This window comes from Panthera onca, chromosome Y (assembly GCF_046562875.1).
Source record: "Panthera onca isolate mPanOnc1 chromosome Y, mPanOnc1 haplotype 2, whole genome shotgun sequence".
Classification (NCBI taxonomy): Eukaryota; Metazoa; Chordata; class Mammalia; order Carnivora; family Felidae; genus Panthera; species Panthera onca.
Genome location: NC_138358.1, coordinates 8,361,957 through 8,431,139, shown reverse-complemented (window position 1 = coordinate 8,431,139; position 69,183 = coordinate 8,361,957). Strand labels below are relative to the sequence as shown.

Genomic DNA, 69,183 nt, shown 5'->3' with positions numbered 1-69,183 from the left:
TTGGCTTGAAATTACTGGGCGGATCACCTGTCTGCGTCCGGGGATCCGAAGGAGACCTTGGCTCTTTTGCTCACGGTCCACCCTTTCTCTGTGATGAGTCGCTTTGGATGAGAAGCTTGCCAGAGGCGAGGGGGCCTCAGAGTTGAGCACATTTCCTGGGCATCTGTGAGAACTTCGTTGGTTCCACTCGGAAAGCATTGACATTCATGGATGTGCAGCCTCTGCTTTTGCTTGAATTTGCCGAGCTTTGGGACGTGATTTCTTCCCGCATGTGCTGTGCCTAAATCTCTGCTGTGTCTTTCCGGCAGTCCCGTTTCCTGTCTCCTGCTGGTAAGTGCAGGGCTTCCAGCAGCCCTGTGGGGAACGGGTCCTTGTTTTCTTCCCTGCGGTGCCCTCTTCCTCACCCCGAATGACCTCATTGCAGCTTCCTTCTCGTTCAGCGATCGTTTCAGACTGCCCTTAAGGTCCAGGTGGGAGCGGTGCCTTTTGTGCTGAGGGCTGACCACTGTAGAGCATTCGTCTCTGTGCAAATTGCACAGGTGAATTTCACCAGGTGAAAGTGCACACTGCAGTTGCCCTGTCTTCAGAGTCAGCCCACCTGTCTCCGCCTCGGCTGCCCCTGCTCTCCTTCCTCCTACCCTCTCCTTACCTCCCCCTCCCTTGTCTTCTTCCTGTCCCTCCCTCCCACTTTCCTTCCAGCTCTCTTTGTCTTCGTCTCCCTCCTCTCCATCACTAATGCCTCCCCCTGTCTCCGCCTGTCTTCCTTGTAATAGGTGCCCCTCTGTCTCTTCTTGTCTTGCTCCTCCTCCCCGTCTCTCCCACCAATCTCCCCGGACTCTCCCTCTCCAGGCCGGTCTTCCCCTCCACTCGTCCTTCCTTCATCTGCTCTGCTTGCACGTGTCTCTCTCTCTCCCTCTATAGCTCTGTCTCTCTGTGTGTCTCTTTTTCGCTGTCTCTCTCAGTGGACCTTCTGTGTCTGGGTGCATGCTTCTTCAGAATTCTTGTTGGTGCCTGGGAAATGGGAAGGGAACTCGTCTGCTTTCGCGTGTACTAGTGAAAGCAGGCACAGGGCTTTCTCAGAGACAGACACAGACAAGTCTGCAATTCTCGGTGAAGGGCCCCTACGTGCCCTGCGTGGTTGGAGTCGTCCTCCTTTTAGTGGAAGGTTAGATTTCAGGACCGGAGCAAGCTGCTAAATCCTACTACTACCCCATCTCCCTGGCGCTCTGTACGGAGATCAGTAGGGCACCAGTGGCAGATGGTGCTCTGGGGGTTGTTCTTTGCTCTGAATTGCAGTGCAGTGAGGTCTACTGAGCTGTTTTCTTGCAAGGACATGGCGGTGGGGTGGGTCTAGGGTGGGTGTCACTGGTTCTGGGTGGGCACCCACCTTACCGCCGCCCTCAGCCTGACGGCCAAGGAGGAGATACCGTGCGGACGGCCATGTGGCCCCGGTAGGCGTGACACTAAGGACTTCTCCAGGCTTTGCCCCAGCTTCATGAAGAAGGGGCAAGGGACGGAGCAGGGAGTGGCTCACGGCGTGGACGATCCTGGGCTGAACGCTCTGGTGCCCGTAGTGAGGCCTCTGGGGAAAGGGTGTACAAGCGACCACACACTGCGCGATACCGGGGACCTCGCAAGTGAAGCCTGGAAGGTGACAGCGCTGAAGAGGACATGCGGCAAACGGGGGCCACGCTGGCACCTTGGCGCTCGCTCCAGAGCCTGGACCGGCCATTGGCGCGCGCTTGCTGGCGGCCAGCACCCTGTCTTGCTGTCTTGCAACTGATTGCTCCCCGAACCTGGCCAGCTGGCCTGACCTGCCCTGGAACCACTTCGCCCCCAGGCCGCATGCGCACACTCTTCACTGCCTCTGTCTCGGCCCCTCCTCCACAGCAGCCACAGCCAATGCGGAGTCCTCAAATCCCAGAGCCTGTGCGCCTGCGCTCAACTTTGGCGGGCTGCGGCGGGAGGCTTCAGGGAGCTCATGGTCTTGCGGCCAAGGCTCCCCCCACCTGCTGCCGTTTCCTGTCCTTGTCCTGAGGCTGCCCTAGCTACACTGGGGCCGGGGCCGAGCGTCATGGCCAGCGTGTCGCGGTCCGGACAAAGCGGAGATTCCCGCCGACCCTGGGCCCTGATCGTCCCGGATGCGAAAGGTGGAGAGTCCCGGCCCCGCGGGAATGCAGGGGCGCTGGAGGGCGTGGGCTGGCCGCAGTCCCCAGGTTCAGGGGCGGCAAGCGCCCATCCTGTGCAGGAAGCCCAGGCCGGGTGTGAGATACAGGTGGCAAGCCCAGCGGAGGAATTGGTGCTGATATTGGATGACGGAATGGTGGCGGCTGAGGTGGTGATCGGGGAGGAGGAAGAGGACGGCGAGGCGACCAAGGATGAGGTGGCTGGAGAGGAGAATTCTGAGGAAGCCAAGCCAGAAGCAGAGGACATGCACGAGGAGGAGGAGGTGGAAGTTGAGAGACAGCAGCAGGAGGAGTTTCAGGAGCAAGAGGAGAAGCGCGAGGCAGATGCAGAGGCGGAGGAGGGGCCCCAGCTCTCCCAGCCGCTGCAGCAGCAAGAGCCAGCGCTGCGTCCTGCCTCAGCCCAGGACCCGCTGGCAGCACTGGAGCGTCTTCAGCTGGAGATCAGCGCTGGGAATGCCCAGGATTCCAGGGCCTTATGGCGGCTGAAGCGCAGGATTCTTCGGAGGCAGATTTCTTACCTGGATCACAGAAGGGCCATCATCAAGCACATCCCTGGCTTCTGGGCCCAGGCGGTATCCTTCCTTGTGCTGGTGGGTGATGGCGGGGGCTGTTGTGCAGGAGGGCTGGGCACTGAGAGCAGGGTGCCTCAGGGCGATGGCCCCCAGAGAGGAGAGCTGGGGAATGGTCCCTGGCCCTGGGTTGGTGTGGTCTGGGATCCAGTGTAAGGCCTTGGACAGGGGCGGTTGTTGGGGATGGGGGGACTTGGTGACTGGGTCTGTTTCCTCTAGGTCTCCGCCAACGTTGGCCTGCAGGCTGGTCTCAAATATTACTTGCAGACACGAGCCATGTGTCCCCATGCTACCAGAGCTAGGGTAGGCACAAAGCAGCCTTCACTCAGAGCAGATAAGGCAAGGAAATATTTCGCTGCAAAATGGGAGAGTTACGCAGGCCGCACACCCACCTTCACATTCACAGGCTGTGCACGTTTCCTAGCAGTTCCTTCAAAAGAGAGCATTTCAGACACACACTCGTGACCTTTAGTGGAACCACGCCACGCCCCTTTGCCAGACAGTAGGACGACTGAGACCCACTCCGAATGGGGTACAAGCTGCCTCCTCAGACCCTGACACACACACACACACACACACACACACACACACACACAGAGGATTCTCTCCTGGTATCTCCACCCCTGCTTCCCTCTCTGTCCTCAGGCTCCGGCTCGGTCCCACCCATGTCTTTCTCTCCGGACTGGCCGTGTCACTGTGTCTAATCCTTTTCCCTCCTCGGCCCTCCTCGTCCGTGCTTCTCGATCTCTTTCTCCCTCCCACACCCTCTGCTTGCAGCGTAAGTGTGCAGTCGGGTTCCTGTAAGCCATGTTATTCCATCTGGACTCAGGAGGCTGGTGACAACATAGGTCTTCACGGGAATATGCCAAGAAACCCAGCCGTGAGGAGGGGTCAGAGCACATACCGACATCACAAGCTATGATGGGCTGCTGGCAGCCCACACAGGTCAGATATAGGAAGGAACTGTGAGGCGTGCAGGCAGTGGAGTCTCTTCCTGCTGTGTGCAGACAGCGTGGGAGGTACAGGAAGCCAACGGACTGCCCAGTGTCGATGGGGTCTGATGCATCTGCAGAGGCTGAGGAGTGTGGGGACTAGTGTTTCCTGGTCTTTCTGCACATGCCGTGATCTAGTCCCTTGCTCTTAGCCTGGGAGGGTTGGAGGGGGGCTGTGTCTGTTTCCACAGCATCTGAAGGCACAGCTCCTTGACACAGCACAGATTCTGAATCACCCCCAGTTGTCGGCCATGATCGGTGCCCAGGACAAAGACGTGCTCAGCTACGTGGTCGACTTGGAGGTGAGACCGGGGAGGCTGTGGCTGGGGGCCGTCCCGTCGGGGGTGGGATTTGGGCAGGAGAGGGTGAGGCAAAGGTGCTCACCCTCACAGCCAGGCAAGTAGCTCAGGACCCCGAGGGAGGACACTTGCCCCCTCCTGTCCCATTGCTCACGGCAGGTGGAAGAAGTGGGCCATCCCAAGTACCGCTGCAGAGTGATGTTTTTCTTTGGGGCCAACCCGTACTTCCGGAACCCAGTGATCATTAAGGAGTATCAGCTGAGCTTTGCTGGTAGGGTGTGGGTCCCATGATGGTGCGGGGCAGGGGGATGAGGAGCATGAATCAGGGGCAGGAGGGAGGGGGAGGGGGAGGGGCAGGTGGGTGGGGAGGAGGCCATCAGCTTGCTCCTCAAATCCTCTCTTCCTGCAGGCTACAGGACATCGCGTTCCACTCCAGTCCAGTGGTTCTGGGATGATGAACGTGGAGCTCCCAGTCGCAGGCATGACCCCACCAGCCTTAACTTGTTCAACTGGCTGTGTGAGCACAGCTGCCCAGGGGCGAACAGGATTGCCGAGGTGGGGCCCCTGAGGCCTTCGTCAGCAGTGGGGATGTGGGTGGCCCCCGGCCAGAGAGGAGAGTGGGCTATGCCCAATGTGGCGCCGGCCTGTGTCCTCTTCCAGATCATCATCGAGGACCTGTGGCCCAATCCCCTGCAGTACTACCTGAGGGAGGAAGGGACCAGAAGACAGTGATCTGACGTGCTCACGTGTCGGTGAGAACCCCAGTATGCGGTGTGTTGACCTGCGTGTTGTATGGGCAAGGGAACGTGGGCCACACATTGGCTTGGAAATGGAAGGTCCGCCGACACAGGGACACAGGTAGCATGGGGAGAGGGTGGGAGGATGACAGGGGACCTGCAGAGACTCAGCTGCAAACACACAGAGGGTCGAAGCCTGCAAACCAGATGCAGTCGTGCTGTGGGCTGGGGCTTTGGAGAGCAACTCGGGAGGAGCAGTGCTTCACCACAAATGCTCCCCGTGGATGTCCGCCCTGTCCCGGGCTTCCCCCTGCTCCTTCAGTCTGGATTTGCCTGCCAGTCTTTGGGTCAGGAGCTGCCGTGTCCCCAGGCGCCACTGTGGTGAGAATCTCGCACTTCCTTCCATGTGCCCCACCACGCCATGTCCTCCCGCAACCCGACAGCCATTCTTAGAACTGGTCCAAGGCCATTGGGGGCTGGAAATGAATCCCTGGGTGAGAAAGCAAGGGGGATCGCAAAAGGGCGAGGCACAAGAGTGACACCATCTGGGATGTATTTGCAAATATCCCGTATCATTCTTGGTGTCTGTTGCGTGGGGGCGCGTGTGTGCGCGTGTACGCAAATGTGTCTGCGTGTGCCCACATGCGTCAGGTGCTCTGCATCTGTGTGGGCGTGAATCGTGCAGAGCTTCTATCTTTGCCCATGCAGAAACAATGGAGGACGCCACCAGTGCTGGAAGAGATGGGTGGATGAGTCTCCTGTCTTCTACGTGCCCCGGAGAGAATTGAGGAAGAGATAACGTGTGGCAGCCTTGAAGAGTTTCCACGATGTTTATGTGGACACATACAGGAAGCTAAAAACCCTTCTGTTTTTGGTGTGTGTGTGTGTGTGTGTGTGTGTGTGTGTGTGTGTATGGGGACCTGAGGAGGGACGATGAGGAAGGGACCTGAGTGTGACTGTCCTGCCGCTGCCCGGGTGATTCTGTGTGTGCGGGAGAGGTGCAGTACTGGGGTGGGGCCGGTGTTGCCATGTGCACAGAGGCCTGCCTTCTTGGGCAGGAAGAGCCTGGAAGGAGGAGGAGGAAGAGACAGACCTGTTATTTGGAGATTTATTGTATAGGCCAGAGCCGAAAGGCAGGGAAGGGGATTGCACAGTGGGACCAAATTGGTCCATTGGGTCCTGGTACAGTGTGGCCAGGACTCGGGGGGTTTCAGCCAGGACCCTTGATCCCAGAGGGGTGCTGTGTCCTTGGTGAGATAGAATCCAGTCAGCAAAGCCTCCAGTCAGGATCAGAGCGAAGACCACATGTCCCCGGACAACTCAGGAGCAGGCAGGCTTCTCATAGTCGATGCCAGTATACCTTGCTGCTGCCTCCCACACCCGGGGCTCCTTTGACCCCGAGCCCTGTCCTCAGACAGTGGCTCAGGATGGGAGATGTGTCAGGGGGAGGGGCAGGTGTGGGTTGTGGGCAGCAGCGAGGCTTATGAGTGGGAATTCATGGAGAGAGTACGCACGAGGGCAGAGATCCAGCGTGAGTTCGTGCGAGTGTGTGTGGGCGTCTGTGGCAAACTGGGCCTGAGATCCGTGGTGGTGCCGGCAGTGTGAGCGTGCATATGTTTGTGCGATTGCGTAGCGGTGTGTCTCTGTGCAGGAGTGGGTGGTTAGGCCACTGGAGAGACAAGGAGAGACACAGCGGTCTGTGTGAATGAGGTGCTTATGTGGGACGGTCAGGTGCCAGAATACAAGAGTGCAGTCCCTTCCCTCCTGAGTCCTGATGGTAATCGCTGGGATGGGTGCAATCGTTGCTGTGCCAGGGGGCTCAAGTCAGGATGCAAAAGGGAGATTGGTGCAAGGTCAAGAGGGGGGCCGAGGGGAGGAAAGCCTGTGTCCAGTGGCCAGTGGACCACTTGTGAGTAAGTGTGCTTGTGTGTGTGTTAGTGTGTGTCTATGTGGGAGTGAGTGTGTGTGTGTGTGTGTGTGTGTGTGTGTGTGTGTGTGTGTGTTGAGTGGCTCTGGTGGGCCGACAGTAGCAAATACGTAGGGGCTACATGGTGTGCCCAGGCTTTGTGCACAGGGTAGCTAGGGAACCCAACCTGTCAGGCTACGTGGTGTGCAGAGGGCGTAGGTATTTCCCTGGAGGGAGCCGTCTAGCAAAAATCTCTGCTCTTGGCAGACGAGCCATGTTTTGTCACCAGTCAGCTCTTCCTTGGGGCTCTCCTCTCTGCTTCCTGTGCACCAGGCCCAGGGAAAGGGAGGAGCTGGGACCCTAGACCTCAGGTGACTTGAGTCCCCCAGGGGTGCCATAGCAGGGTGGTGTTGGTGATCCATGTGTGGATGGGCAGGTGAGCAGCCTGCCAGCTGCTCTCTGAGGGGACAGTTCCTTGCCAGCAACACCTCTCCCCGCAGCACAAGATCACCACTGTCGCTGCAGCTGGGCTGGGGACATGTCAAGGTGTGTCCCAGAACTGTGTTCCCCTTGCATGTAAGTGGTGCCAGAATGCGCCTCTCAGTCCCTGTGCGGGTGACCCTGATTAGCCTCAGGCTTAGTCGACTCCTGGCCTCATGTAAATGGGGAACTGGGTTCCTTTCTCAGTGTCTCAGCGGTTGCATGTCGACAGAGGATGCTGTGGACATTGTGGTCAGGATTCTGACCGGGCTCCCCCCGCCCTGCCCCAAACCACAGTGGGCAGCACATGGCCCACTGTGTGTGCGCTTTGGGGAGTCTAAAGCCGTACAGCCCCTCCAGTATTCTTCTCAGGTGGTGGAGGGTCAAAGGGGCCTAGGGAGGAACACTGGTCCCAGTCTGCTGCCGGCTGTGCCCACAGGTGTGTGTGCCCAGCTCCTTGACGCTGAAGCTGCAAGGCTTCTGCCCTGCCCCCAAAGCCCCATCCCTAGAATTTGCGTGTGGGCCAGATGGAAGTGAAGTCCCAGTGACCCTGCGGGATCACAGCGGGTGGTCTCGTCTGTGCCTGGCCACCCACCTACCTGCCTTCCCCGCAGCCCGTTGCCCCCATACAGGGCTTTCGGTAAACACGCGGCCACCGTCCAGCATGAGAGGAAAGGCTTGACGGTGTCCCAGTACCGCTGGTCATGTGTTGGCTGCTGCCAGCTGACAGCATGGAGACCCCATGGCCCAGTGGAGGATGTCCGACCTGTCCTACAAGGAACTGGGGACGACTGTACGGATGCATCAGGTCCCATGCAGTAACCTAGGCCTGACTTTATCCGCCTAGGGGGTGATCGAAGAGCCTTGGGGTCCCAGGCCTGGCATATGTGTCGGTGTGCTCCCTCCTGGATGGCGCTGCCGACACAAGGCTGGCTGGTCAGGGGTCGCGTGTGAGGCCCGTTGGGTCCCGGCCTCTAGGTCCGATACTGCCGTAGGTGTTGTTGAAAAGACAGAGCACGATATGACCATCCCTTGGGTGTCGCTGCACCGGGCATCCCGTCGCTGCTCCCAGGTTCCCACTACCGAGTCTCCCCGGGAGGCCTGGGAGGTTGCCAGGCTCCTTTTGCAGGGACACAAAGGCTTGTGAGAGCCCATCCGCAGGGTCCGGTGCTCATTGCGGATGACTTGGGGGCAGTGCGAGATCTATTGCTCCCGTCCTTAGAGGAGATTGTGGTAGTCTTAAGGGACAAAGATGTGCCTGGAGAATAGAAGGATGTCCAGAGGAAGCATTGGAGGAGGAAGAGGACGAGGAGGAGTAGGAGGATGAGGAGGAGTTGGAGGAAGAGGATTGGGAGGAGTTAGAGCTGGAAGAGAAGGGTGAATGATTGGGTGCAGGAGAGGGAACAAGTGGAGGAGGAGGATGTCCAGGATGAGGAGGAGCACGAGCCAAAGGAGCAGGAGCAGCTGGGGGAGGATGTTGAGGAGGACGAGAGCAGAGGGAAGAGGGTGGGGAGAAAAGATAGAGCCAGGGCTCCAGAGCATGAGTAGAAGTGTAGGAGCAGAAGGAGGAAGAGCCCGAGGAGGAAGAGGTGGAGGGAGAGGAGGAGCAGGAGGAGTTGGAGGAAGAGGATTGGGTGGGGTTAGAAGAAGAGGAGGAGGAGAAGGAGCAGTGAATGACTGGGTGCAGGAGAAGGACAAATGGAAGAGGATGATGTCCAGCACCAGGAAGAGGCGGATTACGGGCCAGAGGAGCAGGAGCAGCTGGAGGACGGAGTCGACTAGGACGAGAGCAGAGGGAAGAAGAGGTGAAAGGTCAGAGGTAGGGCAGGAAGGGCGGTAGCAGGAGAGGACCTGGAGAAGGAGGAAGAGTCCTAGGAGGAAGAGTTGGAGGAGGAGGAAGAGGTGAAGGACGAGGAGGATCAGATGGAGGAAGAGGACTGGGAGGAGTTACAGGAGGAGGAAGACGAGTGAATGATCGGGTGCAGGCGAGGGAAGAAGTGGAGGAGGAGGAAGTCCAGGACGAGCAAGAGGAGGAGCACGAGTCGAAGAGCAGTAGTAGCTGGGGAGGAAATTGAGGAGGACGTGAGCAGAGGGAAGAAGAGGAGGAGGAGGAAAGGTAGAGCCAGGGCTGGAAGAGCAGTAGCTGCAGAGGGGGAGCAGAAGGATGAAGAGGCCCGAGGCTAAGACTTCCAGTACTGTGTTGAATAACAGTGGAGGCGGTGGACATTCCTGTCTCGTTCGTGACTTGAGCTGAGAGCTTTTGCTCCTTGAGATGATATTCACGTTGGGTCGTTCATACATGGCTTTATGATCTCGATGTGTGCTCCTTCTATCCCTACTTTCTTGAGGGGTTTTACCAGGAAAGGATGCTGTATTTTGTCCATCACTCTGTCTGCATCGATTGAGAGGATCCTGTGGTTCTCGTCCTTTCTTTTATTGATGTGAGGAATCCCGTTGATTGTTTTGCAGATGTTGAACCAGCCCTGCGTCCCAGGTACAAATCCCACTGGGTCGTGGTGAATAACATTTTCATGTATTGTTGGATCCGAGGGTCTAATATCTTGTTGAGGAGTTTTGCATCCATGTGCATCAGGGAAATTGGCCTATAGTTCTCCTTTTCAGTGGGGTCTCTTTCCGGTTTTGGAATCAAGGTAACGCTGGCTTCATAGAAAGAGCTTGGAAGTTTTCCTTCCATTTCTATTGTGAGAACAGCTTCAAGAGAATAAGTGTTAACTCTTCCTTAAATGTTTGCTGGCACTCCCCTGGAAAGCCATCTGGCCCTGCAGTCTTCTTCCTTCGGCAGGTTTTGGATTACTAATTTGATTTCTTTACTGGTGATGGGTCTGTTCAAATTTTCCTTTTCTTCCTCTTTCAGCTTTGGTAGTGTATATGTTTCTAGGAATTTGTCCATTTCTTCCAGATTGCCCATTGTATTGGCAAATAATTGCTCCTCATATTCTCTTCTTATTGTTTGCCTTTCTGCTGTGTTGGTTGTGATGTCTCCTCTTTCATTCTTGCGTTTCTTTATTTGGGCCCTTTCCTTTTTCTTTTTCATCAAACTGATGACTGGCTTATCAATTTTGTTAATTCCTTCAAAGAAGCAGCTTCTGGGCTCATTGATCTGTTCTCCTATTTTGGTTTGTTTCTTTGTTTGTTTGTTTGTTTGAGGTTGTTTTTGTTTTTGTTTTGTTTGATTTTTGGTTTCAATAGCATTAATTTCCGTTAATCATTGTTATTTTCTGTCTCCTGAATGTTTTGGGTTTCGTATGGTGTTCTTTTTACAGCCTCTTAAGGCGTAAGGTGAGGTTGTGTCTCTGAGATCTTTCTTTCTTCTTTAGGAAGACCTGACTTGCTAGATAGGTCCTCTTATAACCGACCCTGGTGCGTCCCAGAGGTTTTGGGTTGTGGTGTTATCACTGACTTCCATATACATTTTCATTGACTTCCGTATACTTTTTATATTCTCTTTCAACCCTTGCTTAGCCCATTCAATCTTTAGTAGGATGTTCTTCAGTCTCCCAGTATTTGTTACCTTTCCAAATTGTTTCTTGTAGTTGATTTCGAGTCTCTTAGTGTTGTGGTCTGAAAATATGCACGGTGTGACCTCGATCTCTTTGAACTTCCTTAGGGATGACTGTTTTCCCCAGCATATGATCTATAGAGGAGAATATTCCATGAGCACCGGAGAAGAATGTATATTCTGCTGCTTTATTATGAAATGTTCTGAACATATCTGTGAAGCCCATCTTGTCCAGTGTGTCATTCAAAGCCCCCGTTTGCTTGTTGATTTTTCGTTTACATGATCTGTCTGTTGCAGTGAGTGAGTGCATAGAAGTCTCCTCCTATGATGGCATTACTAAGAATGAGGTTCCTTATGTTTGCGTTTAATTGGTTTGTATATTTGGTTGCTCTCAAATACGCCACATAAATGTATCCATTTGCTAGGTCTTCTTGGTGGATAGACCCCTGAATTATGACATCATGCCCTTGTGTATCACTTGACACAGTCTTAAATTAAAGTCTAGATTGTCTGATAGAAGTATGGCTACTTTGGCTTTGTTTTGTTGACGGGTAGCATGACAGATGATTCTCCATCCCCTTCTTTTCACTCTGAAGTTGTTTTCACATCTAAAGTGGGTCTCTGGTAAACAGCATATCGATGGAACTTGTTTTCTCATCCATTCTGTTCCCCTATGTTTTTTGATTGGAGCATTCAGTCCACTGACGTTTAAAGTAGTACTGAAAGACACGATTTTATGGCCATTATCTTGTTTGAAGAGTTGGAGGAAAACATATCTATATATCTTTATATCTATATCTACGTCTCCATCTCCATCTGTATGTGTATGTGTATGTGTATGTGTATGTGTATGTGTATGTGTATGTATATGTATATGTATGCGTATGTATTGTATTAACTGTATCTATATATCAATATCTATATCGATATGTATATGTCTATATACATCTATATATATAATTCTATATCTATTTGTATATATAAATATAATTATAAAGATAGATAGATAGATAGATAGATAGATAGATAGATAGATAGATAGATATCAATTTCCCTCTGAGTGTCCCCCCTTAAAATTGCGTGCAGGTGTGATTTAGCGGTCACAAACTCCTTTAAATTTTGTGTATCTGGGAACCTTTTTCCTCTGTTTCTATTTTGAATGACAGCCTTGCTGGATAAAGAATTCTTCACTGTGGATGTTTCTAATTCAGCACTTTGAACGTATCCTACCACTCCTTTCAGGCCTGCCAAGTTTCTCTGGATAGGTCTGCTGCAAACCTGATCTGTCTTCTCTTGTAGTTTAGGGACTTGTTTCCCTTGCTGCCTTCATGATTCTCTTTGCCTGAGTACTTTGTGAGTTTGAATATGATAGGCCTTGCTGAGGGTCAGTTTTTGTTGAATCTGATGGGGTCCTCGGTGCTTCCCGGATTTTGATGGTGTGTCTTTCCCCAGGTTAGCAACATTTCCCACTATGATTTGCTCACATAACCTTTCTACCCCTTTTTCTCTCTCTTCCTCTTCGGGACCCCTATGATTCTGATGTTGTTTTTCGTTCTGCATGAGTCACTGATTTCTCCAATTCTTCAATCGTGCTCTTTTCCTTAATCTCCCTCGATTTTGCTGCTTCCATAGTCTCCTTAAGTTGGTCCTCTGAATCGCTGATTCTCTGTTCTGTCTCATCCATCCTTGACACCGCTGCATCCATCCGTCATTGCAGCTCAGTTATATCATTTTTAATTTCATTCTGGCCAGTTTTTACTGCATTTTGTCTCTGCACAAAGGGACTCTAATCTACATTGGACTGCAGCTAGTATTCTCATAATCGTGCTTCTAAATGCTGCTTCAGACATCTTGCTTGTGTCTGTGTTGGTTGAATCCCTGGCTCTCGTTTCTTCAGGCTCTTTCTTTCTGGGTGAATTCCTTCCCTTTGTCATTTTGAATGGAGAAAAGGAACTCATGAGGTAGAAAATTCAATGAAATATTCAAATTATAAAATGTTAAAAGTAAAAACTTAAAAACACACATGTGAATAATGGAATGAATGATGCTAGATTCTAGGCATGTTTCACGTGGGTGTTGAAAGTGGTTTTGACACAGGAGAGAAAAAAACGTGGGAGTGGAGAAAAATTTAGAAAATACTAATAAAAAATATTAAAAAGGGAAATGTTGTGAGAATTTGAAAAATCAATACACTGAAGTAGACTAAAAGGAGAAGATGGGAGTAAAATAGAATCTGTGAATATAGACACAAAAGGAAAGAATAATGTAGAAGAGTATTAAAGAAAGTTAGTAAAATTTCCACCTGCCCAGTCTCCTTCGCCTCTCCGCGCACAAAAGCACCTCCCTTCCCATGCCTCCTCGCTCTCCAAGTTCACTTCTGCATGCCACGTACCTGCTGAATTCGGTGGTTCAGGATATGCAGATTGCTGTGCTAATCCTCCAGTCAGTTTCCTGGGTGGGTAGGATGGTTTAGTGTTGGTCGGGCTGTATCTCATGCACGCGAGACACTTAAGAAGCTTCCATGCTGTCTGCCATCCGGGCTCCTCCCCCAAGAGGTGAGATCTGTAGCACCAGTTCTCCGATATGAGACATCCCACAGGAAAGTTGCGGTCGGTGACAAAGCGGAAAAGGGCATGTACCAAACAGGGAGGTCACCCTGGAGGGGGAGGCAGAGAACCTGCTCCAGACCTGGGAGGGGAGGCAGGGGCTCAAATGCTGGAGCCACGCCCACTGCCCTCCAGCTGATTGTTCCTGAACAGCAGCCAACTGTCTGGGTCTGGCCTGGAGCGCCTTCACCCCAAGGACCCATGGTCAAAAAGTTCACTGCCTCTGCCTCTGCCTCTCCCCCACCTCCACCGCAGCCACAGCCACAGCCACAGCCACAGCCACAGCCACTTCAGTGTCCGAAGGGCCACGGGGCCGTGGGCGTGCTTCCCAAATGCTGGTGGGCTCCAGAAGGAGGCGGCAGGCATTTAAAAACCTTGGGCCTTGACACTCCACCTGCTGGGCCTAGTCTGGAGCCTCATGCCTCAAGTTCCCACTCCTTCTGCCCTATGGCCCTAGCCTGAGGATGGGCTAGGGCCCCAAAGAAGGGAGTCCTGTTCCGGAAAACGCTGAGATTCCTGACAATACCGGGCCTCCATTCTGCTGGAAGAGGGCGTTCGAGAGTCCAGGAATCGTGGCAACACCCCTGTCTCAGTCCCAGACAATTTCACTCGTTCATACGCACTCACACGCACACGCACGGGCACGGGCACACACACACACTCCCCCTCTGTGGCTGTCTCTAGTGGTGACTTACTCTCCTTCTTCGGCCTCCTTCCATGTCCCTCTGGCCTCTGTCTGTCTCTGAGTCCCTGTGATCATTTTCTTGAGGGAACGCTTCCTCCCTCCCGCACCTCCATCTCTCTTTCTCTGTCTCTGTGCTGTCCTTGCACAGTATCAGTGCATCTGGGTTTCCGTGAGCTGTGCGTGTCCATAGGGACGTAGTAGGCTGCTGATGGCACAGGGCTGCAGGGGAACACACAAAGGAACGCACAAGTACCAGGGGTCAGAGCACATCCAGACCTCCTAAGCCGTGACTGCCTCCAGGCAGCCCACACAAGCTGGGTATACATGTGAACTGAGAAAGGTCAGTCCCTTGGCCCTTGCCCTGTAGGTTGCAGCCAGCTGGGAGGTACTGAAACCCAAGGGACTGCCCAGTGTTGAGAGGGTCTGAAGAAAGGGCAGGAGCCGAGGAGGCAGGGAACCTAGTCGTAGCTGGTGTTTCTCCACATGCCATGTTCCGGTGCCATTGGTACTGGAAGGTTGGTATCAGTTGTGGCTCTCTTTCCTTGGCATCTCAATGCAAGCTTCCGTGACCCAATGGAGGTCCTGAATCTGCCCTAGTTTTCAGCCAGGTTGGGCCCCAGGACAAATGCACGTGCTGTGTGAGGGCGGAAAGCAAGTGTGAGTCGTGAGGAGGAGCTAGCCTCGTGAGTGGGATGTGGCAGAGGGCATGAGTGAGTGCACAGGTCCACTAGAGTGTGTCTGTGAATGTATTGTGGCTGGCGCCTGTGAGTACTTTTGCCTGAGACCTAGCGTTTGTGCTGGCAGCGTGCACGTGTCTGTGTCCACGTGCCGCGTGGCCGTGCATCTTTGTGCCCGAGTGAGTGTGTGTAGGCCGTTGGCAAGCGAAGGAAAGAGACTGGGGGCTTTCCTGACTTGGTGAGTAAGGGGGGGCTCCAGTGCCCAAGTGCAGCGAGTGCAATCCCTTCGCGCCTGGGATCGACACGGAGCTAGCTGATCACCTTTCATGACGGGAGGAAAGCCCGGACTTTGCCTGGGTCCGCTCGTCCTGTGTTGCCTTGGCCAGGGGCAAGTTGGGGTTGGGCCACCCATGGAGCAGTGGAGGAGGACCAAAGTTCCCTGCAAGGAAGTGGGCGTTAGTGGAGGGAGGCAGCAGAGAGCATGAGTAAGTCTGGCCCTGCTCCTGGAGCGGCCTAGGGGATCATCGCAAGGCCTTGTGGTCCCAGCCAGGGCATGTGTCTCGGTGAACATCCTCCTGGATGACCCTGCAGAGACAGGCCTGGCTGGTCTAGAGTCCCTTGCGAAGTTGGGGCCCGGCCCCTGGACCCCAATACTGTGGTAGGTGTTGTTCAAACTGAAAGGCATTGCCTGCTTGTCCCAGACAGTCCCTGCACCTGGGACCCAGATTTGTTCCCACGTTCCTGCCACGGGGTCTCCCGGCGATGCGTGGGAGTTTGACAGGCCCCATTTCTCTGGAGGGAGTGAGTTGCATAGGTCAGGTGCACCAGGGTCTGGGCCTGCTTTCCTGTCTTGCCCACCCGCTACGTCCTCTGCTGAGGGCAGCTTGAGGGCTCACCACTGGACCTGTTCCTCTCCCTTTCTGGGTAAGAGTTTGCCTCTCTGTCGGTCACACTGGCCACCCCCTCTCAGCCCCCTGCCACCTGTTCAGCCTCCCCCCATCCACCTGCGTTTCTATGCATTGCTGTCACCTGAAGCGGTGGTGTGCTGCCTCATATATCACAGCCACCCTGGAGCATTGCTGTACCCCGTTCGTATCCTGACATAGCCCAGCGAGTCTGGAGGAACCTCTTCTGTGTCACGGAAGCAACATGTTGGCCAGAGGGCCCGGCACACGAATTTGGAAATCCTAGAATCCCCCGCCTGCCTGGCAGCCTCCTGGTCCCATAAAGAGGTAGGGGAACACTGCATTCCACCAAAGGGAAAAGGCAATGCATGAGTGTGGTGCCTGGCCAGGCAATGCATCTCGAGCCTCCAATCCTGCAGTGGCTCTGTGTGGTGTGTGTGTGTGTAGCTTATGCTGTCTGACATAGACCGGCAGGGAGTCCACATCACCACTGCCCTGACAGGGAGGGAGACCACATCATCGCCCTCACTGCACACCGTCTGCAGCTTATTGCTTCCCCAAAGTGGTCATGTGGCTTCATGTAGACCCTGGGGCGTGTCCCTCACTTGGGTCCCAACACTGCATCCCCCAACCCCCCGATACCTCTCGGAGACCCTTGAAATCATGCTGCCTGTGGCACAGGGGGACAGTGTTTTGAGCCAGCGCCCACGCTCATGGCAGCCTGCCGCCTAAGTGAGTGGTAAAGGAAATGGGACCAGGATGAACAGACATACGGCCAACGAAGGCCTGGGGAGGGTCCCTGTGAGAAGATGGCCAAGCATTGTGGGAGGAAGGGGACCGCTGTCTGTGGGACAGACACAAGCTCCAGGAATCCCAGGGCCCACGGTCACGGGTCTTTCCTGTGCACTGCCACACACGGGAGCAATGGGCAGCCCGTCATGAGAGGGGGGGTGTGTGCTTGCCAGTGTGTCACTTTCCAGGCAACGGGGACAAACGGCAAGAGCGGCGCGCATGATACGCAGCCTCCCCTAGTGTGGCGTCCTCTCCACGTCACACACCTCTGGTCACCGACCTTCCCTAGCCGGTGCACTGCTAGACTGCTGTCATGACATACATGTCTTCTGGGAGCAAGGATGGACGTAGAGAGTATGCAAAGGAGGCTGAGCAGATGGAAAACCGGGGTGCACAGACAGCAGGCGCACAGCTGACATGCGTCTCCCGGACAGCCAAGGTGATCCGCTGAGTGGATTTGTCGGACTAGGGGCACAATGAACAAAGGTGGCGGTGTAAATGGGCAAAGCGGGGAGGTCCCCCTTTACCCGTGTGTGTAGATAGCCGCGTGCCCAGCGCAGCGTGGAATGCAAAGGTCGCTTTCGCATGGCCAGAAGCCAAACAGGGCACCCAGAGCGCACAGAGGGCCGGCTGCAAGCCCCCCGGAGGAGTTGCACTGCACGGGGCCCAGAGCCTTCCTGCCTATGCAACAGACGCGCCCCAGTTTCCGGGTGACCTAGGGGCGGGACCGCCGAAGCCACGCACGCCACCGTCCCTATGATTGGTCCTGAAGGCAGTGAAGCGGCCTGGGCGTGGCTTGGAGCTCCCTCAGCCTCAAAGCCGCAGGCGCACACCTCTCCCCACAAAGGCCTCCGAGGCAGCATCGGCATAGCGATAGCCACCGCCGAGGCATCCTGGGTACAGCACCATGCGCATGCGCATGCGCATGCGCATGCGCCCCCTCGACCTTTGGGCTCTGGGAGGAAGGGGGAGCGAGTTGCCAGCCATTGCCCTCAGGGCTCCGCTCACTGGGTCTGGGGAGGGGGGCCGTGCTTTCACCTCCCGCTTCGTCGTCGGTAGGAGCCACAGTTGGTGTCTCGGGCCGGGGCCGCATGTTGCGCGACTCGTGTTTCCGAAACACTGGGGATGCCCGGAGGCCCCATGCCGCCTTCGACCGGGAACGGGGCGGTCGAGAGACGAGGGCCCGTGGGGACACTGGGTCTCCGGCAGGGCCGGAGGTGCCGCAGGCCGAAGGCTTGCAGGCCACAAGCGAACAGCCTGTGCAGGAAGGCCAGGCCCGACCCGAGAGGCAGGTGGGCGGCCCCAGCGAGATATCGGTGCCGCTGGTGCATGACATAGTGGCGGTGGAGGCGCTGTGGGGCCTGGCGGAGGAGGAGGTTGAGGTGGCGGCCGCGGAAGAGGACGCGCCTGGGGAAGAGGGGCATGAGCAGAGGAAGAAGGGGGAGGAGGACGAGGAGCAGGAGCCGGGGAAGGAGAAGGTCCAAGTTCACGAGGAGGAGGACCTGAAGGGCGAGGGGGAGCAGCAGGACCAGAAGAGCAGAAGGAGGAGGAGGAGGAGGAAGAGGGGGAGAGGCAGCAGGAGTAAAAGATTAGAAGGAGGAGGAGCAGCAGAAGCCCAAGCAGAAGGAGGAAGAGCGGAAGGAGGAGGAGTTGGCGGAAATGAAAGGGGAGGAGCAGGAGCAGCAGGGTATACAAGCGGGCGCGGCGGCGGCGGCGGCGGCGGCGGCCACGGCCACGGCGCCGGCCGCGGCGGTGGCGGTGGAGGCATTGGCGGCGGCAGTGGCAGGGGAAGGGGACCAGGAGGAGGAGCAGGAGGAGGAAGGGAAGGCGTGCGAGCCATTAAAGGGAGAGCAGAATTGCAAACGGAGGAGGAAGAGGAGCAGGAGAAGGAAGCGCTGGAGGAGCAGCAGCAGGGCGAGGAGGAGGTGGAGGGCAAGGAGGACAAGGAGGAGCGGGAGGAGGAGGAACAGAAGCCGAGTGAGCAGGAAGGCCGATGGGTGGAAGAAGCCCAGGAGCTGCAGGTGAAGCAGGATAAGAAGGAGCAGGTAGAGTCAGGCCTCCGTCCTTGCCCTTCCCCACTGGAGGCTCTGGAGGCTCTGGAGGCCCTTCAGATAGAGCTACAGCCGGTGAATAAACAAGCCAGCCGGGAGCACGCTCGACTCAAACTCAGGATGTGGCAGAGGCGGCAGCGACATCTGCAGCAGAGAGGTGCCCTTATCCAGGGCATCCGTGGTTTCTGGGCCAAGGCTGTATCCTTCCTGCTGCTGGTGGAGGGTCCAGAGGGGGCTGGGCTTGCGCAAGAGGAAGGAAAGGGAGGTGACATTTAGAGGAACCCAGGACAGGGACTGGAGCTACGCCACGCTCCAGTGGCCGGGAACGTGCAAACGTGATCCCATCCGGTGGTCCTGGCTCTGCAATGAGTGTGGGAGGAGGGCAGTGCCGGGGTGGGGGAGGCATGTGTGCTTTACGTCGCACCTGGCACGGAAACAGCGCTGGGAGAGTGGGGAGTGGCGGTGGAGGTCCAGGCCAGGTCGGGGAAATGACCGAGGGCTTCTTCCCACACAAAGCCGCGTGGGGGCACGTTTCTGGGTCCCGCTAAGCATCTTGCTGCGGGGAAGGCGATGTGAATGCCCACTGGTCGGCGCGAGACCGGATGTGTGCTGTCTGGCTGTGTGGAAGTAAGCGTCCTCAGTGTCCTCACGAGCACACAAAGCTAGGCGTGGTTGCGGGCGTCTGGGCATGCACAGCCTCCTGTGCGTGTCTAGCAGAGCCCTGCGCGATCCTGAGACCCTGTGGGCCTGGACGCAGCCTGCGGGGAGGGCTTGAGACCCTGGGGGAGGACGCCAGTCCCGGGGGGAGGACGCCTGGATGCTGTCCACACTGGTTCTCTGGTTCGAGCTCTCTCACGCCCAGCACCTGAAGGCTCTTTGACCTGCGGCAGTTTGTGAACCACCCTCAGATGTCAGCCCTGATTAGTAAGCCCGATGAAAGCATGCTTCGCCACATGACCAATTTGAAGGTCGGCCTGGGAGTGGGAGGTGGTGTGGGTGGCTGGCTGTGTGGGGAGGGGAGGTGGTGGGGAGAAGTGATGTGTTCCTTCCTCAGGGGAGGGCGGGTCTCCTGGAACAAGATTTCACATTTCTGCCCCACTGTACCACGGCAGGTGGAGGAACACAAGTTTCCCAGGGAATGCCGGAAGATCCTGCTGTTTTTTGGCAAGAACTCCTACTTCCAGAATGAAGTCGTTACGAAGGAGTATGTCCTAGGCCTTGATGGTAAGTGTCCACTGACTGCATGGGCGGCAGTGGGTGGAGGGTTGAATGTGATAAGTTCTCTGGCGCCTTCTCACATACGCGTCTTCCTGCAGGGTATAGGGCGTCTCATTCCAGTCCCATCCAGTGGTACCCAAGGTACAGACAGGAGGCCTACAGACGCAGGCATGACAACAGCAGCCTCAACTTCTTCAACTGGTTCTCTGACCACAGCTTTGCCGGCTCTAGCAGGATTGCTGAGGTGGGGCCCTGTAACAAGGAAGGGAGGTGATTTTCATGGGTTCCCCCACTGCGTGGGATAGCTACCTGAGGCCTGGCCTGTCTCCCCTACCAGATAATCATAGAGGATCTTTGGCCCAACCCCCTGCCGTATTTCAAGATGAAGGAGGCCCCAGGAGAGAGAACTGAGAGGGAAAGAGGTGAGCAGCCAAGGGTGTGGGCACGGAAATGTGTGTCGTGGGGTCCAGGGCACAATTCTCTTCTGCATGGAGGCACCGAGACTCACAGCGGCACAGGAGGTGACCCCAGGTCAAAAGGGCATCAGCCTGAGACAGGGAGTCTTAAGAAGTAACGTGTCCCAGAGGCTTTGCCCCTCTGGGGAGCCTGAAGGTGGGAAGAGGGCTAGACAAAAGGAATGAGCAAAGCGGGACAACCAAAGCTGGCTCATCAGATAGCACGGTGACAACTGTCATTCCCGGACCATGAACCCCACCCTCAGGCCTCCTACCACCATCCCACATGTTGTCTGGCTTCTGGATCCCCTTGTCAGCTTTGGCACAGCTTATCACACCCTCCCAACCTACTTTCCGTTTGGAAACATTCAAGCAACCTTACTCAGGGCCAAGATAAGACTCTCACCTGTCCTGTGTGTGTGTGTGTGTGTGTGTCTGTGTGTGTGTGTGTGTGTGTGTGTGTGTGTGTGTGTGTCTGTCTGTCTGTCTGTGTGTACCCATATATCCCAGGGATATGCACGATCTTGAGATGAGTATGAAGGAGCGTCGCACTACATCGACCCCAGTGGAAACCCTTCCGATGCTCACCGATGGTCCACAAGATTCTCCTGGCCATGAAATAAGGACAAGGGTGGTGGTGACACGTGGCGCAGGGCGGGGGTCCAATACATTGGAAGAAATATAGAATGGGAGATAAACAGCATGAAGTGTTTGTGTGTGTCTTCCACTCAGGTTCGCCCTGGGGCGTGTCCATGTATACATGCGGCTGTCCAGAGGTGTAAGTGTTCTGTGCCTGCACATTGGAGTTCCAAGGAAGGGCGGGACGTAGGACATTGTCCGTAGGGATGGGTCACACATTGGGATTGCATGTGAGGTCAGTAAGATTGAAGCAATGGGGACTTGGGTGAGGGAGGCCAGGGCACAAACCTGAGAGAAAGGCCAGTGCCCAGGTTCATAGCTTTCCTGTGAAAATGAGGAAATTCAAGGAAACGGAGAGGCCAGCACAGGCCAGGGATGTCCAATATTCAGGGTTTGGGCATGTCCATGATGGTGCCCCCAGAATCCCGCATGGGGACACCCTCAGTCATGTTGACTGAACCGCCACACAGGGAGGAATTCCCAGGGTTGATTACCCTCTGGTTTTCAGACGTCTACCAATGCAGACTGTCTTGTGGACAAGGTCAGGATCTCAGGACCAGCCACACATATTTGAGGGATTGTGAGCAGGTTGTAAGATTGGTGTCCAGGGGAAGGAACCGAGGGACCAGAGGCAGAGTGGGTGGGTAAGACCGATGAAGTTCTGCTTCAGGCAGAGTTGACAGGGACAACATACACACTGCAGAGAAAACAGCCCACTACAGTCTCACGCAACTCCAAAATCACAGCCAACTTTTCTGGTTCCACTTCCTGAAGCTGAGCCTCCCAAACACCGCTTCACTTGTGTGAACTTTGCTGTTTCTGAAAAGACCTCTGGTTACGAATGGGTGGCCCAGATTGCAAGCCAACAGAGGGGAGGGTCGCGGGGAGGTGGGGCTCTTCAAGGGCACGAACACGCCAGCCTCTCCCGTGTGCCCTCTGCCCTCTCATCATCAGCCGTGATGAGTCGGGTGATGCTCTTCCTCTGTGTCCACAGGCTTAAGCCGTGTGTCCAACACGCCATGTGAGACTTGTGAGAAGACTCCCAAGTGCAAACACCAGCAGGCGCTCAGGGAGGTCGCCTCGTCCCAGGCAGCCTGTGTTCCTTTGCCTGAGTGCCAGGACAAAGGCTGCCTCGGCCACATAGGGAACGATGGACTTGTGAGGCCTTAGCATTCTGTGCAGAGGTCCCCGGCAGGCCTGGGGCTTAGAAAGGACTGGGACGAGCCTCACCTGCGAAGACGTGAGTGCTGGGATACTCCTTACACAGCAGATGGCTGCTTGCCAGAGATGTCTGTGCTAGGGATGGGGCAAAAGCTCCACCGTGCGAGCAGTGCAGTAGACAGAGTTCAGCCTTGTCCATCGCAGGCTCTTCTGTATCCCCATGTAACACGGCCCCCAGCACAGCGTGCCTGAGACTGACCTCCCGACACTAATATTCCTGTCTCCCAAGCTGCCCAAGCTCTCCAGGATCCCCACTGCACAGCTCTGCAGTACAAGAGCCTTCTCTGCAGTGGGTCTATTCCAGAGAAGGCGTGGGCAGTCCCAATGCATGGAGGCCTCTTGTCCCTATCATATGCAGACAACATGGTCAGCGGGGTGTCAGCACGCTGTGGAGTTGAGGATCTGTGCGACCAAGCCTTACCTCTTCCAGGGCAGAGGCTGTCGCACTCTCTAGAAGGGAAGGCAGGCCTTTCTCTCGCTGCTGTCTGCACACTGGCTGGAGAGGCACGTCTTCTCAGCTGCTTGATGGGTAAATGTCAGGGTACCCTGGAAAAGCTCCCAGTGCTGACCCGAGTCTTTGGGTGTGAACATCCAAAGAAAGTATGGCCAGTGATTGTGCAGTGGGAATACGGCCTCAGTGGTCATGAGGCTGGGCCCTTTGGGGCATCTTTCTGCACAAGCAGGCCATTACTTGATAGGTCTTGCCGAGCAGGAACACTTTACGGGACAGGTGAACACCGGGTCCCCCACATGTTAATATCTCCAGCCAATACCTCCTTAGGGGCCAGGGTGACGTTTGCGCCCGGCCTGTCCCAAAGACAAGGTACGGACAAAGTGTGGGTGTGGAATACACTCACGGCACCCAGAGCCAAACCCTCAAGTGTGGACACTTGAGGTCCGTGGGCAGAGGCCTCGGTGCTCTGTGTCCGAGGGATTACAGCCCTCATGCTGCACACCCGGCATCCCCGGGTGTCCTCCCGTATCCGCAGCTCTCCCCGGGGAGCCCTAGGGTCCAGGAGCTGCTAAACCCCCTGCACAACTGTATCTGCTGCCCAGCGGCCTCTTCCACCCCAACATCAGCGTGTGTGGGCTCCAGAGTGCTGTCCCTCGAGAGAGGACACCCTCAGCAATTCAGGAGCCTTCTGACTTCCATGTCTCTGAACCACGCGTGTCTCATTGGCCTGTCGGGATCGTCCCGTTGTTCTCTGTTCACAGGAAATGTCTCGCATTGCCTGTGCTCCTCTGTCTCCCTGAGTGAGCCCTGGCGTGTTTGTGTCTTTTCCTGGCTTTGCCTGTGCCGACACCTCTCTGGTGATGCCTCCTTGCCTGGCCTAAGTGGGCACAGCTGTACCCGTGTAACCGCCTTCGTCTCTGCACACCTGTGTGTTGGGTCAGCTGTGGCTCTGGTGGCCTGTCTTGTCTTTGGTGTATGCTTCTGCGCTTGAGTGTGCTTCCCTCTGCATTCAAACCCTTTCTTCCACTGACAGATCCAATTGCTGTCCTGCTGTCAGGTGGAGGGGCTTCTGCGTGTTCTGTTCTATGTTCCAGGAGCCAGAAATCCTTCCGTGCCTGTAGGACCTTCGTCAGAGGATTGGTCATGCACTCACTGCCAGCCAGTTAATGTCCCCAAATGCAGCTGGCTTGCTGTGAGCATTCCGTCACACCTCTATTTTCTGTCCTTCTGTTTTCAAACCCTTTGCGCCCGAGGGGCTCAAACGTCACTGGCCTGCACGTTGCAGATGCAGGCGTAAATTGTGAAAAGCGGACCGGCAACGTTTTCCCACTTACTCTTTTGCCACGTGGCATGTTCCTGGCTGGGAGAGACTTCCCCCTGCCAGTGTGTGTCTCGTTTCCGTGTGCCTCCTGTGTGTTCTGGTCCCTAATTTGTCCATTACGTCCTACCTGGGAGTCTGATTCATGTCTGCAGGAACGAGGCTGACACCTTTGACTGCTGGGTTCTGAGCTCAGCTTAGTCCACCAGGACTAGTGCGTGCCTGAGGGACACAACGGGCAGTGACGGATGTGCCCGTATCCTTCACGTGCAAGCGCTCCGTCCAGCCACCTTCGCCGGGACATTTCTCAGCGACCCCTCTTTGTTTGTGGTGAGAGCACTTGCCTCTGAGAATTCTGACGAGGCGGTGAAGCATTGCTTACGGCTGCCCTGTGCAAGTTAGATCTCCAGAACTCATGCACATGGCATGACTGCATCTTCACACCCGAGCCCCGACACCTCCTCATCGCACCCTCCCCTGATTAGCACCACTCTCCTCTCTGGTGGACTGCATGCCTTTAACTCCTTTAGTCTCCTCAGGAATCCATCAGGCAGGGCTCACCACCACTGTGCTTCTGTCAGGGGCTGGCTTCTTTCAGTGAGCCCAGTGCTTTCTGCACTGATGCTCAATGCACCCGCAGAAGGGTGAGCCACACTAAGCCCGGCGGCAAACCCTTTGGCCCTACATTTCCCACATGTGTGCCTGGTGGCAGAGGTGCACAAGGAGCCCGCCTGCATGCGTCTCCCAGGTCCTCCACAGGGTACAAAGTACCGCCTCAGGAGGCTGATCCGCATCACCTGGGCATAGCTCTGCTTGCACGTGTTAGCCTTTCGTATCATACAGGCAGCCCAGACTTAGAAATCCTGCTACCTGCTTACAACTATCCAGCCCTCGTGCTTCTGCAGACGCTCTGTGTCTGTACAGACATTTGAGTCACGGTCTCGTGACCTTCCAATACAGCTTGATGGTCTGTCCTTAGCTTACAGCCTGGGATGCGGTTCTCACTCATTGTCCTCCCCTCGGGTGCGAGTTTCCTCCATCACTGTGGTGGAAGGTAACCTTTATCACCATACGTTGGCTTGAAATTACTGGGCGGATCACCTGTCTGCGTCCGGGGATCCGAAGGAGACCTTGGCTCTTTTGCTCACGGTCCACCCTTTCTCTGTGATGAGTCGCTTTGGATGAGAAGCTTGCCAGAGGCGAGGGGGCCTCAGAGTTGAGCACATTTCCTGGGCATCTGTGAGAACTTCGTTGGTTCCACTCGGAAAGCATTGACATTCATGGATGTGCAGCCTCTGCTTTTGCTTGAATTTGCCGAGCTTTGGGACGTGATTTCTTCCCGCACGTGCTGTGCCTAAATCTCTGCTGTGTCTTTCCGGCAGTCCCGTTTCCTGTCTCCTGCTGGTAAGTGCAGGGCTTCCAGCAGCCCTGTGGGGAACGGGTCCTTGTTTTCTTCCCTGCGGTGCCCTCTTCCTCACCCCGAATGACCTCATTGCAGCTTCCTTCTCGTTCAGCGATCGTTTCAGACTGCCCTTAAGGTCCAGGTGGGAGCGGTGCCTTTTGTGCTGAGGGCTGACCACTGTAGAGCATTCGTCTCTGTGCAAATTGCACAGGTGAATTTCACCAGGTGAAAGTGCACACTGCAGTTGCCCTGTCTTCAGAGTCAGCCCACCTGTCTCCGCCTCGGCTGCCCCTGCTCTCCTTCCTCCTACCCTCTCCTTACCTCCCCCTCCCTTGTCTTCTTCCTGTCCCTCCCTCCCACTTTCCTTCCAGCTCTCTTTGTCTTCGTCTCCCTCCTCTCCATCACTAATGCCTCCCCCTGTCTCCGCCTGTCTTCCTTGTAATAGGTGCCCCTCTGTCTCTTCTTGTCTTGCTCCTCCTCCCCGTCTCTCCCACCAATCTCCCCGGACTCTCCCTCTCCAGGCCGGTCTTCCCCTCCACTCGTCCTTCCTTCATCTGCTCTGCTTGCACGTGTCTCTCTCTCTCCCTCTATAGCTCTGTCTCTCTGTGTGTCTCTTTTTCGCTGTCTCTCTCAGTGGACCTTCTGTGTCTGGGTGCATGCTTCTTCAGAATTCTTGTTGGTGCCTGGGAAATGGGAAGGGAACTCGTCTGCTTTCGCGTGTACTAGTGAAAGCAGGCACAGGGCTTTCTCAGAGACAGACACAGACAAGTCTGCAATTCTCGGTGAAGGGCCCCTACGTGCCCTGCGTGGTTGGAGTCGTCCTCCTTTTAGTGGAAGGTTAGATTTCAGGACCGGAGCAAGCTGCTAAATCCTACTACTACCCCATCTCCCTGGCGCTCTGTACGGAGATCAGTAGGGCACCAGTGGCAGATGGTGCTCTGGGGGTTGTTCTTTGCTCTGAATTGCAGTGCAGTGAGGTCTACTGAGCTGTTTTCTTGCAAGGACATGGCGGTGGGGTGGGTCTAGGGTGGGTGTCACTGGTTCTGGGTGGGCACCCACCTTACCGCCGCCCTCAGCCTGACGGCCAAGGAGGAGATACCGTGCGGACGGCCATGTGGCCCCGGTAGGCGTGACACTAAGGACTTCTCCAGGCTTTGCCCCAGCTTCATGAAGAAGGGGCAAGGGACGGAGCAGGGAGTGGCTCACGGCGTGGACGATCCTGTGCTGAACGCTCTGGTGCCCGTAGTGAGGCCTCTGGGGAAAGGGTGTACAAGCGACCACACACTGCGCGATACCGGGGACCTCGCAAGTGAAGCCTGGAAGGTGACAGCGCTGAAGAGGACATGCGGCAAACGGGGGCCACGCTGGCACCTTGGCACTCGCTCCAGAGCCTGGACCGGCCATTGGCGCGCGCTTGCTGGCGGCCAGCACCCTGTCTTGCTGTCTTGCAACTGATTGCTCCCCGAACCTGGCCAGCTGGCCTGACCTGCCCTGGAACCACTTCGCCCCCAGGCCGCATGCGCACACTCTTCACTGCCTCTGTCTCGGCCCCTCCTCCACAGCAGCCACAGCCAATGCGGAGTCCTCAAATCCCAGAGCCTGTGTGCCTGCGCTCAACTTTGGCGGGCTGCGGCGGGAGGCTTCAGGGAGCTCATGGTCTTGCGGCCAAGGCTCCCCCCACCTGCTGCCGTTTCCTGTCCTTGTCCTGAGGCTGCCCTAGCTACACTGGGGCCGGGGCCGAGCGTCATGGCCAGCGTGTCGCGGTCCGGACAAAGCGGAGATTCCCGCCGACCCTGGGCCCTGATCGTCCCGGATGCGAAAGGTGGAGAGTCCCGGCCCCGCGGGAATGCAGGGGCGCTGGAGGGCGTGGGCTGGCCGCAGTCCCCAGGTTCAGGGGCGGCAAGCGCCCATCCTGTGCAGGAAGCCCAGGCCGGGTGTGAGATACAGGTGGCAAGCCCAGCGGAGGAATTGGTGCTGATATTGGATGACGGAATGGTGGCGGCTGAGGTGGTGATCGGGGAGGAGGAAGAGGACGGCGAGGCGACCAAGGATGAGGTGGCTGGAGAGGAGAATTCTGAGGAAGCCAAGCCAGAAGCAGAGGACATGCACGAGGAGGAGGAGGTGGAAGTTGAGAGACAGCAGCAGGAGGAGTTTCAGGAGCAAGAGGAGAAGCGCGAGGCAGATGCAGAGGCGGAGGAGGGGCCCCAGCTCTCCCAGCCGCTGCAGCAGCAAGAGCCAGCGCTGCGTCCTGCCTCAGCCCAGGACCCGCTGGCAGCACTGGAGCGTCTTCAGCTGGAGATCAGCGCTGGGAATGCCCAGGATTCCAGGGCCTTATGGCGGCTGAAGCGCAGGATTCTTCGGAGGCAGATTTCTTACCTGGATCACAGAAGGGCCATCATCAAGCACATCCCTGGCTTCTGGGCCCAGGCGGTATCCTTCCTTGTGCTGGTGGGTGATGGCGGGGGCTGTTGTGCAGGAGGGCTGGGCACTGAGAGCAGGGTGCCTCAGGGCGATGGCCCCCAGAGAGGAGAGCTGGGGAATGGTCCCTGGCCCTGGGTTGGTGTGGTCTGGGATCCAGTGTAAGGCCTTGGACAGGGGCGGTTGTTGGGGATGGGGGGACTTGGTGACTGGGTCTGTTTCCTCTAGGTCTCCGCCAACGTTGGCCTGCAGGCTGGTCTCAAATATTACTTGCAGACACGAGCCATGTGTCCCCATGCTACCAGAGCTAGGGTAGCACAAAGCAGCCTTCACTCAGAGCAGATAAGGCAAGGAAATATTTCGCTGCAAAATGGGAGAGTTACGCAGGCCGCACACCCACCTTCACATTCACAGGCTGTGCACGTTTCCTAGCAGTTCCTTCAAAAGAGAGCATTTCAGACACACACTCGTGACCTTTAGTGGAACCACGCCACGCCCCTTTGCCAGACAGTAGGACGACTGAGACCCACTCCGAATGGGGTACAAGCTGCCTCCTCAGACCCTGACACACACACACACACACACACACACACACACACACACACACACACAGAGGATTCTCTCCTGGTATCTCCACCCCTGCTTCCCTCTCTGTCCTCAGGCTCCGGCTCGGTCCCACCCATGTCTTTCTCTCCGGACTGGCCGTGTCACTGTGTCTAATCCTTTTCCCTCCTCGGCCCTCCTCGTCCGTGCTTCTCGATCTCTTTCTCCCTCCCACACCCTCTGCTTGCAGCGTAAGTGTGCAGTCGGGTTCCTGTAAGCCATGTTATTCCATCTGGACTCAGGAGGCTGGTGACAACATAGGTCTTCACGGGAATATGCCAAGAAACCCAGCCGTGAGGAGGGGTCAGAGCACATGCCGACATCACAAGCTATGATGGGCTGCTGGCAGCCCACACAGGTCAGATATAGGAAGGAACTGTGAGGCGTGCAGGCAGTGGAGTCTCTCCCTGCTGTGTGCAGACAGCGTGGGAGGTACAGGAAGCCAACGGACTGCCCAGTGTCGATGGGGTCTGATGCATCTGCAGAGGCTGAGGAGTGTGGGGACTAGTGTTTCCTGGTCTTTCTGCACATGCCGTGATCTAGTCCCTTGCTCTTAGCCTGGGAGGGTTGGAGGGGGGCTGTGTCTGTTTCCACAGCATCTGAAGGCACAGCTCCTTGACACAGCACAGATTCTGAATCACCCCCAGTTGTCGGCCATGATCGGTGCCCAGGACAAAGACGTGCTCGGCTACGTGGTCGACTTGGAGGTGAGACCGGGGAGGCTGTGGCTGGGGGCCGTCCCGTCGGGGGTGGGATTTGGGCAGGAGAGGGTGAGGCAAAGGTGCTCACCCTCACAGCCAGGCAAGTAGCTCAGGACCCCGAGGGAGGACACTTGCCCCCTCCTGTCCCATTGCTCACGGCAGGTGGAAGAAGTGGGCCATCCCAAGTACCGCTGCAGAGTGATGTTTTTCTTTGGGGCCAACCCGTACTTCCGGAACCCAGTGATCATTAAGGAGTATCAGCTGAGCTTTGCTGGTAGGGTGTGGGTCCCATGATGGTGCGGGGCAGGGGGATGAGGAGCATGAATCAGGGGCAGGAGGGAGGGGGAGGGGGAGGGGCAGGTGGGTGGGGAGGAGGCCATCAGCTTGCTCCTCAAATCCTCTCTTCCTGCAGGCTACAGGACATCGCGTTCCACTCCAGTCCAGTGGTTCTGGGATGATGAACGTGGAGCTCCCAGTCGCAGGCATGACCCCACCAGCCTTAACTTGTTCAACTGGCTGTGTGAGCACAGCTGCCCAGGGGCGAACAGGATTGCCGAGGTGGGGCCCCTGAGGCCTTCGTCAGCAGTGGGGATGTGGGTGGCCCCCGGCCAGAGAGGAGAGTGGGCTATGCCCAATGTGGCGCCGGCCTGTGTCCTCTTCCAGATCATCATCGAGGACCTGTGGCCCAATCCCCTGCAGTACTACCTGAGGGAGGAAGGGACCAGAAGACAGTGATCTGACGTGCTCACGTGTCGGTGAGAACCCCAGTATGCGGTGTGTTGACCTGCGTGTTGTATGGGCAAGGGAACGTGGGCCACACATTGGCTTGGAAATGGAAGGTCCGCCGACACAGGGACACAGGTAGCATGGGGAGAGGGTGGGAGGATGACAGGGGACCTGCAGAGACTCAGCTGCAAACACACAGAGGGTCGAAGCCTGCAAACCAGATGCAGTCGTGCTGTGGGCTGGGGCTTTGGAGAGCAACTCGGGAGGAGCAGTGCTTCACCACAAATGCTCCCCGTGGATGTCCGCCCTGTCCCGGGCTTCCCCCTGCTCCTTCAGTCTGGATTTGCCTGCCAGTCTTTGGGTCAGGAGCTGCCGTGTCCCCAGGCGCCACTGTGGTGAGAATCTCGCACTTCCTTCCATGTGCCCCACCACGCCATGTCCTCCCGCAACCCGACAGCCATTCTTAGAACTGGTCCAAGGCCATTGGGGGCTGGAAATGAATCCCTGGGTGAGAAAGCAAGGGGGATCGCAAAAGGGCGAGGCACAAGAGTGACACCATCTGGGATGTATTTGCAAATATCCCGTATCATTCTTGGTGTCTGTTGCGTGGGGGCGCGTGTGTGCGCGTGTACGCAAATGTGTCTGCGTGTGCCCACATGCGTCAGGTGCTCTGCATCTGTGTGGGCGTGAATCGTGCAGAGCTTCTATCTTTGCCCATGCAGAAACAATGGAGGACGCCACCAGTGCTGGAAGAGATGGGTGGATGAGTCTCCTGTCTTCTACGTGCCCCGGAGAGAATTGAGGAAGAGATAACGTGTGGCAGCCTTGAAGAGTTTCCACGATGTTTATGTGGACACATACAGGAAGCTAAAAACCCTTCTGTTTTTGGTGTGTGTGTGTGTGTGTGTGTGTGTGTGTGTGTGTGTATGGGGACCTGAGGAGGGACGATGAGGAAGGGACCTGAGTGTGACTGTCCTGCCGCTGCCCGGGTGATTCTGTGTGTGCGGGAGAGGTGCAGTACTGGGGTGGGGCCGGTGTTGCCATGTGCACAGAGGCCTGCCTTCTTGGGCAGGAAGAGCCTGGAAGGAGGAGGAGGAAGAGACAGACCTGTTATTTGGAGATTTATTGTATAGGCCAGAGCCGAAAGGCAGGGAAGGGGATTGCACAGTGGGACCAAATTGGTCCATTGGGTCCTGGTACAGTGTGGCCAGGACTCGGGGGGTTTCAGCCAGGACCCTTGATCCCAGAGGGGTGCTGTGTCCTTGGTGAGATAGAATCCAGTCAGCAAAGCCTCCAGTCAGGATCAGAGCGAAGACCACATGTCCCCGGACAACTCAGGAGCAGGCAGGCTTCTCATAGTCGATGCCAGTATACCTTGCTGCTGCCTCCCACACCCGGGGCTCCTTTGACCCCGAGCCCTGTCCTCAGACAGTGGCTCAGGATGGGAGATGTGTCAGGGGGAGGGGCAGGTGTGGGTTGTGGGCAGCAGCGAGGCTTATGAGTGGGAATTCATGGAGAGAGTACGCACGAGGGCAGAGATCCAGCGTGAGTTCGTGCGAGTGTGTGTGGGCGTCTGTGGCAAACTGGGCCTGAGATCCGTGGTGGTGCCGGCAGTGTGAGCGTGCATATGTTTGTGCGATTGCGTAGCGGTGTGTCTCTGTCTGTGCAGGAGTGGGTGGTTAGGCCACTGGAGAGACAAGGAGAGACACAGCGGTCTGTGTGAATGAGGTGCTTATGTGGGACGGTCAGGTGCCAGAATACAAGAGTGCAGTCCCTTCCCTCCTGAGTCCTGATGGTAATCGCTGGGATGGGTGCAATCGTTGCTGTGCCAGGGGGCTCAAGTCAGGATGCAAAAGGGAGATTGGTGCAAGGTCAAGAGGGGGGCCGAGGGGAGGAAAGCCTGTGTCCAGTGGCCAGTGGACCACTTGTGAGTAAGTGTGCTTGTGTGTGTGTTAGTGTGTGTCTATGTGGGAGTGAGTGTGTGTGTGTGTGTGTGTGTGTGTGTGTGTGTGTGTGTGTGTGTGAGTGGCTCTGGTGGGCCGACAGTAGCAAATACGTAGGGGCTACATGGTGTGCCCAGGCTTTGTGCACAGGGTAGCTAGGGAACCCAACCTGTCAGGCTACGTGGTGTGCAGAGGGCGTAGGTATTTCCCTGGAGGGAGCCGTCTAGCAAAAATCTCTGCTCTTGGCAGACGAGCCATGTTTTGTCACCAGTCAGCTCTTCCTTGGGGCTCTCCTCTCTGCTTCCTGTGCACCAGGCCCAGGGAAAGGGAGGAGCTGGGACCCTAGACCTCAGGTGACTTGAGTCCCCCAGGGGTGCCATAGCAGGGTGGTGTTGGTGATCCATGTGTGGATGGGCAGGTGAGCAGCCTGCCAGCTGCTCTCTGAGGGGACAGTTCCTTGCCAGCAACACCTCTCCCCGCAGCACAAGATCACCACTGTCGCTGCAGCTGGGCTGGGGACATGTCAAGGTGTGTCCCAGAACTGTGTTCCCCTTGCATGTAAGTGGTGCCAGAATGCGCCTCTCAGTCCCTGTGCGGGTGACCCTGATTAGCCTCAGGCTTAGTCGACTCCTGGCCTCATGTAAATGGGGAACTGGGTTCCTTTCTCAGTGTCTCAGCGGTTGCATGTCGACAGAGGATGCTGTGGACATTGTGGTCAGGATTCTGACCGGGCTCCCCCCGCCCTGCCCCAAACCACAGTGGGCAGCACATGGCCCACTGTGTGTGCGCTTTGGGGAGTCTAAAGCCGTACAGCCCCTCCAGTATTCTTCTCAGGTGGTGGAGGGTCAAAGGGTCCTAGGGAGGAACACTGGTCCCAGTCTGCTGCCGGCTGTGCCCACAGGTGTGTGTGCCCAGCTCCTTGACGCTGAAGCTGCAAGGCTTCTGCCCTGCCCCCAAAGCCCCATCCCTAGAATTTGCGTGTGGGCCAGATGGAAGTGAAGTCCCAGTGACCCTGCGGGATCACAGCGGGTGGTCTCGTCTGTGCCTGGCCACCCACCTACCTGCCTTCCCCGCAGCCCGTTGCCCCCATACAGGGCTTTCGGTAAACACGCGGCCACCGTCCAGCATGAGAGGAAAGGCTTGACGGTGTCCCAGTACCGCTGGTCATGTGTTGGCTGCTGCCAGCTGACAGCATGGAGACCCCATGGCCCAGTGGAGGATGTCCGACCTGTCCTACAAGGAACTGGGGACGACTGTACGGATGCATCAGGTCCCATGCAGTAACCTAGGCCTGACTTTATCCGCCTAGGGGGTGATCGAAGAGCCTTGGGGTCCCAGGCCTGGCATATGTGTCGGTGTGCTCCCTCCTGGATGGCGCTGCCGACACAAGGCTGGCTGGTCAGGGGTCGCGTGTGAGGCCCGTTGGGTCCCGGCCTCTAGGTCCGATACTGCCGTAGGTGTTGAAAAGACAGAGCACGATATGACCATCCCTTGGGTGTCGCTGCACCGGGCATCCCGTCGCTGCTCCCAGGTTCCCACTACCGAGTCTCCCCGGGAGGCCTGGGAGGTTGCCAGGCTCCTTTTGCAGGGACACAAAGGCTTGTGAGAGCCCATCCCCAGGGTCCGGTGCTCATTGCGGATGACTTGGGGGCAGTGCGAGATCTATTGCTCCCGTCCTTAGAGGAGATTGTGGTAGTCTTAAGGGACAAAGATGTGCCTGGAGAATAGAAGGATGTCCAGAGGAAGCATTGGAGGAGGAAGAGGACGAGGAGGAGTAGGAGGATGAGGAGGAGTTGGAGGAAGAGGATTGGGAGGAGTTAGAGCTGGAAGAGAAGGGTGAATGATTGGGTGCAGGAGAGGGAACAAGTGGAGGAGGAGGATGTCCAGGATGAGGAGGAGCACGAGCCAAAGGAGCAGGAGCAGCTGGGGGAGGATGTTGAGGAGGACGAGAGCAGAGGGAAGAGGGTGGGGAGAAAAGATAGAGCCAGGGCTCCAGAGCATGAGTAGAAGTGTAGGAGCAGAAGGAGGAAGAGCCCGAGGAGGAAGAGGTGGAGGGAGAGGAGGAGCAGGAGGAGTTGGAGGAAGAGGATTGGGTGGGGTTAGAAGAAGAGGAGGAGGAGAAGGAGCAGTGAATGACTGGGTGCAGGAGAAGGACAAATGGAAGAGGATGATGTCCAGCACCAGGAAGAGGCGGATTACGGGCCAGAGGAGCAGGAGCAGCTGGAGGACGGAGTCGACTAGGACGAGAGCAGAGGGAAGAAGAGGTGAAAGGTCAGAGGTAGGGCAGGAAGGGCGGTAGCAGGAGAGGACCTGGAGAAGGAGGAAGAGTCCTAGGAGGAAGAGTTGGAGGAGGAGGAAGAGGTGAAGGACGAGGAGGATCAGATGGAGGAAGAGGACTGGGAGGAGTTACAGGAGGAGGAAGACGAGTGAATGATCGGGTGCAGGCGAGGGAAGAAGTGGAGGAGGAGGAAGTCCAGGACGAGCAAGAGGAGGAGCACGAGTCGAAGAGCAGTAGTAGCTGGGGAGGAAATTGAGGAGGACGTGAGCAGAGGGAAGAAGAGGAGGAGGAGGAAAGGTAGAGCCAGGGCTGGAAGAGCAGTAGCTGCAGAGGGGGAGCAGAAGGATGAAGAGGCCCGAGGCTAAGACTTCCAGTACTGTGTTGAATAACAGTGGAGGCGGTGGACATTCCTGTCTCGTTCGTGACTTGAGCTGAGAGCTTTTGCTCCTTGAGATGATATTCAGGTTGGGTCGTTCATACATGGCTTTATGATCTCGATGTGTGCTCCTTCTATCCCTACTTTCTTGAGGGGTTTTACCAGGAAAGGATGCTGTATTTTGTCCATCACTCTGTCTGCATCGATTGAGAGGATCCTGTGGTTCTCGTCCTTTCTTTTATTGATGTGAGGAATCCCGTTGATTGTTTTGCAGATGTTGAACCAGCCCTGCGTCCCAGGTACAAATCCCACTGGGTCGTGGTGAATAACATTTTCATGTATTGTTGGATCCGAGGGTCTAATATCTTGTTGAGGAGTTTTGCATCCATGTGCATCAGGGAAATTGGCCTATAGTTCTCCTTTTCAGTGGGGTCTCTTTCCGGTTTTGGAATCAAGGTAACGCTGGCTTCATAGAAAGAGCTTGGAAGTTTTCCTTCCATTTCTATTGTGAGAACAGCTTCAAGAGAATAAGTGTTAACTCTTCCTTAAATGTTTGCTGGCACTCCCCTGGAAAGCCATCTGGCCCTGCAGTCTTCTTCCTTCGGCAGGTTTTGGATTACTAATTTGATTTCTTTACTGGTGATGGGTCTGTTCAAATTTTCCTTTTCTTCCTCTTTCAGCTTTGGTAGTGTATATGTTTCTAGGAATTTGTCCATTTCTTCCAGATTGCCCATTGTATTGGCAAATAATTGCTCCTCATATTCTCTTCTTATTGTTTGCCTTTCTGCTGTGTTGGTTGTGATGTCTCCTCTTTCATTCTTGCGTTTCTTTATTTGGGCCCTTTCCTTTTTCTTTTTCATCAAACTGATGACTGGCTTATCAATTTTGTTAATTCCTTCAAAGAAGCAGCTTCTGGGCTCATTGATCTGTTCTCCTATTTTGGTTTGTTTCTTTGTTTGTTTGTGTGTTTGAGGTTGTTTTTGTTTTTGTTTTGTTTGATTTTTGGTTTCAATAGCATTAATTTCCGTTAATCATTGTTATTTTCTGTCTCCTGAATGTTTTGGGTTTCGTATGGTGTTCTTTTTACAGCCTCTTAAGGCGTAAGGTGAGGTTGTGTCTCTGAGATCTTTCTTTCTTCTTTAGGAAGACCTGACTTGCTAGATAGGTCCTCTTATAACCGACCCTGGTGCGTCCCAGAGGTTTTGGGTTGTGGTGTTATCACTGACTTCCATATACATTTTCATTGACTTCCGTATACTTTTTATATTCTCTTTCAACCCTTGCTTAGCCCATTCAATCTTTAGTAGGATGTTCTTCAGTCTCCCAGTATTTGTTACCTTTCCAAATTGTTTCTTGTAGTTGATTTCGAGTCTCTTAGTGTTGTGGTCTGAAAATATGCACGGTGTGACCTCGATCTCTTTGAACTTCCTTAGGGATGACTGTTTTCCCCAGCATATGATCTATAGAGGAGAATATTCCATGAGCACCGGAGAAGAATGTATATTCTGCTGCTTTATTATGAAATGTTCTGAACATATCTGTGAAGCCCATCTTGTCCAGTGTGTCATTCAAAGCCCCCGTTTGCTTGTTGATTTTTCGTTTACATGATCTGTCTGTTGCAGTGAGTGAGTGCATAGAAGTCTCCTCCTATGATGGCATTACTAAGAATGAGGTTCCTTATGTTTGCGTTTAATTGGTTTGTATATTTGGTTGCTCTCAAATACGCCACATAAATGTATCCATTTGCTAGGTCTTCTTGGTGGATAGACCCCTGAATTATGACATCATGCCCTTGTGTATCACTTGACACAGTCTTAAATTAAAGTCTAGATTGTCTGATAGAAGTATGGCTACTTTGGCTTTGTTTTGTTGACGGGTAGCATGACAGATGATTCTCCATCCCCTTCTTTTCACTCTGAAGTTGTTTTCACATCTAAAGTGGGTCTCTGGTAAACAGCATATCGATGGAACTTGTTTTCTCATCCATTCTGTTCCCCTATGTTTTTTGATTGGAGCATTCAGTCCACTGACGTTTAAAGTAGTACTGAAAGACACGATTTTATGGCCATTATCTTGTTTGAAGAGTTGGAGGAAAACATATCTATATATCTTTATATCTATATCTACGTCTCCATCTCCATCTATATGTGTATGTGTATGTGTATGTGTATGTGTATGTATATGTATATGTATATGTATATGTATATGTATATGTATATGTATATGTATTGTATTAACTGTATCTATATATCTATATCTATATCGATATGTATATGTCTATATACATCTATATATATAATTCTATATCTATTTGTATATATAAATATAATTATAAAGATAGATAGATAGATAGATAGATAGATAGATAGATAGATATCAATTTCCCTCTGAGTGTCCCCCCTTAAAATTGCGTGCAGGTGTGATTTAGCGGTCACAAACTCCTTTAAATTTTGTGTATCTGGGAACCTTTTTCCTCTGTTTCTATTTTGAATGACAGCCTTGCTGGATAAAGAATTCTTCACTGTGGATGTTTCTAATTCAGCACTTTGAACGTATCCTACCACTCCTTTCAGGCCTGCCAAGTTTCTCTGGATAGGTCTGCTGCAAACCTGATCTGTCTTCTCTTGTAGTTTAGGGACTTGTTTCCCTTGCTGCCTTCATGATTCTCTTTGCCTGAGTACTTTGTGAGTTTGAATATGATATGCCTTGCTGAGGGTCAGTTTTTGTTGAATCTGATGGGGTCCTCGGTGCTTCCCGGATTTTGATGGTGTGTCTTTCCCCAGGTTAGCAACATTTCCCACTATGATTTGCTCACATAACCTTTCTACCCCTTTTTCTCTCTCTTCCTCTTCGGGACCCCTATGATTCTGATGTTGTTTTTCGTTCTGCATGAGTCACTGATTTCTCCAATTCTTCAATCGTGCTCTTTTCCTTAATCTCCCTCGATTTTGCTGCTTCCATAGTCTCCTTAAGTTGGTCCTCTGAATCGCTGATTCTCTGTTCTGTCTCATCCATCCTTGACACCGCTGCATCCATCCGTCATTGCAGCTCAGTTATATCATTTTTAATTTCATTCTGGCCAGTTTTTACTGCATTTTGTCTCTGCACAAAGGGACTCTAATCTACATTGGACTGCAGCTAGTATTCTCATAATCGTGCTTCTAAATGCTGCTTCAGACATCTTGCTTGTGTCTGTGTTGGTTGAATCCCTGGCTCTCGTTTCTTCAGGCTCTTTCTTTCTGGGTGAATTCCTTCCCTTTGTCATTTTGAATGGAGAAAAGGAACTCATGAGGTAGAAAATTCAATGAAATATTCAAATTATAAAATGTTAAAAGTAAAAACTTAAAAACACACATGTGAATAATGGAATGAATGATGCTAGATTCTAGGCATGTTTCACGTGGGTGTTGAAAGTGGTTTTGACACAGGAGAGAAAAAAACGTGGGAGTGGAGAAAAATTTAGAAAATACTAATAAAAAATATTAAAAAGGGAAATGTTGTGAGAATTTGAAAAATCAATACACTGAAGTAGACTAAAAGGAGAAGATGGGAGTAAAATAGAATCTGTGAATATAGACACAAAAGGAAAGAATAATGTAGAAGAGTATTAAAGAAAGTTAGTAAAATTTCCACCTGCCCAGTCTCCTTCGCCTCTCCGCGCACAAAAGCACCTCCCTTCCCATGCCTCCTCGCTCTCCAAGTTCACTTCTGCATGCCACGTACCTGCTGAATTCGGTGGTTCAGGATATGCAGATTGCTGTGCTAATCCTCCAGTCAGTTTCCTGGGTGGGTAGGATGGTTTAGTGTTGGTCGGGCTGTATCTCATGCACGCGAGACACTTAAGAAGCTTCCATGCTGTCTGCCATCCGGGCTCCTCCCCCAAGAGGTGAGATCTGTAGCACCAGTTCTCCGATATGAGACATCCCACAGGAAAGTTGCGGTCGGTGACAAAGCGGAAAAGGGCATGTACCAAACAGGGAGGTCACCCTGGAGGGGGAGGCAGAGAACCTGCTCCAGACCTGGGAGGGGAGGCAGGGGCTCAAATGCTGGAGCCACGCCCACTGCCCTCCAGCTGATTGTTCCTGAACAGCAGCCAACTGTCTGGGTCTGGCCTGGAGCGCCTTCACCCCAAGGACCCATGGTCAAAAAGTTCACTGCCTCTGCCTCTGCCTCTCCCCCACCTCCACCGCAGCCACAGCCACAGCCACAGCCACAGCCACAGCCACTTCAGTGTCCGAAGGGCCACGGGGCCGTGGGCGTGCTTCCCAAATGCTGGTGGGCTCCAGAAGGAGGCGGCAGGCATTTAAAAACCTTGGGCCTTGACACTCCACCTGCTGGGCCTAGTCTGGAGCCTCATGCCTCAAGTTCCCACTCCTTCTGCCCTATGGCCCTAGCCTGAGGATGGGCTAGGGCCCCAAAGAAGGGAGTCCTGTTCCGGAAAACGCTGAGATTCCTGACAATACCGGGCCTCCATTCTGCTGGAAGAGGGCGTTCGAGAGTCCAGGAATCGTGGCAACACCCCTGTCTCAGTCCCAGACAATTTCACTCGTTCATACGCACTCACACGCACACGCACGGGCACGGGCACACACACACACTCCCCCTCTGTGGCTGTCTCTAGTGGTGACTTACTCTCCTTCTTCGGCCTCCTTCCATGTCCCTCTGGCCTCTGTCTGTCTCTGAGTCCCTGTGATCATTTTCTTGAGGGAACGCTTCCTCCCTCCCGCACCTCCATCTCTCTTTCTCTGTCTCTGTGCTGTCCTTGCACAGTATCAGTGCATCTGGGTTTCCGTGAGCTGTGCGTGTCCATAGGGACGTAGTAGGCTGCTGATGGCACAGGGCTGCAGGGGAACACACAAAGGAACGCACAAGTACCAGGGGTCAGAGCACATCCAGACCTCCTAAGCCGTGACTGCCTCCAGGCAGCCCACACAAGCTGGGTATACATGTGAACTGAGAAAGGTCAGTCCCTTGGCCCTTGCCCTGTAGGTTGCAGCCAGCTGGGAGGTACTGAAACCCAAGGGACTGCCCAGTGTTGAGAGGGTCTGAAGAAAGGGCAGGAGCCGAGGAGGCAGGGAACCTAGTCGTAGCTGGTGTTTCTCCACATGCCATGTTCCGGTGCCATTGGTACTGGAAGGTTGGTATCAGTTGTGGCTCTCTTTCCTTGGCATCTCAATGCAAGCTTCCGTGACCCAATGGAGGTCCTGAATCTGCCCTAGTTTTCAGCCAGGTTGGGCCCCAGGACAAATGCACGTGCTGTGTGAGGGCGGAAAGCAAGTGTGAGTCGTGAGGAGGAGCTAGCCTCGTGAGTGGGATGTGGCAGAGGGCATGAGTGAGTGCACAGGTCCACTAGAGTGTGTCTGTGAATGTATTGTGGATGGCGCCTGTGAGTACTTTTGCCTGAGACCTAGCGTTTGTGCTGGCAGCGTGCACGTGTCTGTGTCCACGTGCCGCGTGGCCGTGCATCTTTGTGCCCGAGTGAGTGTGTGTAGGCCGTTGGCAAGCGAAGGAAAGAGACTGGGGGCTTTCCTGACTTGGTGAGTAAGGGGGGGCTCCAGTGCCCAAGTGCAGCGAGTGCAATCCCTTCGCGCCTGGGATCGACACGGAGCTAGCTGATCACCTTTCATGACAGGAGGAAAGCCCGGACTTTGCCTGGGTCCGCTCGTCCTGTGTTGCCTTGGCCAGGGGCAAGTTGGGGTTGGGCCACCCATGGCGCAGTGGAGGAGGACCAAAGTTCCCTGCAAGGAAGTGGGCGTTAGTGGAGGGAGGCAGCAGAGAGCATGAGTAAGTCTGGCCCTGCTCCTGGAGCGGCCTAGGGGATCATCGCAAGGCCTTGTGGTCCCAGCCAGGGTATGTGTCTCGGTGAACATCCTCCTGGATGACCCTGCAGAGACAGGCCTGGCTGGTCTAGAGTCCCTTGCGAAGTTGGGGCCCGGCCCCTGGACCCCAATACTGTGGTAGGTGTTGTTCAAACTGAAAGGCATTGCCTGCTTGTCCCAGACAGTCCCTGCACCTGGGACCCAGATTTGTTCCCACGTTCCTGCCACGGGGTCTCCCGGCGATGCGTGGGAGTTTGACAGGCCCCATTTCTCTGGAGGGAGTGAGTTGCATAGGTCAGGTGCACCAGGGTCTGGGCCTGCTTTCCTGTCTTGCCCACCCGCTACGTCCTCTGCTGAGGGCAGCTTGAGGGCTCACCACTGGACCTGTTCCTCTCCCTTTCTGGGTAAGAGTTTGCCTCTCTGTCGGTCACACTGGCCACCCCCTCTCAGCCCCCTGCCACCTGTTCAGCCTCCCCCCATCCACCTGCGTTTCTATGCATTGCTGTCACCTGAAGCGGTGGTGTGCTGCCTCATATATCACAGCCACCCTGGAGCATTGCTGTACCCCGTTCGTATCCTGACATAGCCCAGCGAGTCTGGAGGAACCTCTTCTGTGTCACGGAAGCAACATGTTGGCCAGAGGGCCCGGCACACGAATTTGGAAATCCTAGAATCCCCCGCCTGCCTGGCAGCCTCCTGGTCCCATAAAGAGGTAGGGGAACACTGCATTCCACCAGAGGGAAAAGGCAATGCATGAGTGTGGTGCCTGGCCAGGCAATGCATCTCGAGCCTCCAATCCTGCAGTGGCTCTGTGTGGTGTGTGTGTGTGTAGCTTATGCTGTCTGACATAGACCGGCAGGGAGTCCACATCACCACTGCCCTGACAGGGAGGGAGACCACATCATCGCCCTCACTGCACACCGTCTGCAGCTTATTGCTTCCCCAAAGTGGTCATGTGGCTTCATGTAGACCCTGGGGCGTGTCCCTCACTTGGGTCCCAACACTGCATCCCCCAACCCCCCGATACCTCTCGGAGACCCTTGAAATCATGCTGCCTGTGGCACAGGGGGACAGTGTTTTGAGCCAGCGCCCACGCTCATGGCAGCCTGCCGCCTAAGTGAGTGGTAAAGGAAATGGGACCAGGATGAACAGACATACGGCCAACGAAGGCCTGGGGAGGGTCCCTGTGAGAAGATGGCCAAGCATTGTGGGAGGAAGGGGACCGCTGTCTGTGGGACAGACACAAGCTCCAGGAATCCCAGGGCCCACGGTCACGGGTCTTTCCTGTGCACTGCCACACACGGGAGCAATGGGCAGCCCGTCATGAGAGGGGGGGTGTGTGCTTGCCAGTGTGTCACTTTCCAGGCAACGGGGACAAACGGCAAGAGCGGCGCGCATGATACGCAGCCTCCCCTAGTGTGGCGTCCTCTCCACGTCACACACCTCTGGTCACCGACCTTCCCTAGCCGGTGCACTGCTAGACTGCTGTCATGACATACATGTCTTCTGGGAGCAAGGATGGACGTAGAGAGTATGCAAAGGAGGCTGAGCAGATGGAAAACCGGGGTGCACAGACAGCAGGCGCACAGCTGACATGCGTCTCCCGGACAGCCAAGGTGATCCGCTGAGTGGATTTGTCGGACTAGGGGCACAATGAACAAAGGTGGCGGTGTAAATGGGCAAAGCGGGGAGGTCCCCCTTTACCCGTGTGTGTAGATAGCCGCGTGCCCAGCGCAGCGTGGAATGCAAAGGTCGCTTTCGCATGGCCAGAAGCCAAACAGGGCACCCAGAGCGCACAGAGGGCCGGCTGCAAGCCCCCCGGAGGAGTTGCACTGCACGGGGCCCAGAGCCTTCCTGCCTATGCAACAGACGCGCCCCAGTTTCCGGGTGACCTAGGGGCGGGACCGCCGAAGCCACGCACGCCACCGTCCCTATGATTGGTCCTGAAGGCAGTGAAGCGGCCTGGGCGTGGCTTGGAGCTCCCTCAGCCTCAAAGCCGCAGGCGCACACCTCTCCCCACAAAGGCCTCCGAGGCAGCATCGGCATAGCGATAGCCACCGCCGAGGCATCCTGGGTACAGCACCATGCGCATGCGCATGCGCATGCGCATGCGCCCCCTCGACCTTTGGGCTCTGGGAGGAAGGGGGAGCGAGTTGCCAGCCATTGCCCTCAGGGCTCCGCTCACTGGGTCTGGGGAGGGGGGCCGTGCTTTCACCTCCCGCTTCGTCGTCGGTAGGAGCCACAGTTGGTGTCTCGGGCCGGGGCCGCATGTTGCGCGACTCGTGTTTCCGAAACACTGGGGATGCCCGGAGGCCCCATGCCGCCTTCGACCGGGAACGGGGCGGTCGAGAGACGAGGGCCCGTGGGGACACTGGGTCTCCGGCAGGGCCGGAGGTGCCGCAGGCCGAAGGCTTGCAGGCCACAAGCGAACAGCCTGTGCAGGAAGGCCAGGCCCGACCCGAGAGGCAGGTGGGCGGCCCCAGCGAGATATCGGTGCCGCTGGTGCATGACATAGTGGCGGTGGAGGCGCTGTGGGGCCTGGCGGAGGAGGAGGTTGAGGTGGCGGCCGCGGAAGAGGACGCGCCTGGGGAAGAGGGGCATGAGCAGAGGAAGAAGGGGGAGGAGGACGAGGAGCAGGAGCCAGGGAAGGAGAAGGTCCATGTTCACGAGGAGGAGGACCTGAAGGGCGAGGGGGAGCAGCAGGACCAGAAGAGCAGAAGGAGGAGGAGGAGGAGGAAGAGGGGGAGAGGCAGCAGGAGTAAAAGATTAGAAGGAGGAGGAGCAGCAGAAGCCCAAGCAGAAGGAGGAAGAGCGGAAGGAGGAGGAGTTGGCGGAAATGAAAGGGGAGGAGCAGGAGCAGCAGGGTATACAAGCGGGCGCGGCGGCGGCGGCGGCGGCGGCGGCGGCGGCCACGGCGCCGGCCGCGGCGGTGGCGGTGGAGGCATTGGCGGCGGCAGTGGCAGGGGAAGGGGACCAGGAGGAGGAGCAGGAGGAGGAAGGGAAGGCGTGCGAGCCATTAAAGGGAGAGCAGAATTGCAAACGGAGGAGGAAGAGGAGCAGGAGAAGGAAGCGCTGGAGGAGCAGCAGCAGGGCGAGGAGGAGGTGGAGGGCAAGGAGGACAAGGAGGAGCGGGAGGAGGAGGAACAGAAGCCGAGTGAGCAGGAAGGCCGATGGGTGGAAGAAGCCCAGGAGCTGCAGGTGAAGCAGGATAAGAAGGAGCAGGTAGAGTCAGGCCTCCGTCCTTGCCCTTCCCCACTGGAGGCTCTGGAGGCTCTGGAGGCCCTTCAGATAGAGCTACAGCCGGTGAATAAACAAGCCAGCCGGGAGCACGCTCGACTCAAACTCAGGATGTGGCAGAGGCGGCAGCGACATCTGCAGCAGAGAGGTGCCCTTATCCAGGGCATCCGTGGTTTCTGGGCCAAGGCGGTATCCTTCCTGCTGCTGGTGGAGGGTCCAGAGGGGGCTGGGCTTGCGCAAGAGGAAGGAAAGGGAGGTGTCATTTAGAGGAACCCAGGACAGGGACTGGAGCTACGCCACGCTCCAGTGGCCGGGAACGTGCAAACGTGATCCCATCCGGTGGTCCTGGCTCTGCAATGAGTGTGGGAGGAGGGCAGTGCCGGGGTGGGGGAGGCATGTGTGCTTTACGTCGCACCTGGCACGGAAACAGCGCTGGGAGAGTGGGGAGTGGCGGTGGAGGTCCAGGCCAGGTCGGGGAAATGACCGAGGGCTTCTTCCCACACAAAGCCGCGTGGGGGCACGTTTCTGGGTCCCGCTAAGCATCTTGCTGCGGGGAAGGCGATGTGAATGCCCACTGGTCGGCGCGAGACCGGATGTGTGCTGTCTGGCTGTGTGGAAGTAAGCGTCCTCAGTGTCCTCACGAGCACACAAAGCTAGGCGTGGTTGCGGGCGTCTGGGCATGCACAGCCTCCTGTGCGTGTCTAGCAGAGCCCTGCGCGATCCTGAGACCCCGTGGGCCTGGACGCAGCCTGCGGGGAGGGCTTGAGACCCTGGGGGAGGACGCCAGTCCCGGGGGGAGGACGCCTGGATGCTGTCCACACTGGTTCTCTGGTTCGAGCTCTCTCACGCCCAGCACCTGAAGGCTCTTTGACCTGCGGCAGTTTGTGAACCACCCTCAGATGTCAGCCCTGATTAGTAAGCCCGATGAAAGCATGCTTCGCCACATGACCAATTTGAAGGTCGGCCTGGGAGTGGGAGGTGGTGTGGGTGGCTGGCTGTGTGGGGAGGGGAGGTGGTGGGGAGAAGTGATGTGTTCCTTCCTCAGGGGAGGGCGGGTCTCCTGGAACAAGATTTCACATTTCTGCCCCACTGTACCACGGCAGGTGGAGGAACACAAGTTTCCCAGGGAATGCCGGAAGATCCTGCTGTTTTTTGGCAAGAACTCCTACTTCCAGAATGAAGTCGTTACGAAGGAGTATGTCCTAGGCCTTGATGGTAAGTGTCCACTGACTGCATGGGCGGCAGTGGGTGGAGGGTTGAATGTGATAAGTTCTCTGGCGCCTTCTCACATACGCGTCTTCCTGCAGGGTATAGGGCGTCTCATTCCAGTCCCATCCAGTGGTACCCAAGGTACAGACAGGAGGCCTACAGACGCAGGCATGACAACAGCAGCCTCAACTTCTTCAACTGGTTCTCTGACCACAGCTTTGCCGGCTCTAGCAGGATTGCTGAGGTGGGGCCCTGTAACAAGGAAGGGAGGTGATTTTCATGGGTTCCCCCACTGCGTGGGATAGCTACCTGAGGCCTGGCCTGTCTCCCCTACCAGATAATCATAGAGGATCTTTGGCCCAACCCCCTGCCGTATTTCAAGATGAAGGAGGCCCCAGGAGAGAGAACTGAGAGGGAAAGAGGTGAGCAGCCAAGGGTGTGGGCACGGAAATGTGTGTCGTGGGGTCCAGGGCACAATTCTCTTCTGCATGGAGGCACCGAGACTCACAGCGGCACAGGAGGTGACCCCAGGTCAAAAGGGCATCAGCCTGAGACAGGGAGTCTTAAGAAGTAACGTGTCCCAGAGGCTTTGCCCCTTTGGGGAGCCTGAAGGTGGGAAGGGGGCTAGACAAAAAGAATGAGCAAAGCGGGACAACCAAAGCTGGCTCATCAGATAGCACGGTGACAACTGTCATTCCCGGACCATGAACCCCACCCTCAGGCCTCCTACCACCATCCCACATGTTGTCTGGCTTCTGGATCCCCTTGTCAGCTTTGGCACAGCTTATCACACCCTCCCATCCTACTTTCCGTTTGGAAACATTCAAGCAACCTTACTCAGGGCCAAGATAAGACTCTCACCTGTCCTGTGTGTGTGTGTGTGTGTGTGTGTGTGTGTGTGTGTGTGTGTGTGTGTCTGTCTGTCTGTCTGTCTGTGTGTACCCATATATCCCAGGGATATGCACGATCTTGAGAAGAGTATGAAGGAGCGTCGCACTTCATCGACCCCAGTGGAAACCCTTCCGATGCTCACCGATGGTCCACAAGATTCTCCTGGCCATGAAATAAGGACAAGGGTGGTGGTGACACGTGGCGCAGGGCGGGGGTCCAATACATTGGAAGAAATATAGAATGGGAGATAAACAGCATGAAGTGTTTGTGTGTGTCTTCCTCTCAGGTTCGCTCTGGGGCGTGTCCATGTATACATGCGGCTGTCCAGAGGTGTAAGTGTTCTGTGCCTGCACATTGGAGTTCCAAGGAAGGGCGGGACGTAGGACATTGTCCGTAGGGATGGGTCACACATTGGGATTGCATGTGAGGTCAGTAAGATTGAAGCAATGGGGACTTGGGTGAGGGAGGCCAGGGCACAAACCTGAGAGAAAGGCCAGTGCCCAGGTTCATAGCTTTCCTGTGAAAATGAGGAAATTCAAGGAAACGGAGAGGCCAGCACAGGCCAGGGATGTCCAATATTCAGGGTTTGGGCATGTCCATGATGGTGCCCCCAGAATCCCGCATGGGGACACCCTCAGTCATGTTGACTGAACCGCCACACAGGGAGGAATTCCCAGGGTTGATTACCCTCTGGTTTTCAGACGTCTACCAATGCAGACTGTCTTGTGGACAAGGTCAGGATCTCAGGACCAGCCACACATATTTGAGGGATTGTGAGCAGGTTGTAAGATTGGTGTCCAGGGGAAGGAACCGAGGGACCAGAGGCAGAGTGGGTGGGTAAGACCGAAGAAGTTCTGCTTCAGGCAGAGTTGACAGGGACAACATACACACTGCAGAGAAAACAGCCCACTACAGTCTCACGCAACTCCAAAATCACAGCCAACTTTTCTGGTTCCACTTCCTGAAGCTGAGCCTCCCAAACACCGCTTCACTTGTGTGAACTTTGCTGTTTCTGAAAAGACCTCTGGTTACGAATGGGTGGCCCAGATTGCAAGCCAACAGAGGGGAGGGTCGCGGGGAGGTGGGGCTCTTCAAGGGCACGAACACGCCAGCCTCTCCCGTGTGCCCTCTGCCCTCTCATCATCAGCCGTGATGAGTCGGGTGATGCTCTTCCTCTGTGTCCACAGGCTTAAGCCGTGTGTCCAACACGCCATGTGAGACTTGTGAGAAGACTCCCAAGTGCAAACACCAGCAGGCGCTCAGGGAGGTCGCCTCGTCCCAGGCAGCCTGTGTTCCTTTGCCTGAGTGCCAGGACAAAGGCTGCCTCAGCCACATAGGGAACGATGGACTTGTGAGGCCTTAGCATTCTGTGCAGAGGTCCCCGGCAGGCCTGGGGCTTAGAAAGGACTGGGACGAGCCTCACCTGCGAAGACGTGAGTGCTGGGATACTCCTTACACAGCAGATGGCTGCTTGCCAGAGATGTCTGTGCTAGGGATGGGGCAAAAGCTCCACCGTGCGAGCAGTGCAGTAGACAGAGTTCAGCCTTGTCCATCGCAGGCTCTTCTGTATCCCCATGTACCACGGCCCCCAGCACAGCGTGCCTGAGACTGACCTCCCGACACTAATATTCCTGTCTCCCAAGCTGCCCAAGCTCCCCAGGATCCCCACTGCACAGCTCTGCAGTACAAGAGCCTTCTCTGCAGTGGGTCTATTCCAGAGAAGGCGTGGGCAGTCCCAATGCATGGAGGCCTCTTGCCCCTATCATATGCAGACAACATGGTCAGCGGGGTGTCAGCACGCTGTGGAGTTGAGGATCTGTGCGACCAAGCCTTACCTCTTCCAGGGCAGAGGCTGTCGCACTCTCTAGAAGGGAAGGCAGGCCTTTCTCTCGCTGCTGTCTGCACGCTGGCTGGAGAGGCACGTCTTCTCAGCTGCTTGATGGGTAAATGTCAGGGTACCCTGGAAAAGCTCCCAGTGCTGACCCGAGTCTTTGGGTGTGAACATCCAAAGAAAGTATGGCCAGTGATTGTGCAGTGGGAATACGGCCTCAGTGGTCATGAGGCTGGGCCCTTTGGGGCATCTTTCTGCACAAGCAGGCCGTTACTTGATAGGTCTTGCCGAGCAGGAACACTTTACGGGACAGGTGAACACAGGGTCCCCCACATGTTAATATCTCCAGCCAATACCTCCTTAGGGGCCAGGGTGACGTTTGCGCCCGGCCTGTCCCAAAGACAAGGTACGGACAAAGTGTGGGTGTGGAATACACTCACGGCACCCAGAGCCAAACCCTCAAGTGTGGACACTTGAGGTCCGTGGGCAGAGGCCTCGGTGCTCTGTGTCCGAGGGATTACAGCCCTCATGCTGCACACCCGGCATCCCCGGGTGTCCTCCCGTATCCGCAGCTCTCCCCGGGGAGCCCTAGGGTCCAGGAGCTGCTAAACCCCCTGCACAACTGTATCTGCTGCCCAGCGGCCTCTTCCACCCCAACATCAGCGTGTGTGGGCTCCAGAGTGCTGTCCCTCGAGAGAGGACACCCTCAGCAATTCAGGAGCCTTCTGACTTCCATGTCTCTGAACCACGCGTGTCTCATTGGCCTGTCGGGATCGTCCCGTTGTTCTCTGTTCACAGGAAATGTCTCGCATTGCCTGTGCTCCTCTGTCTCCCTGAGTGAGCCCTGGCGTGTTTGTGTCTTTTCCTGGCTTTGCCTGTGCCGACACCTCTCTGGTGATGCCTCCTTGCCTGGCCTAAGTGGGCACAGCTGTACCCGTGTAACCGCCTTCGTCTCTGCACACCTGTGTGTTGGGTCAGCTGTGGCTCTGGTGGCCTGTCTTGTCTTTGGTGTATGCTTCTGCGCTTGAGTGTGCTTCCCTCTGCATTCAAACCCTTTCTTCCACTGACAGATCCAATTGCTGTCCTGCTGTCAGGTGGAGGGGCTTCTGCGTGTTCTGTTCTATGTTCCAGGAGCCAGAAATCCTTCCGTGCCTGTAGGACCTTCATCAGAGGATTGGCCATGCACTCACTGCCAGCCAGTTAATGTCCCCAAATGCAGCTGGCTTGCTGTGAGCATTCCGTCACACCTCTATTTTCTGTCCTTCTGTTTTCAAACCCTTTGCGCCCGAGGGGCTCAAACGTCACTGGCCTGCACGTTGCAGATGCAGGCGTAAATTGTGAAAAGCGGACCGGCAACGTTTTCCCACTTACTCTTTTGCCACGTGGCATGTTCCTGGCTGGGAGAGACTTCCCCCTGCCAGTGTGTGTCTCGTTTCCGTGTGCCTCCTGTGTGTTCTGGTCCCTAATTTGTCCATTACGTCCTACCTGGGAGTCTGATTCATGTCTGCAGGAACGAGGCTGACACCTTTGACTGCTGGGTTCTGAGCTCAGCTTAGTCCACCAGGACTAGTGCGTGCCTGAGGGACACAACGGGCAGTGACGGATGTGCCCGTATCCTTCACGTGCAAGCGCTCCGTCCAGCCACCTTCGCCGGGACATTTCTCAGCGACCCCTCTTTGTTTGTGGTGAGAGCACTTGCCTCTGAGAAATCTGACGAGGCGGTGAAGCATTGCTTACGGCTGCCCTGTGCAAGTTAGATCTCCAGAACTCATGCACATGGCATGACTGCATCTTCACACCCGAGCCCCGACACCTCCTCATCGCACCCTCCCCTGATTAGCACCACTCTACTCTCTGGTGGACTGCATGCCTTTAACTCCTTTAGTCTCCTCAGGAATCCATCAGGCAGGGCTCACCACCACTGTGCTTCTGTCAGGGGCTGGCTTCTTTCAGTGAGCCCAGTGCTTTCTGCACTGATGCTCAATGCACCCGCAGAAGGGTGAGCCACACTAAGCCCGGCGGCAAACCCTTTGGCCCTACATTTCCCACATGTGTGCCTGGTGGCAGAGGTGCACAAGGAGCCCGCCTGCATGCGTCTCCCAGGTCCTCCACAGGGTACAAAGTACCGCCTCAGGAGGCTGATCCGCATCACCTGGGCATAGCTCTGCTTGCACGTGTTAGCCTTTCGTATCATACAGGCAGCCCAGACTTAGAAATCCTGCTACCTGCTTACAACTATCCAGCCCTCGTGCTTCTGCAGACGCTCTGTGTCTGTACAGACATTTGAGTCACGGTCTCGTGACCTTCCAATACAGCTTGATGGTCTGTCCTTAGCTTACAGCCTGGGATGCGGTTCTCACTCATTGTCCTCCCCTCGGGTGCGAGTTTCCTCCATCACTGTGGTGGAAGGTAACCTTTATCACCATACGTTGGCTTGAAATTACTGGGCGGATCACCTGTCTGCGTCCGGGGATCCGAAGGAGACCTTGGCTCTTTTGCTCACGGTCCACCCTTTCTCTGTGATGAGTCGCTTTGGATGAGAAGCTTGCCAGAGGCGAGGGGGCCTCAGAGTTGAGCACATTTCCTGGGCATCTGTGAGAACTTCGTTGGTTCCACTCGGAAAGCATTGACATTCATGGATGTGCAGCCTCTGCTTTTGCTTGAATTTGCCGAGCTTTGGGACGTGATTTCTTCCCGCACGTGCTGTGCCTAAATCTCTGCTGTGTCTTTCCGGCAGTCCCGTTTCCTGTCTCCTGCTGGTAAGTGCAGGGCTTCCAGCAGCCCTGTGGGGAACGGGTCCTTGTTTTCTTCCCTGCGGTGCCCTCTTCCTCACCCCGAATGACCTCATTGCAGCTTCCTTCTCGTTCAGCGATCGTTTCAGACTGCCCTTAAGGTCCAGGTGGGAGCGGTGCCTTTTGTGCTGAGGGCTGACCACTGTAGAGCATTCGTCTCTGTGCAAATTGCACAGGTGAATTTCACCAGGTGAAAGTGCACACTGCAGTTGCCCTGTCTTCAGAGTCAGCCCACCTGTCTCCGCCTCGGCTGCCCCTGCTCTCCTTCCTCCTACCCTCTCCTTACCTCCCCCTCCCTTGTCTTCTTCCTGTCCCTCCCTCCCACTTTCCTTCCAGCTCTCTTTGTCTTCGTCTCCCTCCTCTCCATCACTAATGCCTCCCCCTGTCTCCGCCTGTCTTCCTTGTAATAGGTGCCCCTCTGTCTCTTCTTGTCTTGCTCCTCCTCCCCGTCTCTCCCACCAATCTCCCCGGACTCTCCCTCTCCAGGCCGGTCTTCCCCTCCACTCGTCCTTCCTTCATCTGCTCTGCTTGCACGTGTCTCTCTCTCTCCCTCTATAGCTCTGTCTCTCTGTGTGTCTCTTTTTCGCTGTCTCTCTCAGTGGACCTTCTGTGTCTGGGTGCATGCTTCTTCAGAATTCTTGTTGGTGCCTGGGAAATGGGAAGGGAACTCGTCTGCTTTCGCGTGTACTAGTGAAAGCAGGCACAGGGCTTTCTCAGAGACAGACACAGACAAGTCTGCAATTCTCGGTGAAGGGCCCCTACGTGCCCTGCGTGGTTGGAGTCGTCCTCCTTTTAGTGGAAGGTTAGATTTCAGGACCGGAGCAAGCTGCTAAATCCTACTACTACCCCATCTCCCTGGCGCTCTGTACGGAGATCAGTAGGGCACCAGTGGCAGATGGTGCTCTGGGGGTTGTTCTTTGCTCTGAATTGCAGTGCAGTGAGGTCTACTGAGCTGTTTTCTTGCAAGGACATGGCGGTGGGGTGGGTCTAGGGTGGGTGTCACTGGTTCTGGGTGGGCACCCACCTTACCGCCGCCCTCAGCCTGACGGCCAAGGAGGAGATACCGTGCGGACGGCCATGTGGCCCCGGTAGGCGTGACACTAAGGACTTCTCCAGGCTTTGCCCCAGCTTCATGAAGAAGGGGCAAGGGACGGAGCAGGGAGTGGCTCACGGCGTGGACGATCCTGTGCTGAACGCTCTGGTGCCCGTAGTGAGGCCTCTGGGGAAAGGGTGTACAAGCGACCACACACTGCGCGATACCGGGGACCTCGCAAGTGAAGCCTGGAAGGTGACAGCGCTGAAGAGGACATGCGGCAAACGGGGGCCACGCTGGCACCTTGGCACTCGCTCCAGAGCCTGGACCGGCCATTGGCGCGCGCTTGCTGGCGGCCAGCACCCTGTCTTGCTGTCTTGCAACTGATTGCTCCCCGAACCTGGCCAGCTGGCCTGACCTGCCCTGGAACCACTTCGCCCCCAGGCCGCATGCGCACACTCTTCACTGCCTCTGTCTCGGCCCCTCCTCCACAGCAGCCACAGCCAATGCGGAGTCCTCAAATCCCAGAGCCTGTGCGCCTGCGCTCAACTTTGGCGGGCTGCGGCGGGAGGCTTCAGGGAGCTAACGGTCTTGCGGCCAAGGCTCCCCCCACCTGCTAACGTTTCCTGTCCTTGTCCTGAGGCTGCCCTAGCTACACTGGGGCCGGGGCCGAGCGTCATGGCCAGCGTGTCGCGGTCCGGACAAAGCGGAGATTCCCGCCGACCCTGGGCCCTGATCGTCCCGGATGCGAAAGGTGGAGAGTCCCGGCCCCGCGGGAATGCAGGGGCGCTGGAGGGCGTGGGCTGGCCGCAGTCCCCAGGTTCAGGGGCGGCAAGCGCCCATCCTGTGCAGGAAGCCCAGGCCGGGTGTGAGATACAGGTGGCAAGCCCAGCGGAGGAATTGGTGCTGATATTGGATGACGGAATGGTGGCGGCTGAGGTGGTGATCGGGGAGGAGGAAGAGGACGGCGAGGCGACCAAGGATGAGGTGGCTGGAGAGGAGAATTCTGAGGAAGCCAAGCCAGAAGCAGAGGACATGCACGAGGAGGAGGAGGTGGAAGTTGAGAGACAGCAGCAGGAGGAGTTTCAGGAGCAAGAGGAGAAGCGCGAGGCAGATGCAGAGGCGGAGGAGGGGCCCCAGCTCTCCCAGCCGCTGCAGCAGCAAGAGCCAGCGCTGCGTCCTGCCTCAGCCCAGGACCCGCTGGCAGCACTGGAGCGTCTTCAGCTGGAGATCAGCGCTGGGAATGCCCAGGATTCCAGGGCCTTATGGCGGCTGAAGCGCAGGATTCTTCGGAGGCAGATTTCTTACCTGGATCACAGAAGGGCCATCATCAAGCACATCCCTGGCTTCTGGGCCCAGGCGGTATCCTTCCTTGTGCTGGTGGGTGATGGCGGGGGCTGTTGTGCAGGAGGGCTGGGCACTGAGAGCAGGGTGCCTCAGGGCGATGGCCCCCAGAGAGGAGAGCTGGGGAATGGTCCCTGGCCCTGGGTTGGTGTGGTCTGGGATCCAGTGTAAGGCCTTGGACAGGGGCGGTTGTTGGGGATGGGGGGACTTGGTGACTGGGTCTGTTTCCTCTAGGTCTCCGCCAACGTTGGCCTGCAGGCTGGTCTCAAATATTACTTGCAGACACGAGCCATGTGTCCCCATGCTACCAGAGCTAGGGTAGCACAAAGCAGCCTTCACTCAGAGCAGATAAGGCAAGGAAATATTTCGCTGCAAAATGGGAGAGTTACGCAGGCCGCACACCCACCTTCACATTCACAGGCTGTGCACGTTTCCTAGCAGTTCCTTCAAAAGAGAGCATTTCAGACACACACTCGTGACCTTTAGTGGAACCACGCCACGCCCCTTTGCCAGACAGTAGGACGACTGAGACCCACTCCGAATGGGGTACAAGCTGCCTCCTCAGACCCTGACACACACACACACACACACACACACACACACACACACACACACACACAGAGGATTCTCTCCTGGTATCTCCACCCCTGCTTCCCTCTCTGTCCTCAGGCTCCGGCTCGGTCCCACCCATGTCTTTCTCTCCGGACTGGCCGTGTCACTGTGTCTAATCCTTTTCCCTCCTCGGCCCTCCTCGTCCGTGCTTCTCGATCTCTTTCTCCCTCCCACACCCTCTGCTTGCAGCGTAAGTGTGCAGTCGGGTTCCTGTAAGCCATGTTATTCCATCTGGACTCAGGAGGCTGGTGACAACATAGGTCTTCACGGGAATATGCCAAGAAACCCAGCCGTGAGGAGGGGTCAGAGCACATGCCGACATCACAAGCTATGATGGGCTGCTGGCAGCCCACACAGGTCAGATATAGGAAGGAACTGTGAGGCGTGCAGGCAGTGGAGTCTCTCCCTGCTGTGTGCAGACAGCGTGGGAGGTACAGGAAGCCAACGGACTGCCCAGTGTCGATGGGGTCTGATGCATCTGCAGAGGCTGAGGAGTGTGGGGACTAGTGTTTCCTGGTCTTTCTGCACATGCCGTGATCTAGTCCCTTGCTCTTAGCCTGGGAGGGTTGGAGGGGGGCTGTGTCTGTTTCCACAGCATCTGAAGGCACAGCTCCTTGACACAGCACAGATTCTGAATCACCCCCAGTTGTCGGCCATGATCGGTGCCCAGGACAAAGACGTGCTCGGCTACGTGGTCGACTTGGAGGTGAGACCGGGGAGGCTGTGGCTGGGGGCCGTCCCGTCGGGGGTGGGATTTGGGCAGGAGAGGGTGAGGCAAAGGTGCTCACCCTCACAGCCAGGCAAGTAGCTCAGGACCCCGAGGGAGGACACTTGCCCCCTCCTGTCCCATTGCTCACGGCAGGTGGAAGAAGTGGGCCATCCCAAGTACCGCTGCAGAGTGATGTTTTTCTTTGGGGCCAACCCGTACTTCCGGAACCCAGTGATCATTAAGGAGTATCAGCTGAGCTTTGCTGGTAGGGTGTGGGTCCCATGATGGTGCGGGGCAGGGGGATGAGGAGCATGAATCAGGGGCAGGAGGGAGGGGGAGGGGGAGGGGCAGGTGGGTGGGGAGGAGGCCATCAGCTTGCTCCTCAAATCCTCTCTTCCTGCAGGCTACAGGACATCGCGTTCCACTCCAGTCCAGTGGTTCTGGGATGATGAACGTGGAGCTCCCAGTCGCAGGCATGACCCCACCAGCCTTAACTTGTTCAACTGGCTGTGTGAGCACAGCTGCCCAGGGGCGAACAGGATTGCCGAGGTGGGGCCCCTGAGGCCTTCGTCAGCAGTGGGGATGTGGGTGGCCCCCGGCCAGAGAGGAGAGTGGGCTATGCCCAATGTGGCGCCGGCCTGTGTCCTCTTCCAGATCATCATCGAGGACCTGTGGCCCAATCCCCTGCAGTACTACCTGAGGGAGGAAGGGACCAGAAGACAGTGATCTGACGTGCTCACGTGTCGGTGAGAACCCCAGTATGCGGTGTGTTGACCTGCGTGTTGTATGGGCAAGGGAACGTGGGCCACACATTGGCTTGGAAATGGAAGGTCCGCCGACACAGGGACACAGGTAGCATGGGGAGAGGGTGGGAGGATGACAGGGGACCTGCAGAGACTCAGCTGCAAACACACAGAGGGTCGAAGCCTGCAAACCAGATGCAGTCGTGCTGTGGGCTGGGGCTTTGGAGAGCAACTCGGGAGGAGCAGTGCTTCACCACAAATGCTCCCCGTGGATGTCCGCCCTGTCCCGGGCTTCCCCCTGCTCCTTCAGTCTGGATTTGCCTGCCAGTCTTTGGGTCAGGAGCTGCCGTGTCCCCAGGCGCCACTGTGGTGAGAATCTCGCACTTCCTTCCATGTGCCCCACCACGCCATGTCCTCCCGCAACCCGACAGCCATTCTTAGAACTGGTCCAAGGCCATTGGGGGCTGGAAATGAATCCCTGGGTGAGAAAGCAAGGGGGATCGCAAAAGGGCGAGGCACAAGAGTGACACCATCTGGGATGTATTTGCAAATATCCCGTATCATTCTTGGTGTCTGTTGCGTGGGGGCGCGTGTGTGCGCGTGTACGCAAATGTGTCTGCGTGTGCCCACATGCGTCAGGTGCTCTGCATCTGTGTGGGCGTGAATCGTGCAGAGCTTCTATCTTTGCCCATGCAGAAACAATGGAGGACGCCACCAGTGCTGGAAGAGATGGGTGGATGAGTCTCCTGTCTTCTACGTGCCCCGGAGAGAATTGAGGAAGAGATAACGTGTGGCAGCCTTGAAGAGTTTCCACGATGTTTATGTGGACACATACAGGAAGCTAAAAACCCTTCTGTTTTTGGTGTGTGTGTGTGTGTGTGTGTGTGTGTGTGTGTGTGTATGGGGACCTGAGGAGGGACGATGAGGAAGGGACCTGAGTGTGACTGTCCTGCCGCTGCCCGGGTGATTCTGTGTGTGCGGGAGAGGTGCAGTACTGGGGTGGGGCCGGTGTTGCCATGTGCACAGAGGCCTGCCTTCTTGGGCAGGAAGAGCCTGGAAGGAGGAGGAGGAAGAGACAGACCTGTTATTTGGAGATTTATTGTATAGGCCAGAGCCGAAAGGCAGGGAAGGGGATTGCACAGTGGGACCAAATTGGTCCATTGGGTCCTGGTACAGTGTGGCCAGGACTCGGGGGGTTTCAGCCAGGACCCTTGATCCCAGAGGGGTGCTGTGTCCTTGGTGAGATAGAATCCAGTCAGCAAAGCCTCCAGTCAGGATCAGAGCGAAGACCACATGTCCCCGGACAACTCAGGAGCAGGCAGGCTTCTCATAGTCGATGCCAGTATACCTTGCTGCTGCCTCCCACACCCGGGGCTCCTTTGACCCCGAGCCCTGTCCTCAGACAGTGGCTCAGGATGGGAGATGTGTCAGGGGGAGGGGCAGGTGTGGGTTGTGGGCAGCAGCGAGGCTTATGAGTGGGAATTCATGGAGAGAGTACGCACGAGGGCAGAGATCCAGCGTGAGTTCGTGCGAGTGTGTGTGGGCGTCTGTGGCAAACTGGGCCTGAGATCCGTGGTGGTGCCGGCAGTGTGAGCGTGCATATGTTTGTGCGATTGCGTAGCGGTGTGTCTCTGTCTGTGCAGGAGTGGGTGGTTAGGCCACTGGAGAGACAAGGAGAGACACAGCGGTCTGTGTGAATGAGGTGCTTATGTGGGACGGTCAGGTGCCAGAATACAAGAGTGCAGTCCCTTCCCTACTGAGTCCTGATGGTAATCGCTGGGATGGGTGCAATCGTTGCTGTGCCAGGGGGCTCAAGTCAGGATGCAAAAGGGAGATTGGTGCAAGGTCAAGAGGGGGGCCGAGGGGAGGAAAGCCTGTGTCCAGTGGCCAGTGGACCACTTGTGAGTAAGTGTGCTTGTGTGTGTGTTAGTGTGTGTCTATGTGGGAGTGAGTGTGTGTGTGTGTGTGTGTGTGTGTGTGTGTGTGTGTGTTGAGTGGCTCTGGTGGGCCGACAGTAGCAAATACGTAGGGGCTACATGGTGTGCCCAGGCTTTGTGCACAGGGTAGCTAGGGAACCCAACCTGTCAGGCTACGTGGTGTGCAGAGGGCGTAGGTATTTCCCTGGAGGGAGCCGTCTAGCAAAAATCTCTGCTCTTGGCAGACGAGCCATGTTTTGTCACCAGTCAGCTCTTCCTTGGGGCTCTCCTCTCTGCTTCCTGTGCACCAGGCCCAGGGAAAGGGAGGAGCTGGGACCCTAGACCTCAGGTGACTTGAGTCCCCCAGGGGTGCCATAGCAGGGTGGTGTTGGTGATCCATGTGTGGATGGGCAGGTGAGCAGCCTGCCAGCTGCTCTCTGAGGGGACAGTTCCTTGCCAGCAACACCTCTCCCCGCAGCACAAGATCACCACTGTCGCTGCAGCTGGGCTGGGGACATGTCAAGGTGTGTCCCAGAACTGTGTTCCCCTTGCATGTAAGTGGTGCCAGAATGCGCCTCTCAGTCCCTGTGCGGGTGACCCTGATTAGCCTCAGGCTTAGTCGACTCCTGGCCTCATGTAAATGGGGAACTGGGTTCCTTTCTCAGTGTCTCAGCGGTTGCATGTCGACAGAGGATGCTGTGGACATTGTGGTCAGGATTCTGACCGGGCTCCCCCCGCCCTGCCCCAAACCACAGTGGGCAGCACATGGCCCACTGTGTGTGCGCTTTGGGGAGTCTAAAGCCGTACAGCCCCTCCAGTATTCTTCTCAGGTGGTGGAGGGTCAAAGGGGCCTAGGGAGGAACACTGGTCCCAGTCTGCTGCCGGCTGTGCCCACAGGTGTGTGTGCCCAGCTCCTTGACGCTGAAGCTGCAAGGCTTCTGCCCTGCCCCCAAAGCCCCATCCCTAGAATTTGCGTGTGGGCCAGATGGAAGTGAAGTCCCAGTGACCCTGCGGGATCACAGCGGGTGGTCTCGTCTGTGCCTGGCCACCCACCTACCTGCCTTCCCCGCAGCCCGTTGCCCCCATACAGGGCTTTCGGTAAACACGCGGCCACCGTCCAGCATGAGAGGAAAGGCTTGACGGTGTCCCAGTACCGCTGGTCATGTGTTGGCTGCTGCCAGCTGACAGCATGGAGACCCCATGGCCCAGTGGAGGATGTCCGACCTGTCCTACAAGGAACTGGGGACGACTGTACGGATGCATCAGGTCCCATGCAGTAACCTAGGCCTGACTTTATCCGCCTAGGGGGTGATCGAAGAGCCTTGGGGTCCCAGGCCTGGCATATGTGTCGGTGTGCTCCCTCCTGGATGGCGCTGCCGACACAAGGCTGGCTGGTCAGGGGTCGCGTGTGAGGCCCGTTGGGTCCCGGCCTCTAGGTCCGATACTGCCGTAGGTGTTGTTGAAAAGACAGAGCACGATATGACCATCCCTTGGGTGTCGCTGCACCGGGCATCCCGTCGCTGCTCCCAGGTTCCCACTACCGAGTCTCCCCGGGAGGCCTGGGAGGTTGCCAGGCTCCTTTTGCAGGGACACAAAGGCTTGTGAGAGCCCATCCGCAGGGTCCGGTGCTCATTGCGGATGACTTGGGGGCAGTGCGAGATCTATTGCTCCCGTCCTTAGAGGAGATTGTGGTAGTCTTAAGGGACAAAGATGTGCCTGGAGAATAGAAGGATGTCCAGAGGAAGCATTGGAGGAGGAAGAGGACGAGGAGGAGTAGGAGGATGAGGAGGAGTTGGAGGAAGAGGATTGGGAGGAGTTAGAGCTGGAAGAGAAGGGTGAATGATTGGGTGCAGGAGAGGGAACAAGTGGAGGAGGAGGATGTCCAGGATGAGGAGGAGCACGAGCCAAAGGAGCAGGAGCAGCTGGGGGAGGATGTTGAGGAGGACGAGAGCAGAGGGAAGAGGGTGGGGAGAAAAGATAGAGCCAGGGCTCCAGAGCATGAGTAGAAGTGTAGGAGCAGAAGGAGGAAGAGCCCGAGGAGGAAGAGGTGGAGGGAGAGGAGGAGCAGGAGGAGTTGGAGGAAGAGGATTGGGTGGGGTTAGAAGAAGAGGAGGAGGAGAAGGAGCAGTGAATGACTGGGTGCAGGAGAAGGACAAATGGAAGAGGATGATGTCCAGCACCAGGAAGAGGCGGATTACGGGCCAGAGGAGCAGGAGCAGCTGGAGGACGGAGTCGACTAGGACGAGAGCAGAGGGAAGAAGAGGTGAAAGGTCAGAGGTAGGGCAGGAAGGGCGGTAGCAGGAGAGGACCTGGAGAAGGAGGAAGAGTCCTAGGAGGAAGAGTTGGAGGAGGAGGAAGAGGTGAAGGACGAGGAGGATCAGATGGAGGAAGAGGACTGGGAGGAGTTACAGGAGGAGGAAGACGAGTGAATGATCGGGTGCAGGCGAGGGAAGAAGTGGAGGAGGAGGAAGTCCAGGACGAGCAAGAGGAGGAGCACGAGTCGAAGAGCAGTAGTAGCTGGGGAGGAAATTGAGGAGGACGTGAGCAGAGGGAAGAAGAGGAGGAGGAGGAAAGGTAGAGCCAGGGCTGGAAGAGCAGTAGCTGCAGAGGGGGAGCAGAAGGATGAAGAGGCCCGAGGCTAAGACTTCCAGTACTGTGTTGAATAACAGTGGAGGCGGTGGACATTCCTGTCTCGTTCGTGACTTGAGCTGAGAGCTTTTGCTCCTTGAGATGATATTCACGTTGGGTCGTTCATACATGGCTTTATGATCTCGATGTGTGCTCCTTCTATCCCTACTTTCTTGAGGGGTTTTACCAGGAAAGGATGCTGTATTTTGTCCATCACTCTGTCTGCATCGATTGAGAGGATCCTGTGGTTCTCGTCCTTTCTTTTATTGATGTGAGGAATCCCGTTAATTGTTTTGCAGATGTTGAACCAGCCCTGCGTCCCAGGTACAAATCCCACTGGGTCGTGGTGAATAACATTTTCATGTATTGTTGGATCCGAGGGTCTAATATCTTGTTGAGGAGTTTTGCATCCATGTGCATCAGGGAAATTGGCCTATAGTTCTCCTTTTCAGTGGGGTCTCTTTCCGGTTTTGGAATCAAGGTAACGCTGGCTTCATAGAAAGAGCTTGGAAGTTTTCCTTCCATTTCTATTGTGAGAACAGCTTCAAGAGAATAAGTGTTAACTCTTCCTTAAATGTTTGCTGGCACTCCCCTGGAAAGCCATCTGGCCCTGCAGTCTTCTTCCTTCGGCAGGTTTTGGATTACTAATTTGATTTCTTTACTGGTGATGGGTCTGTTCAAATTTTCCTTTTCTTCCTCTTTCAGCTTTGGTAGTGTATATGTTTCTAGGAATTTGTCCATTTCTTCCAGATTGCCCATTGTATTGGCAAATAATTGCTCCTAATATTCTCTTCTTATTGTTTGCCTTTCTGCTGTGTTGGTTGTGATGTCTCCTCTTTCATTCTTGCGTTTCTTTATTTGGGCCCTTTCCTTTTTCTTTTTCATCAAACTGATGACTGGCTTATCAATTTTGTTAATTCCTTCAAAGAAGCAGCTTCTGGGCTCATTGATCTGTTCTCCTATTTTGGTTTGTTTCTTTGTTTGTTTGTTTGTTTGAGGTTGTTTTTGTTTTTGTTTTGTTTGATTTTTGGTTTCAATAGCATTAATTTCCGTTAATCATTGTTATTTTCTGTCTCCTGAATGTTTTGGGTTTCGTATGGTGTTCTTTTTACAGCCTCTTAAGGCGTAAGGTGAGGTTGTGTCTCTGAGATCTTTCTTTCTTCTTTAGGAAGACCTGACTTGCTAGATAGGTCCTCTTATAACCGACCCTGGTGCGTCCCAGAGGTTTTGGGTTGTGGTGTTATCACTGACTTCCATATACATTTTCATTGACTTCCGTATACTTTTTATATTCTCTTTCAACCCTTGCTTAGCCCATTCAATCTTTAGTAGGATGTTCTTCAGTCTCCCAGTATTTGTTACCTTTCCAAATTGTTTCTTGTAGTTGATTTCGAGTCTCTTAGTGTTGTGGTCTGAAAATATGCACGGTGTGACCTCGATCTCTTTGAACTTCCTTAGGGATGACTGTTTTCCCCAGCATATGATCTATAGAGGAGAATATTCCATGAGCACCGGAGAAGAATGTGTATTCTGCTGCTTTATTATGAAATGTTCTGAACATATCTGTGAAGCCCATCTTGTCCAGTGTGTCATTCAAAGCCCCCGTTTGCTTGTTGATTTTTCCTTTACATGATCTGTCTATTGCAGTGAGTGAGTGCATAGAAGTCTCCTCCTATGATGGCATTACTAAGAATGAGGTTCCTTATGTTTGCGTTTAATTGGTTTGTATATTTGGTTGCTCTCAAATACGCCACATAAATGTATCCATTTGCTAGGTCTTCTTGGTGGATAGACCCCTGAATTATGACATCATGCCCTTGTGTATCACTTGACACAGTCTTAAATTAAAGTCTAGATTGTCTGATAGAAGTATGGCTACTTTGGCTTTGTTTTGTTGACGGGTAGCATGACAGATGATTCTCCATCCCCTTCTTTTCACTCTGAAGTTGTTTTCACATCTAAAGTGGGTCTCTGGTAAACAGCATATCGATGGAACTTGTTTTCTCATCCATTCTGTTCCCCTATGTTTTTTGATTGGAGCATTCAGTCCACTGACGTTTAAAGTAGTACTGAAAGACACGATTTTATGGCCATTATCTTGTTTGAAGAGTTGGAGGAAAACATATCTATATATCTTTATATCTATATCTACGTCTCCATCTCCATCTTTATGTGTATGTGTATGTGTATGTGTATGTATATGTATATGTATGTGTATGTATTGTATTAACTGTATCTATATATCAATATCTATATCGATATGTATATGTCTATATACATCTATATATATAATTCTATATCTATTTGTATATATAAATATAATTATAAAGATAGATAGATAGATAGATAGATAGATAGATAGATAGATAGATATCAATTTCCCTCTGAGTGTCCCCCCTTAAAATTGCGTGCAGGTGTGATTTAGCGGTCACAAACTCCTTTAAATTTTGTGTATCTGGGAACCTTTTTCCTCTGTTTCTATTTTGAGTGACAGCCTTGCTGGATAAAGAATTCTTCACTGTGGATGTTTCTAATTCAGCACTTTGAACGTATCCTACCACTCCTTTCAGGCCTGCCAAGTTTCTCTGGATAGGTCTGCTGCAAACCTGATCTGTCTTCTCTTGTAGTTTAGGGACTTGTTTCCCTTGCTGCCTTCATGATTCTCTTTGCCTGAGTACTTTGTGAGTTTGAATATGATATGCCTTGCTGAGGGTCAGTTTTTGTTGAATCTGATGGGGTCCTCGGTGCTTCCCGGATTTTGATGGTGTGTCTTTCCCCAGGTTAGCAACATTTCCCACTATGATTTGCTCACATAACCTTTCTACCCCTTTTTCTCTCTCTTCCTCTTCGGGACCCCTATGATTCTGATGTTGTTTTTCGTTCTGCATGAGTCACTGATTTCTCCAATTCTTCAATCGTGCTCTTTTCCTTAATCTCCCTCGATTTTGCTGCTTCCATAGTCTCCTTAAGTTGGTCCTCTGAATCGCTGATTCTCTGTTCTGTCTCATCCATCCTTGACACCGCTGCATCCATCCGTCATTGCAGCTCAGTTATATCATTTTTAATTTCATTCTGGCCAGTTTTTACTGCATTTTGTCTCTGCACAAAGGGACTCTAATCTACATTGGACTGCAGCTAGTATTCTCATAATCGTGCTTCTAAATGCTGCTTCAGACATCTTGCTTGTGTCTGTGTTGGTTGAATCCCTGGCTCTCGTTTTTTCAGGCTCTTTCTTTCTGGGTGAATTCCTTCCCTTTGTCATTTTGAATGGAGAAAAGGAACTCATGAGGTAGAAAATTCAATGAAATATTCAAATTATAAAATGTTAAAAGTAAAAACTTAAAAACACACATGTGAATAATGGAATGAATGATGCTAGATTCTAGGCATGTTTCACGTGGGTGTTGAAAGTGGTTTTGACACAGGAGAGAAAAAAACGTGGGAGTGGAGAAAAATTTAGAAAATACTAATAAAAAATATTAAAAAGGGAAATGTTGTGAGAATTTGAAAAATCAATACACTGAAGTAGACTAAAAGGAGAAGATGGGAGTAAAATAGAATCTGTGAATATAGACACAAAAGGAAAGAATAATGTAGAAGAGTATTAAAGAAAGTTAGTAAAATTTCCACCTGCCCAGTCTCCTTCGCCTCTCCGCGCACAAAAGCACCTCCCTTCCCATGCCTCCTCGCTCTCCAAGTTCACTTCTGCATGCCACGTACCTGCTGAATTCGGTGGTTCAGGATATGCAGATTGCTGTGCTAATCCTCCAGTCAGTTTCCTGGGTGGGTAGGATGGTTTAGTGTTGGTCGGGCTGTATCTCATGCACGCGAGACACTTAAGAAGCTTCCATGCTGTCTGCCATCCGGGCTCCTCCCCAAAGAGGTGAGATCTGTAGCACCAGTTCTCCGATATGAGACATCCCACAGGAAAGTTGCGGTCGGTGACAAAGCGGAAAAGGGCATGTACCAAACAGGGAGGTCACCCTGGAGGGGGAGGCAGAGAACCTGCTCCAGACCTGGGAGGGGAGGCAGGGGCTCAGATGCTGGAGCCACGCCCACTGCCCTCCAGCTGATTGTTCCTGAACAGCAGCCAACTGTCTGGGTCTGGCCTGGAGCGCCTTCACCCCAAGGACCCATGGTCAAAAAGTTCACTGCCTCTGCCTCTGCCTCTCCCCCACCTCCACCGCAGCCACAGCCACAGCCACAGCCACAGCCACAGCCACTTCAGTGTCCGAAGGGCCACGGGGCCGTGGGCGTGCTTCCCAAATGCTGGTGGGCTCCAGAAGGAGGCGGCAGGCATTTAAAAACCTTGGGCCTTGACACTCCACCTGCTGGGCCTAGTCTGGAGCCTCATGCCTCAAGTTCCCACTCCTTCTGCCCTATGGCCCTAGCCTGAGGATGGGCTAGGGCCCCAAAGCAAGGGAGTCCTGTTCCGGAAAACGCTGAGATTCCTGACAATACCGGGCCTCCATTCTGCTGGAAGAGGGCGTTCGAGAGTCCAGGAATCGTGGCAACACCCCTGTCTCAGTCCCAGACAATTTCACTCGTTCATACGCACTCACACGCACACGCACGGGCACGGGCACACACACACACTCCCCCTCTGTGGCTGTCTCTAGTGGTGACTTACTCTCCTTCTTCGGCCTCCTTCCATGTCCCTCTGGCCTCTGTCTGTCTCTGAGTCCCTGTGATCATTTTCTTGAGGGAACGCTTCCTCCCTCCCGCACCTCCATCGCTCTTTCTCTGTCTCTGTGCTGTCCTTGCACAGTATCAGTGCATCTGGGTTTCCGTGAGCTGTGCGTGTCCATAGGGACGTAGTAGGCTGCTGATGGCACAGGGCTGCAGGGGAACACACAAAGGAACGCACAAGTACCAGGGGTCAGAGCACATCCAGACCTCCTAAGCCGTGACTGCCTCCAGGCAGCCCACACAAGCTGGGTATACATGTGAACTGAGAAAGGTCAGTCCCTTGGCCCTTGCCCTGTAGGTTGCAGCCAGCTGGGAGGTACTGAAACCCAAGGGACTGCCCAGTGTTGAGAGGGTCTGAAGAAAGGGCAGGAGCCGAGGAGGCAGGGAACCTAGTCGTAGCTGGTGTTTCTCCACATGCCATGTTCCGGTGCCATTGGTACTGGAAGGTTGGTATCAGTTGTGGCTCTCTTTCCTTGGCATCTCAATGCAAGCTTCCGTGACCCAATGGAGGTCCTGAATCTGCCCTAGTTTTCAGCCAGGTTGGGCCCCAGGACAAATGCACGTGCTGTGTGAGGGGGGAAAGCAAGTGTGAGTCGTGAGGAGGAGCTAGCCTCGTGAGTGGGATGTGGCAGAGGGCATGAGTGAGTGCACAGGTCCACTAGAGTGTGTCTGTGAATGTATTGTGAATGGCGCCTGTGAGTACTTTTGCCTGAGACCTAGCGTTTGTGCTGGCAGCGTGCACGTGTCTGTGTCCACGTGCCGCGTGGCCGTGCATCTTTGTGCCCGAGTGAGTGTGTGTAGGCCGTTGGCAAGCGAAGGAAAGAGACTGGGGGCTTTCCTGACTTGGTGAGTAAGGGGGGGCTCCAGTGCCCAAGTGCAGCGAGTGCAATCCCTTCGCGCCTGGGATCGACACGGAGCTAGCTGATCACCTTTCATGACGGGAGGAAAGCCCGGACTTTGCCTGGGTCCGCTCGTCCTGTGTTGCCTTGGCCAGGGGCAAGTAGGGGTTGGGCCACCCATGGCGCAGTGGAGGAGGACCAAAGTTCCCTGCAAGGAAGTGGGCGTTAGTGGAGGGAGGCAGCAGAGAGCATGAGTAAGTCTGGCCCTGCTCCTGGAGCGGCCTAGGGGATCATCGCAAGGCCTTGTGGTCCCAGCCAGGGTATGTGTCTGGGTGAACATCCTCCTGGATGACCCTGCAGAGACAGGCCTGGCTGGTCTAGAGTCCCTTGCGAAGTTGGGGCCCGGCCCCTGGACCCCAATACTGTGGTAGGTGTTGTTCAAACTGAAAGGCATTGCCTGCTTGTCCCAGACAGTCCCTGCACCTGGGACCCAGATTTGTTCCCACGTTCCTGCCACGGGGTCTCCCGGCGATGCGTGGGAGTTTGACAGGCCCCATTTCTCTGGAGGGAGTGAGTTGCATAGGTCAGGTGCACCAGGGTCTGGGCCTGCTTTCCTGTCTTGCCCACCCGCTACGTCCTCTGCTGAGGGCAGCTTGAGGGCTCACCACTGGACCTGTTCCTCTCCCTTTCTGGGTAAGAGTTTGCCTCTCTGTCGGTCACACTGGCCACCCCCTCTCAGCCCCCTGCCACCTGTTCAGCCTCCCCCCATCCACCTGCGTTTCTATGCATTGCTGTCACCTGAAGCGGTGGTGTGCTGCCTCATATATCACAGCCACCCTGGAGCATTGCTGTACCCCGTTCGTATCCTGACATAGCCCAGCGAGTCTGGAGGAACCTCTTCTGTGTCACGGAAGCAACATGTTGGCCAGAGGGCCCGGCACACGAATTTGGAAATCCTAGAATCCCCCGCCTGCCTGGCAGCCTCCTGGTCCCATAAAGAGGTAGGGGAACACTGCATTCCACCAAAGGGAAAAGGCAATGCATGAGTGTGGTGCCTGGCCAGGCAATGCATCTCGAGCCTCCAATCCTGCAGTGGCTCTGTGTGGTGTGTGTGTGTGTAGCTTATGCTGTCTGACATAGACCGGCAGGGAGTCCACATCACCACTGCCCTGACAGGGAGGGAGACCACATCATCGCCCTCACTGCACACCGTCTGCAGCTTATTGCTTCCCCAAAGTGGTCATGTGGCTTCATGTAGACCCTGGGGCGTGTCCCTCACTTGGGTCCCAACACTGCATCCCCCAACCCCCCGATACCTCTCGGAGACCCTTGAAATCATGCTGCCTGTGGCACAGGGGGACAGTGTTTTGAGCCAGCGCCCACGCTCATGGCAGCCTGCCGCCTAAGTGAGTGGTAAAGGAAATGGGACCAGGATGAACAGACATACGGCCAACGAAGGCCTGGGGAGGGTCCCTGTGAGAAGATGGCCAAGCATTGTGGGAGGAAGGGGACCGCTGTCTGTGGGACAGACACAAGCTCCAGGAATCCCAGGGCCCACGGTCACGGGTCTTTCCTGTGCACTGCCACACACGGGAGCAATGGGCAGCCCGTCATGAGAGGGGGGGTGTGTGCTTGCCAGTGTGTCACTTTCCAGGCAACGGGGACAAACGGCAAGAGCGGCGCGCATGATACGCAGCCTCCCCTAGTGTGGCGTCCTCTCCACGTCACACACCTCTGGTCACCGACCTTCCCTAGCCGGTGCACTGCTAGACTGCTGTCATGACATACATGTCTTCTGGGAGCAAGGATGGACGTAGAGAGTATGCAAAGGAGGCTGAGCAGATGGAAAACCGGGGTGCACAGACAGCAGGCGCACAGCTGACATGCGTCTCCCGGACAGCCAAGGTGATCCGCTGAGTGGATTTGTCGGACTAGGGGCACAATGAACAAAGGTGGCGGTGTAAATGGGCAAAGCGGGGAGGTCCCCCTTTACCCGTGTGTGTAGATAGCCGCGTGCCCAGCGCAGCGTGGAATGCAAAGGTCGCTTTCGCATGGCCAGAAGCCAAACAGGGCACCCAGAGCGCACAGAGGGCCGGCTGCAAGCCCCCCGGAGGAGTTGCACTGCACGGGGCCCAGAGCCTTCCTGCCTATGCAACAGACGCGCCCCAGTTTCCGGGTGACCTAGGGGCGGGACCGCCGAAGCCACGCACGCCACCGTCCCTATGATTGGTCCTGAAGGCAGTGAAGCGGCCTGGGCGTGGCTTGGAGCTCCCTCAGCCTCAAAGCCGCAGGCGCACACCTCTCCCCACAAAGGCCTCCGAGGCAGCATCGGCATAGCGATAGCCACCGCCGAGGCATCCTGGGTACAGCACCATGCGCATGCGCATGCGCCCCCTCGACCTTTGGGCTCTGGGAGGAAGGGGAGCGAGTTGCCAGCCATTGCCCTCAGGGCTCCGCTCACTGGGTCTGGGGAGGGGGGCCGTGCTTTCACCTCCCGCTTCGTCGTCGGTAGGAGCCACAGTTGGTGTCTCGGGCCGGGGCCGCATGTTGCGCGACTCGTGTTTCCGAAACACTGGGGATGCCCGGAGGCCCCATGCCGCCTTCGACCGGGAACGGGGCGGTCGAGAGACGAGGGCCCGTGGGGACACTGGGTCTCCGGCAGGGCCGGAGGTGCCGCAGGCCGAAGGCTTGCAGGCCACAAGCGAACAGCCTGTGCAGGAAGGCCAGGCCCGACCCGAGAGGCAGGTGGGCGGCCCCAGCGAGATATCGGTGCCGCTGGTGCATGACATAGTGGCGGTGGAGGCGCGGTGGGGCCTGGCGGAGGAGGAGGTTGAGGTGGCGGCCGCGGAAGAGGACGCGCCTGGGGAAGAGGGGCATGAGCAGAGGAAGAAGGGGGAGGAGGACGAGGAGCAGGAGCCGGGGAAGGAGAAGGTCCAAGTTCACGAGGAGGAGGACCTGAAGGGCGAGGGGGAGCAGCAGGACCAGAAGAGCAGAAGGAGGAGGAGGAGGATGAAGAGGGGGAGAGGCAGCAGGAGTAAAAGATTAGAAGGAGGAGGAGCAGCAGAAGCCCAAGCAGAAGGAGGAAGAGCGGAAGGAGGAGGAGTTGGCGGAAATGAAAGGGGAGGAGCAGGAGCAGCAGGGTATACAAGCGGGCGCGGCGGCGGCGGCGGCCACGGCCACGGCGCCGGCCGCGGCGGTGGCGGTGGAGGCATTGGGGGCGGCAGTGGCAGGGGAAGGGGACCAGGAGGAGGAGCAGGAGGAGGAAGGGAAGGCGTGCGAGCCATTAAAGGGAGAGCAGAATTGCAAACCGAGGAGGAAGAGGAGCAGGAGAAGGAAGCGCTGGAGGAGCAGCAGCAGGGCGAGGAGGAGGTGGAGGGCAAGGAGGACAAGGAGGAGCGGGAGGAGGAGGAACAGAAGCCGAGTGAGCAGGAAGGCCGATGGGTGGAAGAAGCCCAGGAGCTGCAGGTGAAGCAGGATAAGAAGGAGCAGGTAGAGTCAGGCCTCCGTCCTTGCCCTTCCCCACTGGAGGCTCTGGAGGCTCTGGAGGCCCTTCAGATAGAGCTACAGCCGGTGAATAAACAAGCCAGCCGGGAGCACGCTCGACTCAAACTCAGGATGTGGCAGAGGCGGCAGCGACATCTGCAGCAGAGAGGTGCCCTTATCCAGGGCATCCGAGGTTTCTGGGCCAAGGCTGTATCCTTCCTGCTGCTGGTGGAGGGTCCAGAGGGGGCTGGGCTTGCGCAAGAGGAAGGAAAGGGAGGTGACATTTAGAGGAACCCAGGACAGGGACTGGAGCTACGCCACGCTCCAGTGGCCGGGAACGTGCAAACGTGATCCCATCCGGTGGTCCTGGCTCTGCAATGAGTGTGGGAGGAGGGCAGTGCCGGGGTGGGGGAGGCATGTGTGCTTTACGTCGCACCTGGCACGGAAACAGCGCTGGGAGAGTGGGGAGTGGCGGTGGAGGTCCAGGCCAGGTCGGGGAAATGACCGAGGGCTTCTTCCCACACAAAGCCGCGTGGGGGCACGTTTCTGGGTCCCGCTAAGCATCTTGCTGCGGGGAAGGCGATGTGAATGCCCACTGGTCGGCGCGAGACCGGATGTGTGCTGTCTGGCTGTGTGGAAGTAAGCGTCCTCAGTGTCCTCACGAGCACACAAAGCTAGGCGTGGTTGCGGGCGTCTGGGCATGCACAGCCTCCTGTGCGTGTCTAGCAGAGCCCTGCGCGATCCTGAGACCCCGTGGGCCTGGACGCAGCCTGCGGGGAGGGCTTGAGACCCTGGGGGAGGACGCCAGTCCCGGGGGGAGGACGCCTGGATGCTGTCCACACTGGTTCTCTGGTTCGAGCTCTCTCACGCCCAGCACCTGAAGGCTCTTTGACCTGCGGCAGTTTGTGAACCACCCTCAGATGTCAGCCCTGAGTAGTAAGCCCGATGAAAGCATGCTTCGCCACATGACCAATTTGAAGGTCGGCCTGGGAGTGGGAGGTGGTGTGGGTGGCTGGCTGTGTGGGGAGGGGAGGTGGTGGGGAGAAGTGATGTGTTCCTTCCTCAGGGGAGGGCGGGTCTCCTGGAACAAGATTTCACATTTCTGCCCCACTGTACCACGGCAGGTGGAGGAACACAAGTTTCCCAGGGAATGCCGGAAGATCCTGCTGTTTTTTGGCAAGAACTCCTACTTCCAGAATGAAGTCGTTATGAAGGAGTATGTCCTAGGCCTTGATGGTAAGTGTCCACTGA

The 69,183-nt window shown here is 55.6% G+C and overlaps 2 protein-coding genes across 2 annotated transcripts; both read left to right on the top strand.

Moving 5' to 3' along the window:
* Positions 1 to 17,445: 17,445 nt before the first annotated feature.
* On the top strand, positions 17,446 to 32,787 carry LOC145715033 (uncharacterized). Its single transcript, XM_081794619.1, has 4 exons — positions 17,446 to 17,774; positions 18,021 to 18,603; positions 19,296 to 19,426; positions 32,598 to 32,787. The coding sequence occupies exons 1-4, from the start codon at positions 17,446 to 17,448 to the stop codon at positions 32,785 to 32,787; spliced, it is 1,233 nt and encodes a 410-aa protein (XP_081650745.1).
* A 9,457-nt stretch (positions 32,788 to 42,244) lies between these two features.
* Positions 42,245 to 57,573, top strand: LOC145715032 (uncharacterized). The gene is made up of 3 exons (XM_081794618.1): positions 42,245 to 42,535; positions 42,650 to 43,449; positions 57,384 to 57,573. Exons 1-3 carry the CDS (start codon positions 42,245 to 42,247, stop codon positions 57,571 to 57,573), a joined length of 1,281 nt encoding a protein of 426 aa, XP_081650744.1.
* The last annotated feature ends 11,610 nt before the right edge of the window (positions 57,574 to 69,183 follow it).

Bases quoted from the DNA above. Each gene is read 5' to 3' on its own strand.
- LOC145715033 (XM_081794619.1), top strand. From the start codon at position 17,446: ATGTTGCGCGACTCGTGTTTCCGAAACACTGGGGATGCCCGGAGGCCC. The intron at 17,775-18,020 runs GCATGAGCAGAG...CGGAAATGAAAG, and splicing joins GACGCGCCTGGGGAAGAGGG to GGGAGGAGCAGGAGCAGCAG. The intron at 19,427-32,597 runs GTGGTGGGGAGA...GCCCCCATACAG, and splicing joins TGGCTGTGTGGGGAGGGGAG to GGCTTTCGGTAAACACGCGG.
- LOC145715032 (XM_081794618.1), top strand. From the start codon at position 42,245: ATGTTGCGCGACTCGTGTTTCCGAAACACTGGGGATGCCCGGAGGCCC. The intron at 42,536-42,649 runs GTGGCGGCCGCG...GTTCACGAGGAG, and splicing joins TGGCGGAGGAGGAGGTTGAG to GAGGACCTGAAGGGCGAGGG. The intron at 43,450-57,383 runs GCAAGAGGAAGG...GCCCCCATACAG, and splicing joins CCAGAGGGGGCTGGGCTTGC to GGCTTTCGGTAAACACGCGG.